The sequence below is a fragment of the Abramis brama genome, assembly GCF_963993115.1.
Source record: "Abramis brama genome assembly, chromosome: 4".
In the NCBI taxonomy this organism is placed as follows: Eukaryota; Metazoa; Chordata; class Actinopteri; order Cypriniformes; family Leuciscidae; genus Abramis; species Abramis brama.
Window position 1 is genome coordinate 35052746 of NC_139966.1, and position 72089 is coordinate 35124834.

At 37.1% G+C, this 72089-nt stretch overlaps 1 protein-coding gene across 4 annotated transcripts; it reads right to left on the reverse strand.

Moving 5' to 3' along the window:
• Positions 1–2924: 2924 nt before the first annotated feature.
• Positions 2925–59412, reverse strand: phf21b (PHD finger protein 21B). Of its 4 annotated transcripts, none has more exons than XM_084112053.1 (13): positions 59016–59412; positions 31073–31291; positions 17131–17223; positions 14350–14694; positions 14088–14213; positions 12568–12619; positions 11395–11471; positions 11255–11309; positions 10967–10989; positions 9731–9889; positions 9328–9394; positions 9132–9235; positions 2925–6099 (listed from the first exon to the last, which is right to left on the reverse strand). In XM_084112053.1, the coding sequence occupies exons 1-13, from the start codon at positions 59067–59069 to the stop codon at positions 5836–5838; spliced, it is 1638 nt and encodes a 545-aa protein (XP_083968179.1). In that variant the 5' UTR covers positions 59070–59412; the 3' UTR covers positions 2925–5835. The 4 variants fall into 4 exon arrangements, 3 of the variants coding, with proteins under 3 accessions (XP_083968179.1, XP_083968180.1, XP_083968181.1); XM_084112054.1 differs by having other exon boundaries at positions 31073–31288; positions 59016–59285; XR_014605898.1 differs by having other exon boundaries at positions 6038–6099; positions 8706–9235; positions 59016–59285.
• Between the last annotated feature and the right edge of the window lie 12677 nt (positions 59413–72089).

Below are 72089 nucleotides of genomic sequence, written 5' to 3' on the forward strand. Positions count from 1 at the left end.
CAGTTTGCACGGTCTCCTCCCCGTTTCAGGGGAGTCTGCTCACTATGGTCGGTGGCTATGCCCCTGTCATGAGAGCGGAGGTTGCCACCCTACTGGCGAAGGGTGTGATCGAGACTGTCCCTCCAGCCGAAATGAGGTCCAGCTTCTACAGCCCCTACTTCATTGTACCCAAGTAAACAGGTGGGTTACGGCCAATCCCAGACCTGCGCGTCTTGAACCGGTCCCTTCACAGGCTCCCGTTCAAGATGCTCACGGTCAAACGCATTTTTCGAATGTGTGCGGCCACAAGATTGGTTTGCAGCGATCAACCTGAAGGACACCTACTTCTATGTCTCCATTCTTCCTCTACTCGCGACCAGTACGCGGTTCTCCCATTCGGGCTAGCCCTGTCTCCTGTCTCTTCACGAAAGTCGTCAAGGCAGCCCTTGTGCCACTACGGCAACACGGGGTTCGCATCCTGAACTATCTCGACGACTGGCTGATCCTAGCTCACTCTCGAGACCAGGTTTGCGAACACAGGGACCTAGTGCTCCGGCACCTAGCTTGTCTGCGTTGACACCCAACACATTCGCGAGATTCTACAATCTCCGAATGGAGCTAGTTTCTACCCATGTACTCGCTTCGACCAGCCGGTACTAGATTCTGCTCAGGTGTCTTCGCTTGCTCGCCATTCCACTCCACGGACTGGATACGTGCGATATTCTCCTCAGGTGAGCCTCCCCGAGAAGCCCTGAGTTCCTCCAGCACTATTGACGTCAACGCCAGAGTTATGCCACCGGCAGCTTTTGCGATTGGCTAGGTGCCGCCATGTGCATGGTTCCCCCTCTGGGCGACCCCCACATATGTATTTCCAATGTAAGCCTCTCTGAGCATGTGTCTTTACCATGGCAAGCCACCTTGCCACCCCTGGGGTTGAAATATTCCACCTGCGGCTGGACAACCCAGTGATTCTCCATATGCAGCCCCCTCCCGGGTCATATGTGTATTCTGTAAGTCCCCCCTCTTCGGGCAGGCACTAATTGCATATTTCCACTGAGATATGCTTCCCAGTGTACCTTGGTATTCCTGTGTTAAGTAGGAGTCTTTTGTCCGTGCTAGTCTCACGACAGGGAGCTCAGACTTACGCAGGGCACTGGAAGACAGCCGAGGTGGCGTGATTAGACTGGGAACCCCATTCGTCGTCACAATGTAACTCGTAGTGACTACGAAAGGGAACGTCTCGGTTACGTATGTAACTCTCGTTCCCTGAGTACGTCTCCCTGCCACTTCCGCTGTACCGCTGGAATGCCGGAGTCTCGGCTCCTCAGCGAAGAAACATATCTGCATGTTGCCAGTGTACTTCCTTATATACCCATGAGGTAAGGCGGAGTTACACTATGCATTGGCTCGTTTTATTTCTCGAAGATGAGAGGCTTTCTGAGCGAAACCCCATTCGTCATCACGACGTACCGTCTCCGTTCCCTACTCAGGAAACAAGGGTTACATACGTAACCGAGACGTTCTGTCTCCACTGCATTGGCTCCCTATTAAACATCGTACACATTTTAAAATCTTGCTAATTACTTACAAATTAAATGGTTTAGCTCCCCAGTACTTGAGTGAGCTCTTAACGCATTATAGTCCTTCACGTCTATTGCGATATCAAAATTCTGGCCAGTTGATGATACCTAGAATATCAAAATCAACTGCTGGCTGTAGATCCTTTTCCTATTTAGTACATAAACTCTGGAACAGTCTTCCTAGCATTGTTCGAGAAGCAGACACAGTTTGAAGTTCAGTTTGAATCTAGACTTTTTAAAATTCAAATAATGTAAGACTGCATAATTTTGGTCAGACGGAACCGGGAACACTTCCCATAACACCTGATGTACTCGTTACATCATAAGAAGAATGTCATCTTCGCTAATATTGGTCTCTCTGTTTATCCCGAGGTTTACCGTAGTCAGATCCAGATCAGATGAAGGACCTGCGGAGACGCAACCACAGTGCAGCCCTGAAGTGTCAGCAGAGACCGTGTCAACTAGACTATCCCCTGCGAAAGCCTCATCGAAGCGGCAAAAGTTTTTTTTTTCACAACAAACGTTTTTTTTTTCTCTGTAGAGATGAGAACATTATCAAAATAATTCCTGTTCACACGGATCCACAGAAACGCTGTATTATGCATGCCAGACAAGTAATTGGTGATGTCACTTTGTAAAGAAAGATTATGCGCCTGTGCACATCCGCATTTAAACGTGCATGTCTATAGACTAAACACGTAATACGCATGTGCATGTCGTCACCATTTTCACAGGTGCATGTTTTTTAAGTTTATGCGGAGCTGATAACGGTATCACTTTTAAAAAAGTTTGCGTTCTCAGGCCACCAAAATGCTATTGTCGGGTAAATGAATGGCGAGAATAAAAGTTTTCAGTTGAAAATGGTGTCATGTAAGTGGCCCTTAACTAACAGATTTTTACAATGGAAATGAATCAATCAAAAACTTACTTTAGCTGGACAATGACTTGCTTCTAGAGTTGCTATACAACCAAAACAATCTTTGTTGCATTAATTTCCTATTATCACTGCACAGCTGCTTTGAAAAAATCTGTGTTGTAAAAAGCGTTATATAAATGAAGGTGACTTGACTAGAATAAGTTGAAATACTTGTAAAGTAACTTTTAGTAAGTAGAATGTCTGAGGAGCATCAAAATAAAGTGTTAGCAGATGTTAAGCAGGCAGTCTACTAATACTCTCATGACTGGTAGCTGATGTAGTTGCAAAGTTAGACCTACTTATTGCGAGTATAATGTGTAAAGCTGACCATCGAAATAAAGTGTTACCATCTTAACATCTGTAATAATCCTTAACACACATTTAATATTGTACCTAATTTTTCCATAATTCTCCAAAGCACAAAAAAGGAAGACAACTCTTACAATTGATGAACTTCCATCAATCAACTTTAATAGATCATTAGATGATGTAAAAACTACATTGGCATATGTAAGACAAACACTCTTCTATTTGTACTATCCACTGGACAGTCCCCTTCAAAATGACAAAGAAAAACACAATCCAAAGACATCTAGCTAAACACCTCTGTGTTGTCTTATCTCCTTCGCTTTGCTTCCTTCACCATTGCAAAAGGACACGTCACATATTGCAAGCCAAGTCAAAATGCATAATTAGCAAACAATAAAAAAAAAATTTCATTTTTTGTCTTCTGTCATTTGTTCCTTGATAAAAGAATATAATTTGTTTTTTTGTTCAACGCAGTGTTGAGTGTAGTAAAATAGATCTGTATAAGCACTGCACAGTTTCTCCCGGAAATGGATATCTGAAGATATCTGAGGAACACGGGCCACAACGGGTCAACAGAAATCAGGGACGTGTCGCAATGTAGATGGAAGTGATATGAAGAACAGAGCACTGATATAGTTTCATTTAAACATTTCATGTATTCATGGAAAGGGCTGATAACATCAAATCCCACTCATTTTCTCAATCAGCGTTGTCTTGTTTTCCAATAAAAATATTTAAACAGCTGTAGAGCAAGGCAAAAAAAAATTCTTTAGAAATTATTGTCTGAAAACAAGTATAAAGTAAATTAGGGAAATGTACCTATTTTACTGGAAAACATGAAAGAAGCTTGTTAAGAAAATAATTAGGTCTGCAGTCTGTACTCAGCAGGAGCGACTGTTATGAAACAATTCAACAGATGATATGCATTCGATTACATTCTGAATATGACAATACAGGACCCGAATGAGACATTCTGTGGGATGAGATTTAAAGTTTGTCAAGAAAACAAAAACAAACAGCACTTTTATGATGTCTGTATACATATATACAATACATACGCATTTATGGTTATACTTTAACATAATATTTTGTGTTGATCTTGTTTTAATGCATTGTACGTGTGACCTTTAATAAGTATTAGAATTTGTGGAAACAGTAATTTGGCAATAATATTTTTATAATGTATATTAAGTAACACTTTACAGTAAAGCTGTACATTTTAACATTAGGTAACATGAATTAACAATTTTTACAACATTTATTAATCTTGGTGGAATTTAATTTCTACATACATATAACTTGATTTAACCTATAATTGCAGCAATAAAAAGCTATAGTTAAGTTAACAAATTTGTTTAATTCCAGATTGTAGGAACTAACAAAGAACAATTGTATACATTTATAAATTACATAAATAACAAAGATTAATAAATGCTGTAAAAATACAATTAATTGTAAGCTCATAAACGTTAATGCAATAGCATATGTTAACATATAGAACTGAACTGTAGTGTTACAACACAATATTGCATTACATATCCAGACTTCATAGAAATGCTACACAAAAGACAGACACTACCAAGTGTAACAATAATTTAGCTGCATATGAATTCAGTAGATATTCCTTTTAAACTGAAAGGGGGAAAATGATTCTGACTGTGGTTAAATACATGTTTGTTAGCCCTTAAATGTACACACAGATGGTGTTATCCATTATTTAACACCAAATAAATTCTTTACTGCGATCTCCTTTGTTGAGAATGATAGTGCTGTAGTTAACTGTGTGCAACTGGTTATTTGCGCTTTTGCGTTGTGTTAAAGTTGTAACTTCATCAAAGATGTGGCGTCTGTTTTCGAACCACGCAGGAAGACAAACCATTCAGATAACCATGCTAAACTTTCCCTCCAAAAAAAAAGTACCATTCAAATGATCTCCTATTTTCCCCCATTGAGTGTTTTAGATATGAATTCTTTATTTTTATTCATCAGGCAGTGTTCACTTCTAACAATTAAAAATAATAATAATAATAATAATGCAACTTGTGGTATCCTTGGAGTGACGTGAGATTAGTAAATGAAAATGTGATTCAACACTTCAGTGAAAAGTAAAAACAGACAAGAGCAAGATGAGATGGAAACGTTATACAGTTAACGGTACAAAAACACTCAGGGTTTTTGGCATATTTTATATGGTGGGGAGACAAAATAAACGTTTTTGGATTCCGGGATCAGGCACTCAAAGAACTCAAATGGCCTTTTTCGTTTCTGTTGTTGGGACAGCCGAAAAAAAAGAAAAAGAAAAATCATGTATGTACAACGATCCCTCTCTCCAATACTAGTTTGAAATTATTAACAGGCATCAGCAATGAAAATACTAAATTCGTCACTAAAAAGGCTAAATTCTGTTGTTATCTTAAATACTTTGTTCTTTTATCTCTATTAATACTGAAAAATTATTTTTTGTTGTTGTTGTTTGTTTGTTTTATGTTTGTACGCTCGCAAGTACACACAAAATGAACAAAATGAAAACATTTCCCTGTCTCGCTTTAACCTGAATTATTATGGCAAACATTGTTCTTTCGGAAAATGCAAACGAGCATCTATTCGGATATATCAATGTACAGTGCTCTCCATTTCATATGTCGCTTGTCTTCAACTATAACTATGCTAACCCTCTCAATAACAAAATGTGAACAATTATTCCCCCCCGAAACGCACACACCAAACCCCAGTAAAAAAAAAACGCAAAGCATAATAAGAAATGTTTCTATGTAGAATACTTATTTCATATATTTGCAACAGCATTGTAATCTAGTCATAAATACATTAAGGCCAAGAAAAATAATACATTAAAAAACAGTGGGTAAAAAAAAATCTTGTGAGCACTGTGTGTGTTGGCTTTAAAAAATACTTATGAATCGAGTGACGCTTATTTGTTTTTTTTCTTTTTCAAATTTTCCCATTATTTTTTTGGTAAGACATTACCAGAAGAAAATGCACATCGGTTGGATATCACCGTCTGTGGTGATTTGTGTTTGTGTGGGTTCGGGGTCAGTTGTTTCCTTGCGGCTGAAGCACGCTTTTGTGCAGTACTGCGGAGGGGCCAGTAGTGGGCGCTGTGGTGCTGGTGCTGCTGTCCGCGGCTTTGATCCACGGCAGCGAGAGCAGCGATGCTCCGGTGGTGGTGGTGGCCGTCATAGTCACTTGAATCATCTGGTCGCGCTGGATGAGTCGAATCAGAGTCTTGAGACGCTCCAGGGATGCCTGAGTCTCCTGCTGCTGACCCAGGAGACGCTCCTTCTGCTCAATGCATTTCTGTTGAGCACAAAATTAAAATCATTCACTTAGATTTTGCTGAAAACAGCTGACACAGCAACACCGGTTCAACCAATGGCGTGTGTTTCGGGGCAGGACTATCTGTTTGATGGAAGATTCGGAAACCCCTTTTTTTTGTCATTCTCTTCGGTGATGCTAGTGGTACAGAAATTGCTAACTTTTAATCTGAGGTGAATAATAAGTTAATGTTATTCTATGTTCATCTTTTTTGAGTTGCTTCAGGTATGCATCAACCCTGTTACCATATTTTGCCCTAATAAAAGTAAAAAAATATATTCCAAAAATAAATAAAACTGTCATAACAGGGCTGGACTGGGACAAAAAAATCGGCCCGGGCATTTTGGCCCAGACCGGCCCACTATGATCATAAACACCACCCATCTTTGCACACCCTTAATTATATGCATACCAACTCTTATTCATTAAAACCACTAATGCCATGTAATGAGTGAGTATAGGAACGAGTGAGAGTTAACAGATGAAATAAGTGAAAATTTGACATTTATTAATACAGTTTAACTATACTTCACAGTGGTGAATCCTAAAACAAGCTATAATCTGCATTAGCATAGCAATACAAGTTTTTCTTATACAGGATTTTTGTTAAAATTTTGTGCATTTTAATGTTAAATTCATCAATCTGGTGCACTTTGAGAGTTCAAAATTAAAAGCTCCAACCCATATTCAGTGTGCAAATTAAACAAAGAAAAATTCAAACCTCTTTTAGTTACAGTGTCTATTTACATTACACCTACTACATAATAATAGTTATAATATTAATCCAATGACAGTAATTGCCATATTTTGTAAAACAAATGCACTAAAAAATAAAGGAAATTAGTACAAAATTAGTTTTGTACCAATTTCTATACTTGAAAGAGATAAGCACATGATCTTTTATTTTGACGCAAACTGCATCAAGCTTTTATTTTGGCCGAAAACATGGTTTACAAACGCCTCTCATTAGATTTCTAGTGAATTGCAGTAATCGTCAACTATGCAGATGTGGAAATAATCTGTAACTGGGTTATGGGTTCCTACACTCATGACATAGCCTAAGTGTTTTGAAAGTAGTTCTGCTTACCGCAGGCTCTACTACACTCTCTCATCTCTCTCCTGATCCTCCTCACTATCATCATCATCACAGGAGCTGATGAAGGGCAGAAAACATATATTTTGACACATAAAGCGTCTGCTTTAAGGGCCTGGTTCTATTTTTTCACGCTATTTCTCTGCACATTCCTTGCGTTTCTTCTCCATCTCGCTGACTATTTTGACAGATACACACACTGACACTGCTGCACACTCGCTCACTCGTTTAAAGTTGTGATTGGGCCAGCCCAGTGTCAATCAAGAAAAGAACCAATGGGCCGCTGATCTACGTGTTTCATGTGCTGGTCTGTCAGAAAAGAAAAAAAACTAACACTGACTTTTTTGGACCAATGCATTACACCGCCACAAACCCAGCGCCGCCAATTAAGCAAAACAAAACCAAACGAATGGGCCGCCGATGTACAAATTTTATGGGCCGTAAAAAAAATAATAAAAAAAAATATGTATATGAGTATGAGATGTATCAGCCCGAAAAGCACGTCGGCCCACCGGGAAAATGCCCGGTATGCCCAATGGCCAGTCCAGCCATGTGTCATAATGATGACATCGTCCTTTTGGGAAAAGAACTCCTCAAAAAAGGAGTTACGCTGTGTCCAAATATGCCTACTTCCATAGGCCTACTAGACCCATTTAGCATACATATCTGGGCCTCATCTGGGCCAACTAGGGCATATATGGCTCAGTTCTGGTAGCGGCAGTGGCCATATGTACACCAAGCCGGTTTTAGTGTGAGTTGTGGCTTGCTGTGTGTGGCCCAGATGTGGCCCATGTGACCTTTGCCGCTGCCAGAACTGAGCCATGTGTGCCATAGTTGGCCCAGATGAGGCCCGGATATGTATGCTATTGCCAGCCACACTCAGGTTGAGTCATCACCGTCATTCCATGCGGTATGTGGGCCAGAAGAATGTGGGAGATGTGGGCCACAACTGGGCCAGATGTCATTTGCTATCTGGGTATAGTAGGTGAAAAATAGTATGTATTATAGTATATATAAATAGTATGTAAATAGAAAAGAGTAGTATGTCCAAATGCATAGTATTCATAAGCGAAAAGTACCCGGATGACCTATTACTACTGGCGAGATTCTGCAGTGTGCATACGATGGACACTTTACTATCCCATGAGGCCACGGGAGAGGATTTGTGATTGGCAGTGAAGCAATGTAACTGATGCCGTAGGTCATGATAATGATAATGACAACATGGTGGATGTAGTACGTCCGAATTTTAAATCAAATGTAGTACCTATTATACAGTACGCAATTTCAGATGCAGTCTTCGTCTCTTCTTTAAAAAAAAAATGCAACCCTGTTACCATAATGATGTAACTGATCATTGATCAATTTATTTTTCTTAGAAGCACACTGTAGTTTTTTCAAGACTATTAATGTCAAGCCTGTTACATTTCTAAAGGTATATCTAAATCATATTTAAATCACATAGATAAAGGTATTATAATGTATTATTTCTTACCTGATAGAATGTTTATAATCTTGCAAACTTTGCAAGATTATCTGGCAAATCTTGTACTTTTTTACAAAAAGAAATGTTGTTTTGAAAAAGACCAAGTTACGTAGCACATTTAGGGTGACAGCAACATGAACACATACATTTATGCTAAACAAAACTAGTAGAGCATGCTAATTAAAAAAACTAAACCAGTACATTATTAAATACTTATTTGAGTAGTTCAGCACCAGGGCTGGGTATTGACACAGATTTCATGATTTGAATCAGTTCTGATTCACACAAGCACTCAATTCAGATGCAATATCGATTGTTGTTTTATTGACCAGTCGTCTTTCGCAGTTGAATCACAATTGGGAGCGTTAAAGTGAAGATCGAATAAAACTGTGTTCTCTACATGGCAACCCAGCCCCATTTAGCTCAGTTACTTACAGAGAAAGAACTGCAGAGTCTCTGGTCCTCTTCGCTCAGATGTTCACACTCAAGTTTCAGCTCAGTGTTTCTCCTCATTAGCTTCCTGCGTTCCTCCTCTCTCACTGCACAAACACACACATCATCATCATCATCATCATCACTGAGAACAGAGTCCTGAGAAGAGCTAGTGATTTAGATTTCTTTGACAGCGTACCTGTTTTATGTGTAACATACGACTGGATGAAGTTCTGTGGCCAAGACAAGTTATCTTTGTTCAAAACCTTCAAAAGAAAACAGAACAGAGAATATGAGCAGATTGTCTTTGTCTTATTAGGTTAAACAACCTTCTAGTAAAAATATCTAAATATCCTTAAAACAAAAATCAACTTAACTTTGATAACTACATAAGACTAAAATAGACACAACACTGAACTAACTTCAGGTGAACAACAGCCGAAATGCATTATTTTCCTGTTATCACTCTAAAGCTGCTTTAAAACATTCTGTATTGTCTGAAGCGCTATAAAAGTGACTCGACTTGATCAATAGATGTCTTGCAGACCTTCCTGTGCTGTTGGGATCTTTAAAATGTGTGTTCGAAGAAAAGAGAAGCATACTTTCTTCTGGCACTTGGGACACATCCAGATGCCCCGGGTGGCAGTTTTGAGAGGTGGGTTGAGGCAGTCGGGGTGGTAGGCGCGGGTACAGGTGTGGCACGGCTGAAGATCTCCTTCCTGTTTACACACTGCACAGTGATCATCATGCTGCAGCTCCTCCTGCGACACACATTTACAGAAACACACCACACAACAAGTTGTCAGCAATTCTTAAAATGTCCATTTTATTTTAACAATTAACTATTAACTCTTTCACATGCAAAACATGTTAAACTGTAAAAAAAAAAATATATATATATTTAAAATTTTAAATATTCAAACTAAGCCCTCTGCAAGATTTTAAGGAGTCCATTATTATCATGTTATCTTTTCCATAGCAATGCATTAATGTGCCAACACAATACATGTCTGACGTGAATTAAACACATTGTCAAATTATGTTTACAAATTATGTTTGTTTTTTTTACAAATAAAAATGTTTTAATTAGCACTTATGTGTATTTAAATGTCTGAAACAAAATCTAAATTATTTTTGACTAGACTTGTAAAGTACTTAAAATAAAAACGTAATAAAGTACGTAAATAAAGACTTAACTGGATTGACTTTATTGACTTTATAGTATTAAATGGTATGCAATGGTCATTTTACTTAATTAGTTGTATTGTTTTGGGGGGGATTTGCACTTTATCCCGGGAACTGAATATTGCAGTTTTCCTCAATTGTATTTAAAGCATAAAGAACCCAAACAGTAAATTTGTTTGTTTGTGTTTTCCACTAAAAAAAGTCAAACAGGTATGGATGAATGCAGTAAGAAAAACAAAAAAAAACAGATTTTTTACTCGCATCTGATCTGACACAGATGCTGAACATGTAAACACAAAAATCTGCACGCTATCCGATTCAAAAACCTATTCAAAACCCGAGGGTCAACCATGTCGCATAGTAAAGTGATCACCAACAGAATCATTTTGGGGAGGGATTAATGTAAACACAGATATCGGATACCAGTCGTGTCTAAAGTGAATGTAAATGGTCAAAGCGAAAAATCAGATATGGTAAAAGATCAGATATGTACATTAAGACTTGCATTGTAAACGCAGCCCAAATGATGAAAGAATTCACGTTTTCCTAATATATTTTGGTCATTTTTGTACATATTTAAAGCCTGTCAAAAACATACCAGAAACTATATATTTTCTTGCCACACACAGAGTGATGTTAGAGTATAGACGTACCTTCCAGCAAAGCTCCTCAGAGTCTAGCATGTGAAAGCAGACAGCAGGTTAGTAGCGTCACACTGACAAGACTGTGTTATTAGGGTTATTCCAGTTCAACAGCAGTGCTGGCATGTGTTTAGCAAGTTAAAGCAGTGAGTGTTTGGTTTAACAACCTGTTAAACAACTAATTAAAACATGAGCACTTGGTGAATGTGCGCATTTAATTAATTCTGTTCAAACATGTTTCTGTTTTCCATGCATTATTTTTCAGCTCATTTTTGACAGAAAATCAGAAATCTATTTTACCTCTCGCCGAGAGAAACATGCCACTGTTCAGGTAATTGGATGCGAGTCGTTTGCGCTGAAAAGCAAGATACAAGATGTTTACAAATGAACAGTCCTAAAATGAAGTGATTATTTAAAGGAATTATGACTGGCAGACAGACCTCTGGTTCAAACAGTCCGCTGTATGCAGGGTTAGCTGTGCTTCGCCTTTTCCTTTCCTGCCGTTTACTCTGGATCTCTGATTCAAACAAAAACACCATCTATGATTAATCTTTACACCTCAACATCTCAGTTTTTGTTTGTTTCTGTGTTTCACTGTTTCATTCAGAGTTGAGCAGAATTCAGAATAATTGGCTTGTTTCAAATATGAATTTGAAGGTAATTCGCAACATCACACAATGATGGAACTGGAATTTGAACTGGTATGTATTTCAAACCAATTCAACACAGTCATACAGCAGATGAACATACACCACTAATATTGACTGGTTGTGAGTTTTTTTGTCCCCGATTTGAATAATGCATTTTTTTCAATTAACTAAACGTATTTCTCCAAGATAACTACTATCAAAACAATTAACCATCATTAAAACAATTTTTAATTGTATCAGACAGCACCACAAAATGTTCTTAACAATAAAATACATTTTGACATCAAAATGTCAGTCTAGTGTCCAGACTAGTTACACATTAGGGCTGCACGATTAATCGCAATAAAACCGAACACGATTTGGCAAAGGCTGCGATTATTTTATGTGCAGCTTGTCAGTGGAGTGCGGCTGATTGGTAGTAAATACTGCCCCATTTGAACGCCAGAGGGCGCTCTCATGCAAACACGATAAATGTGCCCCGCCGCAAAAGTACAATAATGCCATCATTCCAGGAAATCCCTATCGCTGTAGCTGAATAAACAGAAGATTGAAACGCTTTGATTAAACATGACTTATAAATACACGACTGCCTTATTCTGTGTAAGAAGCACATCATCTCACAGAAGGATGCTCAACTGTCGTTATAAAGTGAGTTTGGAGTAAATGCATGTTATTAAATGTTGCATGTTATTAAAAAGAGGTTCATAAATGCTTCTCATGTTTTGGAAAGATGTTTGACGCGTGTTGTTTTTTCAAATGCACGTTATAAGTGACTCAAACTCACAGTGCTTTCAGATGGAGTAGCGTTTACAGAGCCGTACATCAATGACAAGCTGCGCATAAAAAAAATAATCGCAGCCTTTGCGATTTTAAAATCGCGATAAGCCATCTCGATTTAAGTGCGATTACATGTAAATTGCGATTAATCGTGCAGCCCTATTACACATTTTACACACAACTCACCCTCCAAGTGTTCTGTAGTGACCAGGCCTAGCCCGACCATGAAGGCAATTTTCTGTAGGACAGAAGGTTAATTAAGTTAATACATTAAGCAGTATTCAATGTTCCATGTTAACTTTAGTCTTGCTCTTCTAGACTTATTTCACTTGACAATATGGGCAAACACTGGCAACAGTTCTTTCACTGACTGTCTGATTCATACTGCACCCAAAACTAGGGCTGCCCTCCTAATAGTCGACTAAACGTTAGTCAACGAGAAGAGACTAAATTTGAATTAGTCGATTAGTCAAAAAAACAAACAAAAATCCACAGGAATTGGCAAAGTCACGCATTGACATGTGACATTGATTCATGTGGTAATATGTAAAATATACCGGGATACCCTGGCTTCTCTTGAGATTCCCCTCCTTCGATATGGTAAAACCTGCCCCCCATTGTGGTGGGGTTGGTTACAAGGTAGTTTGTGATGCAAGAAACATCGTCGATTTCAAACCATGTTTTTGAGACTCTTTTTTTTTTCACTGCAGTTTTAGAGAGAAAATACTCAGCAATGGTGTTGAGCAATTTGCACATAATTTGTCTTAAAACATATTAGAAACACCACATAGACATATAAACAACATTAAAAACTTGATTTTCACCACAGGGGGTCTTTAACTTCCACGTCTATGCCATCATAGTGCTCAAGACAGAGTTCACTTCTCTCTGACAATGTGGACAAACTAGTGTTGCTTTCTCATAATATGAGAAGACTGAGATTGGAGGACAAAAATAGCGATGGGGAGTCAGGTATAGCCTAATTGTCCATATTGTTGTAGTGTTTCAGTTTGCTGCTATTTATTTTATTTATTAGCTTTTTAGAATTTTCAAACAATGTTGAGGCTATAGAACGACTGATAGTCGACTAGGAAAATCTTTAGTCAGGGGCAGCCCTACTCAAACTGACATTTTCTCGATCTGGCAACCTCTAATCTGTTTGGCCTCATGCAACTTTACAATTACAAGGTATCAAAATTCTACAATGATCAGTTTTTAAGAACCAGTCACTCAATTTTACAAAAGTTTTTGAGGATAATAGCATATCTTGAATTCAAGGGAGAGTTTTGCTTGAGGCATTAGTAACAAGATATACTCAAATGTATATTCCACATATATGAACTGTGATTCTGCGATAGACTGGCCATGCATAGGACTAGCAGTTTGGTAAATGAATGGCATCTAATTCAGTGTTGTTGCACTCAAGTCCAGACAAGACCAAACTCTGACTCAAGTTCGAGACCAACACCCTACTTTCAGGAGAATTTGGACAGCCTGGACTCGGACTCAAATAACCTGGTCTCAACTAGTCATAGAAAATATGGTTTTGGACTCGGACTTCACACAGAATTTAGTTGAGGTCTGGACTTCTGGAGTACTACAATACTGATGTAATTGGTTATTTTCCATGCCAATCAGGTCAATCTCTTCTTGTCAAGAATTTGACCAGACTATGTGCTAACAGTCAAGACAAGTTGTGTGTGTACCTCTGGATCCTCCAGCTTTTTGGCTGGGGTCAAGGGGTCAGGGCTTGGCTCCTTCACAGGACTGTCAGTTTGTGAAGCTGGAGAGCTCTTGCAGTAGCTGGGAATCTGTGGCTGAATGATTATAACCTGCATACACATTAAACCTCTTAAACAGTATTCTGGGCATCTAAATTTATAATTTGTCACAGAGTGACAATAACAGCATCATGGAAGTTTAAAGCTGAGCATTATTAGGCAAGTAGGTGATAAGAGATCTTCAGACCTTGCTGTCCGGGCTGAAAATCAACGGTTGCACTTTGATGGCCTCAGTTATTCCTGACACCCCATGGGCGGCCGGCGAGGCTGCAGAGATGATGGCATATGCCACCCCTGGGCTGGCGGAGGCTGTGGACGCACTCGGCACACACAAGGGCGATGAGGAACTCTGTTCCTGCCCGCTGGACAGACGCTCGTGACTGAAGGTGCTGTTGGCAGTTGGCAAAGATGCGCCTTGGCTTTTTGGGCTGACCACAGACATGCTCTGCGGCACGACCAGCGTTTGACTGGACTGCTGCTCTCGGCATGGGCTGTGGGGAAGGCTGTCTGGAATGAGGGTCTTTGGCCTAACCTAAAGAAAAAAAGAGCACAAAGTTTAGTCCCCTGAGCAGACACCAGCAGCAGATGGTTCTTGGCTTTGGCTTAAAATATTTTCATTTCTTAAATGAAATCGTTCAATCTTTCAATTCTAGTTTCTGTTAGCTTTTGGGTAATGTTTGCTTAGTTTCAAGGTGGTTCAGATTAAACCAGGGGTGCCAAACTTAGTTCCTGGATGGCCACAGCCTTGCAGAGTTTAGGGTAAAGGTCCTTGCACACTGAGTCCAACATTTTTGTATGCGTTTTTTCGTATTCGTCATCCGGTGGCTCTGAATTGTCAAAACACCTCTCAAAATGCTTGCTACGGATGCGAAAAACACAGAAAATCGAACCCGATCAGAATTTTTTTATGACGGACGAAAGATTCGGAGGCAGTGTGTACGCGTGATTGACACAATGTGAGGTCGTATTTTTTTTTACGTACGAAAATTTCGGACAAGAATTTCGGACTACAGTAATACATGCTGTTAATTAATATTACTCTGTACTTAAATTTATAATTCCACTGTAACAAGGACACCTTAAAATGAAAATAAAACAAAACAAAACAAAACGGTCAACTGAAAATGAGCGTCCCAACTACTCATAACTCATAACACCGGAAAACTCTCAAGTAAATACACTCTCAGGCTGCGTTCCAGTCCAAAATTGTCATGCCCTTCCCTCGCTAACTTCCCTCCGTATCGTTCACTCGGATGTTCGTCATTGCTTATGTTGGACGAGTGCCCACTACTGGTGGAAACTGCGGCGGGCTGAATTGGAACATCCTAAGCGCCCTTGATCACTTGGAATCAGCTATGGAGTTTATTTATTATTTACATTTTTTCCCCTTTAAGAATTTGTTTAATGCAGCATCCAGATGTATATAGGTACTGCATTGTGGGACATATAGGTGCCTGAAGTGTACATATGAAGTAGACTCGCTCCCTCAGTCAAAATCGAAGGAACGAGGGTCTGTCCATATAAACTTCCCTCGTCCACTTCACGAAGTGGAATGCACTTCAAAATGGCGGCAGGGATTCCCCCGAGGGGAAGTGCTTAGGGAAGTTCGCAAGTGCGTGTCTAAAAGTGGACTGGAACGCAGCCCTAGTATGTCCATGTGATGTGGACTAACAAGTGAAAGTGACAAAATTTCAAAATTAAAGACTAATCTTTCCAGCAACTACATTCCAGCCCCTGATTATTACACTCAAAACTGAAATAATCACAATCCAATCCAAATACATTACATAATATTTACATTTGTACATGGATATGTTGCATCTTATTTTCACAAATAAATATGAGCACATGAATGTGTATGTGTGTGCAAATGTCCAATTCTGCAATGTGTGAGCAATCAATCTTTATACAAAGCTGATGACAGAGGAATTTTCCTCCTGCCATCGTCATGTGTAGAGCAAGTGCAACTGAAATAATGTGATTCACGAGTCAACTCCAACACAAAGTATTGACTAGTGGCAGATCTAAACGACCAGCTGACTAATCAGTTTGACCTCTAGTGGGTGTCACTAGCAGGAGAAAAAATGGGACTGAGTACAGGGGGTCCAAAACAATCCCCCTGAAGGCCCCAGCAATTTTTATAGAAGAATGATAATTTGTGTATTAATTTTTGTATTAATTAATTTGTGCATTCACTTTAAGTTTAATTCAATTTATTAATTAATTCAGTTATTTCAATAATTACTAACAATGCATATCCCTTCAAAGAATGAATAGTTTCTCAACTGGTGGGTCGCAAGACCGTTTTAAGTGGGTTGCAGTCAAAGAAACAACAACAGACATAATTCTATGTTTTTCTGATGCGAGACTTTTATTTTGAAAGATGTGAGTGAAAGCTTTACTTAACACTTAAGTAAAGAGTGCCTGAGAAAAAGGCGTTGTCCTGATTCAGTATCTGCGGTCAGATACGATGTTGTCAGGTTATATGAGGGTGTCATTATTCCAACGTTATTTTCCTAACTTGTTACAAAATAAAAAGTCTCTCACCTCAGAAAAACAAACTGTCCTGTCAGCCATTATAGGCCACTGTGCTTGTACAGCGCACTTTTTCAACGCGCAAATGCCTTGTTACAAATTGAAATAAAAGTGACTGCTATGAATCCCTCTCACTTTCAGCTGCTTCTGTTAGGAGTCACTACAGTGGATTATCCTTCTATTTCTTCAGAATGTTTTAAACATGTCCAATAGAAATATTATTAATAATTAATAAGGCACTTTGTGGCATGTAAATGTAAAAAGGTTTGATGAATTGTTCATTTAGTGTTGTCACTACAGTGGATTATCCTTCTATTTCTTCAGAATGTTTTAAACATGTCCAATAGAAATATTATTAATAATTAATAAGGCACTTTGTGGCATGTAAATGTAAAAAGGTTTGATGAATTGTTCATTTAGTGTTGTGCAGTACCTGAGGTAGCATGCTGGGTGAGTGTCCTGCCAGTCGCTGCAGAGAGCTGATGTGAGGCACCTTTATCGGGAATGCCGTGAGGGCTCCCAACATCTGGCAGAGAGAAAGAAAACATGTAATGAGAATCATTACTTTACAAAGCAATCATTTCAGACATTAGAGGGACAGAATGAAGAGAAAAGATGTGTGATGGTGTAGTTACAAAATGTATTGTTCATGCTAACCGGCCAAATAGTACAGAAGAGCCAGATTCACTTTCATCCTGTCCTTTTCAGTAAATGAACTCAAAAGCTCAAAAGGTGAACTCAAAAGCACATGCTCTTCGGTAGGACTCATTTCTTGGCAAATTTTGAGTCAGTCATGAGGTGGTGATTCAGGTGATGACTTTCGGTTTAGTGAGGTAGTTTGTTAACTCAATTATTGGTCAGAACAAATCACTGAATCAGTGGATGATTAATCCAAACTGTTATTTCTGACTAATTCATGATCACACTGGTGTCATTTGAAAATTCAAATTTGCATATGAAACAAACATTCAACCGTACAATTTCTTTATTTTTTTATATAACAAACATTCAACTAATCACAGAAGTTCAACTATAAACGTTTATAGTTTGGATCTAAACACTGATGTCTACAGTAGTGGTCAGAATGGAGTAAATCACCCTTAGAAAGTAATTTTAAGTCATTCATAAATCCTCTCCCGTGGCCTCATGGGATAGTTAAGTGACCGTTTCAAGGCTCGAAATTGCGAACATTTTGGTCGCATATGCTCCCGAAATTGAATCTGTGCGACCAGGGTTTGAAATTAACATCCGCCAACCACCAAATGCGGGCAAATATGAACTGTGGTGGGTAACGCTGTCAAGTCACTAGCCAATTTGGCTTGTTATTATATTTACTCACTTTGCTGGAGAAGTGTGTGTAAGCCAAATCTGCGCAGATTTAGCGCGAATATTCAACTCGTGAGTCATCATGATATATTAAATACAGCGTATTGCGCAAATCTGCGCGTATCTGGCTTACTTGAGCACGTGCACGCAACAAATAATGGAGTGCTTGTTCATTTGCATTGAAGCAATATCGAAGATTGAAAAGCATTTGGTTATTTTCCAACATTACATGTTCTTTGTACTGTATTGATCTGTCCACCTAAAACACATTTTTGGTGAAAAGGATGAGAATAAAAGAATTTTGTTTGAAGAATATATATATATATGTATGTATGTATGTATATTTATTTATTTATTTAAGCAGTGATGTAGTTAATTTCTTTTGGTAGCCAAATTGGGCGGTGGGTAAAAAAGTTAATTTCAAACCCTGTGTAAGACCTCAATTTATTTGGAAGCATTTGTGGGAGAGCAAATAATTGTTGTGGTGCGACCTTTTTTCTAGAGATGAACCGGTCTCTCACCGGTTTGTGCTCCAAACACAGGATCGGCAACCGGACAGTTTTTTTGTTTTATTTTGGCTTATCTCTATTACGGACTTCCGAACAAAATGCATTGCAATCATGTCCTGAAATGCCATTTGTGTGAAAATATTACGAAGTCTGTTAACAGGACGTTAACACAGGCCAGAGAAGAGAAGACGCTGAAGACGGACGCAAAGAGGAGAGTGTGATGCTTTTGCGATGCTCGAAATATGGGAATAAAAATATAAATATTGAATTGGGGTGGGGGTTTGTATGAATGTATCTCTTAAGGGAACTGACTGTCTTCAGAATAGTTTCGATGGCATTTTCTTTTCCTCTTACCTCCCTAAATGCCCCCCTCCCCTCCCCCCTGTGCCCACCCATTTATAAAATCCTGGAATCGCCCCGCCTCCATATAAAGTAGTGTTTATCAGCAAAGCTGCTTTGTTTACAGCAGTTCCAAAGAAACGCTTCTTTTCCTTTAGCGCCATCTGCTGTCAGAGAGTGAATTTGTGTTTTCATTCAGTCCGTCTGTTTTTGTTTTGTGCAGGTGTCTTATGTAGCAATTTCACATGGTTAAAGTCAGCCCATTCTGTATTTGCTCTAAGTCTTGAAATTATGCAATCTAATTTAAATCAAAAACAGCTGCTCATGCTACATGTGTAGCATCTTAGTTTGGATTGTGATTAAAATGCAGTGCTTGCCTCTAATTTTAAATGGCTACAGATGTTTTTTAAGGCCAATTTAGCCCGTTATAGAGCAAATAAACAGCAACAAAAAATTGCTTAAACAATGGAAGTAGTAGTAGTAGGTCATCCGGGTACTTTTTGCCTACTGCTTTATGAATACTGTGAATTCATCTACTATATATCAGGGAAGTATGCATATTCAGATGCTGCCATCATTTTCATCCCCTCAGATAACACGCTGGATGAGCAAATTGGTTTTAATTATCTTTGGCTCTCCCAGAAAGCATTTCAATTAAATGAACATGGTCTTTCACTTATTGATGATAATATAATCATTATACAAGTATAAAAATTATATATTTTAAAAGAAAAAATTTATTAAAAAATATATTTAATAACTAAAATATCAGATTGTTTTCGCCACTGAATAAAACAATTTCAAAGATAATTGCGACCTTTTATCTCATAATTCTGACTTCTTTCTCAGAATTGTGAGATATAAAGTCCAATTCTGAGGGAAAAAAATACCTTTTCCTCAGAATTGCAAGTTTATATCTCACATTTCTGACTTTATATCACGCAATTATTTATATTTATATCACTCGCAAATGTGAGAAAAATGTCAGAATTAAGAGATAAAAAGTCACCTTTTTTATATATTCTTTGGCGGAAACGAACTTACATAATTTTGTAATCCACTCAAATGTATTATAAATTATAAAATAAAATATATATATATAAAATAATAATAATAATAATAATAATTATATATATATATATATATATATATATATATAAATTACCAATAAAATGAACTCTTCAGACATGTTTCCATATTTTTTGTGACTCCAAGTGACAAGTAACTTAAATGTGAATAACTGATTTAAAAGAAATGATACAAAATGGTTATTTAGTGAATTTTATGTCACTGGCAGGAAGTAGGATTTGAATTTAACTATTTTTTTACATTTGCACTAAACACTCCATTTCAAGTTTAAACAGCAGAGCTGAAAAAACGCTGACAGACGAATAAAGAATCATGAGAGGTGTGAGCTCTGTAATGTCAACGGTCAACCAGAATTGTTTTGTTTAATATACTTTTTTTTTATAAGAGCAGTAAGACACTGATGCTGTGCTGTAGCCTTAAATAAGGAATCATGTGAATGTTTAACTGAGTTTTCGACTCCCTTGACCCCTCAGCAATGAATAATAGTATCATAAATACAAGAAGCTGGATTTTTTTTTTGCTGTTCCACGGCCGCAGTGTGCACCGATTCCGCACTTTATGTCCTGCTGTCACAGGGGGGTTATATAACCAGAAGAATACAAGACAAGAGTTTGAGCTCTACTGCTTTAAAATCCCTCTCAGTCACTCATCTCTGTCTATTGTGCGCTAGCGAACCAACATGAGGAGGTGGGGCGGCCTGCGGCCTGTTCCCATGACAACGGTCCGAATGAAATGTCTTGCTCCGTCAGGGCTGTGATTTTAGTAATTGCTGAATCCCAGCAGAGAGAGAGAGAGAGAGAAGGCTGTAACCTTGAGTTGCGGCATTCAGCTTGTATTTTGTGAAAGTACTGAATGAAACAGCAGGCCTGCACGAAATTACCCATCAGCCCCTGCAGCAAGATAGAAATGTCAGGTGAACGCTAACAATTCTGTTTTTGCCCGGATGGTCACGGATCAGAAGCTATAAAGCTGATTCTGGCCTGGAGCCTCAATACGCTTTTTAACTGTAAACTGAAGCACCTATTTTTAGCTGTTTATTAGAATTGTCTATTTTTGTGATCCACAAAAGAAAATAGTCAAATTATGAGAGCGCTTCATTTCATAACACGGTCATAGATCTTATAAGCATTTGAAATATACTGACGGACACACAAATCTGAAAAAAATTCTATAGTATGTGACACTCAGTGATGAAAACAAATGAATTCATACTGTAATTGACCTTTTCTGACTTGTTTTCCAGTAAAATATCTAAAAATCCTTAAAGCAAGTTGAATTTACTTGTGAAGCGACACTAAGTGTTGTGAAGCAAAATCACTTGTGAAGCAAGATATTAAGTCTTGTTAACTTATTTTATCTTAATACTAAAAACAAGCGAATCAGTTCAAAATATCACTGAATTAGCTGATTCTACAATTAATTTACTTCAGTCAATCAAACATCTGTCTTAGCATGCATTTTTTCTTAGTAAAAACTTTATGTAGCTAAATGTTGTTTATTGTTATATTGCCACATATAAATATTCTTCCTTGTGTTCAACATTTTACTGTATTTTTATATGATGGTGCCTCTAAAAAACATTTATTTTAAAAGCAAATACAGAAATATCAAAATCTATACTGAATATTATGAAAATGTCAAATGCTGCTAAAACATTTACAGGTAACAGTTCTACGGCAGAATAGTTAAAAGTTAAAAGTGTTTGATTCAAAAAGAAGAAAAAAGGAGGAATGTTTTAAAGAAATGGCACAATTACAGTCAGAGAGAGCAGTGAGTGTAAATTTGAGGAGAGAAACCAGATATTTCATGTGATATTGTTCATTAAATTGGGTGACCAGATATCAACGTCAAATTAAAATGACCATATATTAAAGTATTTTATTCAACAATAACATGAAGTTTGCTGACCACTAACGCGGTAATTCCCCTTATCTTATGCATCCTACAAATGTTTAACTTGTTGAATGTTTAAACCAGGGCTATAGTTAAATAAGAGTGAAACTACACTAGCAAAATAAAATCTGCATTCATTTGCATAATTAAGCTAAACTCTTGTCTTTTCCCTGTCACTAGTTCAGTACCAGCAAACCCCACATGGAGGCGCTGTGAGCAGTTAAAATTCCAGTTCATAAAGTTTCAATCTTCAGCAGGTGAACAGGAGAGGAAATGACACACAGATGAGTGTTTTATAGATAGAAATATATACAGTGAATATATACATGATATACAGACATTTACCTCACTGCTGAAATGCAAGCATATATATTATATTTGTTTTTCCACACAGAACAGATTCAGCTCTTTGCTCAAAAGGACAACTGACTTCAGCCACAGAGACAGAAAAACAAATTTAAAAAGCTAGCATTACTAGCATCTATTATTTTACAGAATTGAAAACTCATGCCACACCAGGGAAAACGATATGTGACCCGTTAGCTGAACCAGCATGCTAATAATCTTTTTTGAAATGAAATGAAGCAGTCAAATTGCGTAATCAGAACACCCCACTGCTCTTCTCTCTCTGCACATGTAGACGCTGTGCAATTCAATTAACACTTGGCATTTGCCGTGTCATTGGTGTGTGGGAGTTATTAGTGATGCCTTTTCGACCGGCGTGTGCGACTGTGGCTGTGTTTGTAGCACAGCACCCCAATTCTGACTTATCAGCGGGGCATAAACATTGGAACAGAGCCCGTCTTCTTTATTTAGGTGGTTTGAAGTGCCTCTGTAAGGCCTTACACAAGTGGTTCACAGACCTGGTCCTAGGGAAGTATTCAGTTTCAGATGAAGCAATAGCCGCTTTCCGACCAAGTAGTTATAGGAACTTAGTTCTAGGAACTGTCCACTTCTAAACAGTTCTAAGAACTACTCTCCCCCAAACTCGGTTTTGCTGTTTGCGTTCGCACTGGCCAAGTGGCCATAGGAACTGGTAGGAGGGGTAAGGGAGTGACGCAAGCACGGTGACTTTTATTTTGACGGCGCGACGGACCTTTATTTTGGCTGCGCTGAGAACGCCAGAGCAAACAATGCTCGCATTCTCTGTGTTTATTAGTTAGCAATCTGTCTAACAGTACTGTTTAATATCTTATTAGATAGAACTGTTATAGAAATTAGACAGTATATGAAAAAAGGTTATTAGCCTATGCCGTGTGGTTGATGTCCAGTGTTGCTAGCTGGGCAGATAAACAATCATGTTTGACTTGGTCCCCTCAAAGTTGCGTTGGATTTTCTCATCAGCATAAAGGTTTAGAGACCCATCTATCACTGTTTTCCATGTTTGTATAGTTAGTTTATGGAGTAAATATATAGGCTATAATCTGTGTGTTTACATTCTAGCTGTTTTAAAAATGGCGGGTGCTGGTGTTCCGCGTGCGTTCGGTCAATCAGCGTACACTAACGTCAAGGGTAGTTCCTATAGTGCTGGTTTAGACCCTACTCTGAAGTAGGACCTAAATTAGTTCCTCCAAATGGAGTTCCTAGAACTAAAATTGTTCCTAGTTCCTGCGGTGCGAACACGCCGACATCCGGGTACTTTAGCCAATAGTTCTAGGAACTGTGAAAAGGTTCCTCCGGTCGGAAAGCGGCTAATGTTGTCAGACAGTGGTTCCCAACCCCGTGCAACACTGCACATTTTCTTATCTAAGTCTTGGGCTGCGTTTACACTTGGCATGAACATGCAACCTGTATCCGTATGTTGTCCACATACACATTGAAAAGACAAGTGTAAACGTGCTTCTAATCAGAATGTTATCATTATTTTAAATATATCTAGTCAGTGACAGAGTGCAGACATATTCGTCTAAAACAATTCTGTATTTCCAGCTTCAGAATCATGAATATTTTTATTCTGGTGTCACCATTGTCCTGTGCACTGGGTAACCAGCATCAAGTCCAAGCCTATTCATTTACACCCACAATGTAAAACCAAATTTAGCATTTTAAAATCAACTGAATTATTTTGTTAACCTTTTACCATACGTCTTGGAGTACCACAATAATATCTTATCGTTCAGTATCACGATATTTATCGAATCGTGACATGAGGGCATTGTTACATCCCTAGTCAAAACATTTACTAACAGTGATGAATGGAGAAGGCGGCAGGGTTTTGGGACACGTTTGAAATTTGAACTTTTAATTTGACAACATCTTGGTGCTCATGTGTGAGGCTCTGAAATCAGCGAGATGTGACAAGTCAAAGATGGCAACGCATGTTTATATAGAAAAAACGACTGAAAAGCAACGCAGTGAAATACGGCAATGCTTTTTGTGCTATTAATAACTTGTTTCAAATTCCTTGTGCCAATTTTTGGGGCATAAGATCAAAAATATATATTTGAGGCATAAGGTACAACAACTGTTTCAAATTATAAAAGGCCTCATTAAAAGAATAAGAGTCTTAAAGAAACTTTTAGTTGTTTGACATAATATTCGATTCAAATAAGCATAATTTAGCAGTTTTGTTCTGCCTTCCAAATCAAAGCCAACAAGCAGATGCATGCATGAAAAAAAAACATGTAAAAAACACAAAACATGGCCATGGCCTCACGGGCATATCTGGCCCTCAAGGGCCACTGACCTTACGGGACTATCGCACCAGAGGAACGTTAAAAGTAAAATTTTAAAATTTACACAGAATTTAACTGGAAGCCAATGCAAATTTTGTAAAACAGGAGAAATATGTTCAGAGATGGAAGTTTTGGTATGACTCGAGCTGCGGCATTTTGTGCCAACTGTAATTTATGAAGAGATTCGGACGGAAGTCCATAAAACAAAGCATTACAATAGTCGATTTGTGATGTTACAAGAGCATGCACAAGTGTAGCAGTACTCTTGAGTGAAAGGACAGGACGCAGACGATTTATATTCCTAATATGAAAGAATGCAGAATGGGTACCACTGTTAATATGAGCTTCAAAAGACAGAGTTCTGTCAAGAATGACACCCAAACTTTTAACCTGCTTCGACAGAGGAACAGAGCAATTATCTATTACCACAGAAGAAATATTTGACTTAGTTATTGTATTTTTTGAACCAACGAGAGGAATTTCTGTTTTATTACTGTTCAATTTCAACCATTTTTTTAAATTCACTTAAGCACTCACCAAGAGCAGAAGAGGGAAACTTTGAAGAAGGTTTAGAAGACAGATAAAGTTGGGTGTCGTCGGCATAACAATAAAAAATGAATATCATATTTTCTAAAGATGATGCCAATTGGTAAAAGATAAATAATAAACAAAAGAGGTCCTAAAACAGAACCCTGGGGAACACCAGTGACAACAAGGTGGGTTTTGATTTAAACTGTTTAAGTTGTACAAATTGAATGCGGTCCAGGGTCTAACCCAGTGCAATAGGAACTACCAGTGACATGAGTGTACGTTGATTGGCTGAACGCATACCATACGAAGCACAGGCACCAACCATTTTTAAAAAGCTGTGTAAACTGTGTGTTTACTCCACAGTTTACTCCACGAACATGGAAAACTGCAATAAGACAAATATACAGAAAGCTCATGTTAACGGCATTTACTTGTCACCTTTGTCTGCAGCGTTTAGTTTTTTTCTCATCCACAATTATACGTAGAGCTGCTAGCTGTTGTAGGAGATCTCGTCTCTTAGCTCTCCTTTTTACTCTTTCAGTCGCATAACTTGTACGTCTACAATCCATGTCTGTTATCACAAACCCACCAGCTGCAGACTGTGGTTAGATTGTTTTCAAGTGTTTTGATTAGGGTTGGAGCAAAACACTGCAGGACAAAGGATCTTGTGGGCCAGAGTTTCCCACTCTCGCTCACGACTGTGTCAAGGTCAATTAGATCATTTTGACTTTATGACAAAGCAAGGTTAGTTCAGGTTGTAAAATGTCATATGGTTTGACTCAACAAAAGCTTACTGATATGTTTAAAATTATTTTTAAAACCATATAAATATAAAGAAAAGGCATCCCCTAACTTAAGGTGTGTCAAAGCGATGCAATGTACTGGCCATTTTTTTGTGTAGACCGTGTTGCTGATTATAACGGGTGTGATGCAGTTGTGATGCATTGTAACATGCCACTCACTTTTTTTTACCTTTATTTATATAGCGGTTTTTACAATACAGATTGTGTCAAAGCAGCTTTACAGTGATAACAGGAAAATACTGCAACAAAGTTTGTTTCTACAAGAAAATAGCGTCACAGTCCAGCTTAAGTAATTTCAGTGATGGTTAATTTTTGTTGTAAAAAAGTTATTAATTTAGTTCATTTATATATATATATATATATATATATATATATATATATATATATATATATATATATATAGCCGCTCTGGAGAAAACCGTGATGCCATCATCCAGCTAAGTTCAGTTCTCATATAATGGTGTCAATGCAGGCAGATCAATAATATTGTTGAATATTAAATGTCCCCAACTAAGCAAGCCAAAAGCCAAAGTGCGACAAAGCCGAAAAAGGCGACAGTGGCAAGGAACCCAAACTCCATCCGGTGACAGAATGGAGAAAAAAACCTTGGGAGAAACCAGGCTCAGTCGGGGGGCAGTTGTCCTCTTACATCTTGAGCCCTTAGAGATTCCGGAAAATACACGGATAATGTGTCCCGGGATTTGTCTCGGGATCGTTTGATTTTGGTTCATTCACACTGCCAGTGATTTTCCGGAATCTGTGCGTGCGTTCACACACAACCCGTAAAGATCCCGTAAAGACACGTGACATCGATATGACGACCACGATATGACGATATGAAACCACGCTTGTCCATTTTTTTTTTTCTGATCCGATCATAAACTAGCGCATCACGTACCGTTTCACTAGCTGGCGAACGATCCCGGCTTCAGCGTCATCACTACGACACACCCCTTACGGCATTGATTACCGCTTTTGTTCACACAGAGCGCATTCCGGGACTGATCCCGGCAATGTTACTAGGTCCCCATCCCGGGATCGATCCCGGCATCAATCCCGGGACGTGTTTGCGTTCACACAGAAGGCACTCTAGCAATTTTACAGCAATTTTTGTGAAAGGGGCTGTAGACACTGTAGACCACACTCTAGACACACAGGCTAGAATTAATTCACTCCGTCATTCTGTGGTAGGGTCATATGCATATGCTCTGCTGTTTGAACAATCTAAGCACTTACTCTGACAGACTTCAAAAGCCTCTAATATACATGCACACAAATGAACAAAGCGATTTTTTGCCATTTTCTTGTCACAAAATTGTTTGTTTCAACAATGGTAATTAAATCTATTCAACAGATTTCTGGAAACCAACATAAAGAACTTAAAATAAGACTCTTTTGTTATGCATTGACATCACTGGGAAACCGCACGGAGATGCTTTTGAGTGTTGCTAAACAAAAGTAAAGACATCTGTAAAAGAACGGTCAGAGGGAGGACAGAAAAACGGCCTTTCTGAAAGATATGCAGCTGGTCAGCATTTTTATGGACTCTGTGAATAATGAACCCAATCTCTGAGCTCAATCTGTTCTCTTTTGTGTTTCCTGTGTTGAAATGTATGTTGTGTCCTAGAGGAATCTTTTACGTTTTTCATCTCATTTGGACACATGAAAATACATGCATTATTTGATGTCTTTTTTAATAATACACATGGATATTTTTCTTACATTGTTTTACAAACGAATATGACAATCAGATCCCTAATAATTCATTTAAAATCTTTAACCTGCAGTACCTTTTTACTGTCAAAATCATGTTTTATCTAAAAAAAACTATATATAATTTAAAAGCTATAACACTCAAGCTTTGATACATGAAAAATGGTTTGAAATCAAAAAGTCATAGTGATATTTTTTCTTAAACTGTTTACATCTTGTTTCATCATTTGATAGATCTAAATTTCAAGCATAGATATTTTACATTTTTTGCAATTAATTTTGCAGTATACAATATGCTTTTACCATTAAATACTTTTTATTTTTTTGACAAGCTATATTATCTGAACATTCTAACATTTAAAATCAATATTTGTTAAAGGTGCTCAAAGCGTTACAGCGATGAAAAAATATATTTTTTTACATTCCCTGCATGTTAACATTCAGTTCTACAAACTATATATCATTTGAATTTTGTAACATGATATTTAAAGCTATTTTCAATAAAAAAATATATAAAAACATCATTTTCTTTATTTTTTTTAAATAAGAATTTAAAATGTACTTGTAATTTTACTTGTACTTATTTCATAATGAAAAAGTGAATAGGTTCCAAAAAAATCGCAACAATTATGATCAAAAGCGATTTTTAATTTATGTCAGGAGTGGACATGAAAACATGCAACAGTCCTGACCTTTGCTGTCCACTGGCATACAAACTTTGATATAGTTTTGGATAAATTCTTGTAATACAACCCTACAAACTACAATTATTTGCAGTAGTATTCTTGTCAGTTCAGTGTAGCTTGTGAAGTTGCTTCATATGGTGCATATGTGCTGAAATGAAGCTTTTATTATGTGCATCCACACCGGACCACAATCCACTTATTATCCAGTTTCAAATGACTGGCCAGGTGGTCTGAGATCTCTTCCCCCCTCCCGCATTCATCAACAAAACAAAAAGCCAGTGATTGGTTCTCCTTCTCTAGTGCGATGGGTGTTTTAGGGTTTTGAATCAGTGGGCAGCTGGGAGAGCTGAAAACAGCTTCACTCTACCAAACAATACAGCCATAAAAGGCAGTAAAACAATCCCAGCGTTCCAGTCTGAAGGAGGGGGAAGGGAGAGAGAAGGGGGAGGACAAGTGAAAGAAGCGGTGGAGGGGGTGACTACTCATGCGAATGAAGAGTCTTTTCTGTTGGGAAGGTCTTTGCTATTATTTATTAAGACCTGCTTTGGGACACACTCCAACCATAGTAGACAGTATTTCTCATTTGATATAAGAGAATATACAATATGTTGGAATAACTAAAATTTAAAATACTGTTTTGATAACAGAAGTTTGTGGACAGTTTATTTTCAGTGATTTGTTGGATGAGTGATGGTACAACATTAAACACACAGGTACAATAGTAGTGTGGGCAGCAAAAGTTGCAATCCTGTTGCACCTTGTGTGTCAAGTGTTGTACGATCTCTGAGCCAATAACACACTACATTTTTGTCAACATAACATATTTGGATACACATATTTTCAATGTTTTGTTGGCCGAGCGAGAGGCAAAAGGCAAGACAGTACTGTGAGCTAGAGAAGATCAATATACCATAATACAGTCCTACAATTGTTTCTAAACATTGGGTTTTGAAGTTTGTGGACAGATTATTTTTGTTTTATCAGCTAACAAAACATCCAACAGGCAGTTCGCATCACACTGGTTACCTTGACAAAAACCCAATAGGATTTCCCCATAGGCTTTTGGATTATCGCTAAAAACAAGCTCTGTGATCAACAAAAGTTTATACTTGCACGTTTTGTCCATCAAGATAATTATCACAGATAAACGCAACTTTTATGAATTTTGAAGCCTAAAGTCAGTCGCTGAAAAGTAAAAAGCTAAAGGTAGGCTATAAACGAACTACATCACGGTCCCACATCTTTCAGTCTCTGAAACTCTTTCAGTTTTTATCTAAAAACATTTTCCAAGAACGTTTGACTTAGAATAGTTTATAAGAGCACAATTATAAGCAAAACGATGCTGTAAAAGCGGACTGAGTTTATCTGTTCGGCGAGATTTAATTTCCTCAACAGCCTCTGTAGTCCCATTTAACCAATTGTTAGCAACCGCCTTTTTCAAGACACGCAACAGCTTAAAAAAAAAACACGAGTGGGGTAATACTGATGTATTTTATGTTGTAGAATAAAATGTGAAAGTGTCTTGAGCTTGTGTTCACCACAGACCTTATTTCAGCCATTTAACCAAAACCCCATTCAAAAAACCCCTTGACTTCGGGACGATGGAACCGGAAGTGCTAAAATGCAACTCGCTTTCGTGTTTTGGCCTACAAAGTGATGTCATACCTGCACCACTCTATGATCAACGCACACAAACACATAGTTTATAGATATGTTGTTGTCTACCCTGACTTAAAAGGCCACCGTGCTGAATGTGTCATCTGTCACTGCGTGATAGTGTGCATTGCTATAATAATGCTGTGTGGTCGAGGGAGGCATGGTCCTGTCTCATGCCAACGTATTTCAGAATGCTGGGGTTGTGATGGAGGTGCTTTTGTTGGTTTTTAGATGGGTTTATTTAGTTGTACCTGTGAGCGGCTGATGTTTTGCATAGTGTTGTGTTTGTGTTTAGTTGGGCCAACTGTAGTTGTACCTGTGAGTGGCTGATGTTTGTGCTGTGTATTTGTGTAGTAGGAGTGTAACAGTTCTTAGTAAAAAATCCAACCGCACCGTTCTCCACACACGGTTTGGGACGCACTTGCACCGCGGTTGATCTCAAATCTGATGGAGCATCTATAATATGGTTTGTTGAAAATAACTAGGGATACACCGATACCACTTTTTTCAGAACGAGTGGCTGATGTTTGTGTTGTGTGTTTGTGTAGTTGTACCTGTGAGCGGCTGATGTTTGTAACTACACTACACACACATCAACCACTCACAGGTACAGTAACACAACTACACTACACACACATCAACCACTCACAGGTACAGTAACACTACTACACTACACACACACACAACACAAACATCAGCCGCTCACAGGTGTTACTGAACCTGTGAGCGGTTGATGTGTGTGTGTGTAGTGTAGTTGTGTTACTGTACTTGTGAGCGGTTGATGTGTGTGTGTGTAGTGAAGTGTAGTTGTGTTACTGTACCTGTGAGCGGTTGATGTGTGTGTGTAGTGTGTGTTGTGTAGTTGTGTTACTGTACCTGTGAGCAGTTGATGTGTGTGTAGTGTGTGTTGTCTAGTTGTGTTGCTGTACCTGTGAGCGGTTGATGTGTGTGTAGTGTGTGTTGCTGTATCTGTGAGCGGTTGATGTGTGTGTTGTGTAGTTGTGTTGCTGTACCTGTGAGCAGTTGATGTGTGTGTAGTGTGTGTTGTGTAGTTGTGTTGCTGTACCTGTGAGCAGTTGATGTGTGTGTTGTGTTGCTGTACCTGTGAGTGGTTGATGTGTGTGTAGTGTGTGTTGTGTAGTTGTGTTGCTGTACCTGTGAGCGGTTGATGTGTACGGCGGGTGTTTGGAGGTTGATGGGGGACGTCGGGAGCGTCTCAGAACTCAACGCTTTTTGTCCATTAATGTGTGCTGTCACCATGGAAACGGGAGTCTTTGCTGGCACCACGGAGATGGCGATGCTCTGGCTGGGCGGCTTGATGAGGGCGAGGGGTTTAGCGGCCGTCCCCACAGGACAACTTCTGACAGCGAGCTTCTGTCGCACAAAACACACAAACAGCAGGTCATTAACCCTCAAACCACTGACAACCTTCAGGCCCCTGCGCTGGATTAAAACCTTAATGGTAGATCTTACAGGGGCATTTGTCTCAGGAGTTTTCCTTTTGAACCAGCACAGTTCATGTCAGTTGTGTACACGCATGCTAATTATCATGAATAATCCAAGTTTTTCCCCAATTTCCAGCACACAGAAGCTCGTACATAATAAAGAGAGCGCGAGGGCTGCTTTGATACTTGTTCGTGCTCTTGCATCAGCTCAAGTTCAGGGACTCAGATTTAAGAGTGCACTTTAATGTCTGTGTGTTTATTGGCTGTTCAAAGTCTTCTTCTATTTCCTCTCATTTACCGTGGGAAATAATACAGCAGATGATCAAACAGTCTTTAAAAGCAGAAAGTAGAGCAGCGTTCACTTTCATGTTTGTGGGGTGTAGACTTGTGTACACTGCAAAAAAAATATAGATATTAATTAGTATTTTTTGTTGTTTTCCAAAAAAAATATAAGCATCCCTAGAAAAACTAAAATTACATTTAAATTGAAAATTGTGTAAGATATTAAGACTCATTTAAAAAGGATCTGTTCTGTAGTTTTTGGCATTTTTTAATGCATAAACATAAAAAATGGTTAGATTTAATTGCTTCATATATATCGGTGTTGCATTCAATATATCTTGAAGTTAATTCAAAATAAATTATCTGACAAGTCTATTTCATGCAGCTTTTCTTCTCAATTAAATACATCACTTAAATATAGTGTTTTTCAGGATTTATTGGAAAACAACCACACACAAAAAAAAATAGTTTAAAGCATAAATCGTTCAACAAAATTCCCGATAACTGTCAGAAAAAGTCGTACATATTTTTACTTCTCAAGTATTTTATCTTATTTTAAGGATACGGTGCTCTTCGCGTGTCGGTCAAGAATGACCGATTTTAAAAAAAAATATATATATTTTAGTTTGATGTTTTTTATTTAATATGTTGTACTTTTAGTGGATTTTTTAATACTAAATTATATTTGTGCTGTATTTATAATCCATTTATTAACTTTTTGAGCATAGACCTGAAAATTAAATTTCCAAATTAAACTGTCGTAAATCTTGAATGCTTTAGAGCACGGACTTAAGTTTGATCTCTTTTTAAAGACGACGCTTGGCAGATTATTCCTGAAGTGAAAAAAGTTTTAAAAAGTCAACTTAAAAAAGTAAAAATTGTACGAAAATTGTACAAAAATACTATTTAAAATTTTTATATGAAATATATATTTTCAAAATCACGTCTTACTCTAAAACTACAAGAAAATCAAAGCCAAATCTAAACAAGTTGTGTTCAAAATTTGAGCTTGATATCTCAAAAATGTAGCTTTCAGTAAGATTTTGTTTGGCTGCAGTACCAAAAGTTTTCACTAGATAAAATTCATCTCCCATTCATTTTTGACCGCGAGGAGTGTGACTATTTTTTACAGGACCATTTAACCTTTTCGAATCATGTCCATGATTGTTATTTATTTATTTTTATTATTGTGTGTGTTCACAAAGCAAGTGCCAAAACCTTTACCAAGTTTCGTACCATTCCAATGAAGTAAAAAAATCTTTAAAAAAAAAAAAAAACATAACATTTTTCGGTCTAAAATGACCAAAGAGCTCCAGAGGGTTAAATATTTTGACTGGAAATTTGAAAAGACAAAATCCACTTTTGCACTGGGGTTCTAGAGTCTGATGGTGCACGTAAAAGTGTCGCTAATAATTCCACACACAGAAAACCTCTTTCCCTGCTCCGATCAGCACAGTTCACACTATAAGCACTTTGAATATTTCATATTCCATTCCAGCGACCTGTTCTCATTTCTGAACGGTTTTTATGGTTTTCTGAAGACTGTGAGGGGGGAAGGGAGCAAGAGAAAGAGCGAGACAGGTCTTTCATATTCAGCTTTTCATATTCAGAAGCCCATCTATCTGTAAAGGAGCGTTTTCAATATGTTCTTCACATGTGAGCATCTAGAGCCAATAAACCCTGACAGACAGATGCATATATTCATAATGCTGCTTCAGTTTATGACTCTGAAGAATCACATTGGCCCTGCAGGTTTATGTGTTGTCATTGCTCTGGCGTAAGGTCGCAGTCAGAACTAAAGGAAAAGTTATTTGCACTCAAAATTGCTCACTGTCAATCAGCTTTGTGTTTCTCATCATTGCTGGACAAAATTATCTAAAGTTAAGCATTCACCAAAAAACTCTTAAAACTCTTTCCTTATTTACAACAGTAAATCTGCTGAGAATGAGTGGTGAATTAACCCCAATCCAGAGCAGGTGAAGCAAAAGCCATTTAAAATCACTGCACATGCTCACCACTGTGGTGTGAATAGGGAGATTATTCGTATGTTATTCATTCATTCTCTCACAATGCATGTGGTGAGCTCTATTGTTTCTAAGGATCAATGTTATCCACAGGAAACCTCACAACCGGCATCTGGACACAACCTTCCACTGCTGCCCCGTTCACCTTAAGACACTGATGATTGTTTCAAAGGTCACCGTATGAACCGACCCACCCCCACCCCCAAACCAGAGCAAGGCAACATGGGTAAACTTGGTAGAAAATCATAGCTTTATCATAAGATGATCTGTTTTTTAGCAATTGCTGCTTTCAAATGAAACTTTATGTTGTAAAATGATTCCAATAAATACTCCTATCAAATTAATGCCACAAAGATGTAAATTATTTATCTGTGAATCATTTTTGGAAACGGTAGTAAATGCAAATGAACCATTTAAACAAAGTGATTCAATTCTCAGTGCTCAAAATCAAGTGAAGTCACCTTTATTTAGCGCTTTTTTACAATACTGATTGTTAATAACGCAACAAAGTTAGTTTCAAAAATAGCATCACAGTCCAGCTTAAGTAAGTTCAGTGATGATTAATTTTTGTTTTAAAAACGTTCTTAATTTAGTTCTTAATTTATATATCTAGCCACAGAAAACCGTGACGTCATCGTCCAACTCAGTTCAGTTTTCATATAATGGTGTCAATGCAGGCATCAATAATATTGTTGAATATTAAGTGTCCCCAACTAAGCAAGCCAAAAGTCAAAAGGTGAAAAAGGCGACAGTGGCAAGGAACCAAAACTCCATCCGGTGACAGAATGGAGAAAAAAAACAGGCTCATTCGGGGGCCAGTTCTCCTCTGGCCAATGAACGAATAGTGTATGATTATGATTCAGGCAGCATTATAGGTCAGAACATTCAGAATATTATCCAGTTCCATCTGGTTGAAGATCATATTCATCACGCCGATATGGAGACGGGTATATGGTAGAACACCATATGATAGAGTTTGAAAACCAATGTACCAATTTGCCACGCTACACTGCAACATATTTTTTGCAGTAGTTCATTTCGCTATTTCTGAGAACAGCTGAGCTACTGTCACGCTAATGGTCGACTTTATCAGTCATATGAGCAACATCACTTCCTGAAGGCAAATCTGCAGGAGGTTAGTCAACGTCTCAATCCATCCGTTAAATTTATTTACCACGTTTGACCTAATATTTAAAACTGACGTGGATATTCATCCACACAGTGAGGTGATTGACATGTATGTGTGACATTTCATAAACAAGGGTTATTTCCCAGCATGCTCAGCAGCAGTGAGTTGACGGTCTGACACAAACAAAGACTTTTACAGCGCTGTAATGAACCGCTCGGACCTCTCTCGCCTCGGGCTAAACAAATCAGCCATGTGTCTCGTGTCAACACCGAGCTTCCGGTTTCATTGTGCCCGATGAATGGAACGGGAAATAAATGCTCTCGGATATCTTCTCTTTGACAGCATCGTGATTCCTGTCAGAAAAACTAAAAATTAACAACAACAACAACAACAACCAACTGTGCTCAAAAATCTGCAAACTCTGATCTTCTAATATCTCCTCATGCCCCTCTGATGTCAATGGTTCCTGTGTAAAGACCTTCAGGTTTAAGACCCCAGTTTTTTGGTCAAAATGGCCCCAGATTGGGAAACAGCAGCCTGTTACAGGAAATTTGATGCCTTAATTGGGCATCAAATCCTCTTTTCAGAAGATCACGGTCCACCTAGGGCCCTATGAAATCAGTCCCAAATTCTGTGTTTTATGTTTCCATTTTTCTAGATGTCTGAGACACGCAGAACATGCAGACTTCATATTTAAATAGCAGTCTTTTGAGGTTTAAAGTGTACAGAAGTGTACAGCCCAACTTTTGATTTATTCATCCAAATTTGGCTAAATTCCGTGACGTTCCATTTTATACAGTAATTCCATTTTTATGACTGGATGTTGCAATTATGTAGAAGCCTGTTCACCCCTTATAGAGCTAGAGAGTTGCAGAAGATGTGAAGTAGCCTTCATTCAAATGACCTGACCTCGTCCTACCACATGAGGCGATCCCACTAGAGAATGGGATAATCTGGGACTGTCTTGTGCTGTGTGTTTTGGCCTCAGAACCAATAATCTCCTGCCAAACAACAGGCCATGAGCCCAATCCTCAACTCTCTGTGATGATAAGACTGTGTGGACGTCAAGCAACCTTTCAGAAGACACAAACCCCTCAGTCAGAGCCCTAAGATTTCTTCTCATTTTTGAACAGGGTCTTCAAGACTGAACAATGATTATTGTAATAAAACCTAGTCCACATTGCAAGTTAGTCTGACCGTGAACCGCCAACTTGGACAGGAAATATAACCACAGTTTGTTGTTTTTATATTTTGTTGAAGGTAAATCCTCCAGACTAGACATATTTGAAATGAAAATATGCACCATAATAATACAATGAATTAAATGTCCAAAAGTAGTCAGGAATAGCTGACAACAGGTGGTTCAATTATTGAAAACTTTACATACATCCGCCATATGAGAGAAACTGAACTCTGTTTCAAAACTGCCATCTCACAACTCATGTTAATAGCCTTCTATAATAATCTGATAATCAAACTAGAGCCCCTTCGAACACTATGATAAGATATCTCAAGGCATTATTTCTTTGATTGTCTGTACAACAAAAATCCCATGGTCTCATGTAATAAACATCAAATAAACCTTGTGATGTGACCACAACAGGAATGAAACTGAATCCTGACTCAAGATTACGGATGTCAGGGTGAGGAAATTTTCACACCAGTATATTCAATTTTTATCGATAGCATCGGGGGTATTTTGAATGCATATAGTAAGTACATGTAATTACTTAGTATTACTCAGTACTTAAATATATAATTACACTGACACATTAAAATAAAGTGTAACCCAAATTTTTAATTACATCTTCAGAAGTTCATGCTGTGTATAAAACTGTGTTCCCAAATGTGTTCATGAAGAACATAAGTAATGTTGTTCTACATTTTCTAAAAGGTAAATTTAATATTAATTACTGAATGTCATTTCCATATTGATTCAGGTGATTGTGTGGTCCTATAATAACTATGGGTGTAAGCAAACATTAATTGAATATCACAATATTATGTTTGACAATACTGTATATTGATTCTCAATACAGTGTCGATATGTTTACTTGAGAAATTAAAAACTGGCATACTGTGAAGCTTTAAAGCAGAATCTAAGAATATATACAGTCATAACTGTTTTCATACCTGAAGAATCCTGCAAGCACTTTTATTATTCTTTTAATTCTTTTTTTTTCTTGCCAATACACAGCTCTACATATAACTAAAGAGTTTAAACTAGCAAACTTAAAGATCTCCCTTAAGTTTTCTGCACAAAAATGAAGAAATTAAGAGAAAAGTATATCATTATTGTAATAGTATTACTGTACTGTAAAATAAAAACTAATATTCAAAAGCAATTATTATTATTATTTAAAATTAATTACTTTGGTTGAGATCCTTTGAAACATCAACAGTGTGAAGGTAAAGTAAAGAAGAAGAAAAAAAAACAGTTAAATCACTAGTTCCCCAGCTGTTAAGTCCAAAATGTCTCCAACGCCTGCCAGTCAGTTACATAACACCAAGTAACAAAGTAATATTCAGGTGACACCTTAGCATGATTTGTAAGTACAGCAAAATCAAAGTCAAAGTCTGTTTATTGCCTCCATCTCAATGATCTCAAATCCCAAAAACTCATTTCTTTAATAATGCATCTGATCGATGAAAGCACAGCTCTTCCGTTCTTCAGCACAATGAAATTGGGTTTGAGTATTGTATTGTATTCAGAAACTGGTCATTTTCTTGCTTTAATAAAGATGCAAATCAATATTCGGACCGCTGCCCGTGTTTCTGTGAGTTTCAACATGGCACTTCATCTCAGAGCGAATCACTATTTCATTACACGCACACAAAATGAAATGCCACATGTGAGCTCCTGCTGTATGTCTGCTGGAGAAATCAATCTTTACTGGACTATCGCAGGCGTTGGCATGTGAACGTGACGAGTGAAACTACATCTTGTTTCTTTTATTGTGTGTGGCGGAGCACGAAGGCAAACTGAGTTCAGTTTTAGTTTGACTCTTCTGTTTGCTGTTAACTGCTTGCATCATTTCCAGAACGATTTTCCAGGAGAAAATGTGCCGTACGCTTAACATTTCCTCTACGTTTGCTAAAATTAATTTCCACTGAAAGGGTACATGAAATCTTGATTGGATTTCTCTCCTAGGAAAACTGCCTGCTATACTGTGAGGGGGGAAAAAACCTGATGGTTTCTCAAACGTTTCTGGATTGATCGACATAAAAAAGAATAATTGGAATTTTAAGTAATTATTAATAATTCTGGTAACAACACACAAGGTGCATATGCAGTGGTATATACATACACACCATGAAAGTGCAAAAATTTGTCAGTCTTTCAGATAATTTTAACAACCAGGGAAAAAAGGCTAAATAAGCTTCATTCAGCATCATGAACAAATTCACATTTTTATAAAATAATAAATGTATTTATCCCACAATGTCTTACACTTGGCAGTTGATCATTCTCATTCACATCCACAGCTTCCACAAAAAAAACTGCATACGATTGAAGGTTATAGCTGCTAATACTCATTGATGGGTCCAAACAGACAATAAAAGGGCTGTTTACACGACACCGTTTTCAACTAAATGACTGAAAACGCAGACTTTTGAAAACGGGTTTCACAGTGCAAGTTTTTGAAAACGCTCTCCGTGTAAACAATAAAAACGTACATCTCTGAAGACGATGACGTCATGCACATGCGTATTACGTGTTCAGTCTATAGTGTTTCATCGGCATCTAATGGCCTGGCAGCAGAATACAACGTTTTTTGTCGTTTTCGCGAATCTGTGTGAATGGAGATCGTTTTGACAATTGTGTTGTCTGTGCGTAGAAAACTGAAAGGAAAAACTTTTTAAGCATATTGTGGTCGATATACTCCGTTTTAAGCATATCGTGGTCGTATAAACGTACCCTTAATCTTTACCCAGTATTTAATATGTATGAATTGAAATTTAAACAAATCATGAGGTAAAAATCGTATTCTCTCAAATTTTTCCAGGAAAAAAAGAAGAGAAAAAAATAATGAATTTTGTTCAATTTGTGCTTAAATCAAGTAAAACAAATTGACCAATGGGTAAATGAAAAATGTACAAAGTAAATGTATTTTCTTTTCTTACATTAGTGTTAATAGCAAAACTCAAAGACCTCAAGTGTGCCTCAAAGTGCATCATTCTGAAGAGATGTATTGATCGTCTCTGATCTTTTGTTTGTGAATAATCCACACTATGGGGCTACAGATCTGTTATGACAAACTCATAACTGCTTAATGACATTTTAAAAAAACGCTGTCACGTTCTTTAGTCTTTATTATAACCTTTTCAGCTTTTATTCGATTGTTTTGTTTTTTTAGCTCTGCTGTTAAATACGGTTAATGGATCCCGGATCAGGATATGACAGGAACAGCACATCCACAGGAAAAACATAAGCCTGACAAAGCTTTCTGTGCTGCATGATAGATTATTCTCTCAGATCTTCATGTGTCTGTGCTCTACTTTTCTTTTAAGGAGCATGTCTCTGCACTTAAAGTGTCGAAAACATAAAACATACAAAAAAAATTGCATTAAAACTTTATAACCACCACAAACAGTCACAAAGTAAGCACTTTTGTCCTTTACGGCCCACGGTAACGACAATGATATGTACATGAGATATATGAATGCAACAAGTTTGAAAAACAAGGCTGCAAGATAGCAAGATAATAGCGTTAGTCGAGGGAAAGATTTGATCAAACTTTATTTTTATGTCACAATTAGGGATGGGACGATTACCGGTTTCACGATAAACCACGATAAAATGTACTGACGGTTAGTAATATCGTTTAAAATTTAATTATTATCATTAAAACCGTGTTTGATTATCGTGATTTTATATCCTGTTCAGCCAGCAACAGTCTGACGCAGGCGCAGCGGCAGCGCGCAATGTTATTTTTTATTCAAGAAGGAATTGCGGAAGGCAGTGACCGTGCTCGGGAGATTTTTCAGCCTTTTAAAATAATCAATTCTGAGGTGTGGTCATATTTTGGCTTTAACAAAAGTCCTGAGGGAAACTTAATCGAGGATGGTCACCATGTCAGCAGAACATGCACAAGAAGTCGCTGCAATAGGGGGAAACTTCAGATCTGCCGAGTCGTCTTGTGTGACCATCACCGACTGTTGTATAGCGAATGCAAGGCAAGTTAACTTTGACCTTAATACCAAAACTACGTCTGGGCAATAATTGGGCATAAAATGTTGTTTTAAGTTGAATTATTTTATATCAATCACTTGAAATAGCCTAAACGTGAAGCTTCCGCAAAGAAAAGTTCGCAGCAGGCTTAGCCAAAGACAAATAATAAACAAGTTCAAACAAGACTATTAAGAGTGACATTTAAGGGATAATAATTTATTCATTATACACGTTTTACCACATAATTACGGGGACATTGAATTGAGATAAATGTTTTAAATCTTATCTGTTTATAAATCCATTATTACAGCGTACAAAACAATCGTTCAGACAAAATGATCACAACAATATTATCAAACTCTGTAAACAATAAATCAACTCTGATTTAATTTTCAGTACAATTAAAAACGGAGACGCAAGACGGCAAGTTGTAGCCTATTTGAATGAAACGAGAAAGCGCGTCCGTTGTGATACATGTTGTAACGTCTGTCAGAGAGTTTGAAGTCTGCCCAGATGAAGAATACATGACAGTGCAAATGAACTGGTAGTTCAACGAGACTTTTATAGATGTTTTCTCTCAGTTAAGCACACTCTTCATACATGTCGAAGAGCGAATGTTAAAAGGGAAAAGAAAACACTCTAAAACACGCGACAAATCAAAGTGGAAGTAAACACATTATAATAAAACAACGGTCAGCAGTAGAGCGGTCATCTTCCTCTTTGCGCGAGCATTCTCACTCTCAATGTGCGTGCGCGCTCACATAAAAACAGCATGCATGCAATTACGCCATAGAAGAAGTTATCTTAAAGTCACATCCAAATTCATGTCATGAACACTACTTAACACTAGGTGGCCGTTACAATGGATGTGCGCTGTGTTATAATGCGTTGCTATTGACAACCGTCATTATAAGGAAGGAAATGCCTTAAAAAGTGTATAGAGCTGCTTGTTTTAGTTGTTGTTTGTTGATTTTCAAATATAAAACATGTAAAAATGTCTTAAGTGTGAGCATCAACTCTTTTTAAACACTTTCATCTCGTTTTAACAAAACCGTGATATTATTGATAATCGTGATAATTTTGGTCACTATAATCGTGATATTAAATTTCCATACCGTCCCATCCCTAGTCACAATTATGGAGTAATATTAATTAGCAACATATACTTACTATAGGTTTAGGGTCAAGGTTTGGTTTAGTGTTATTTGCTGAGAGTTATGCATAATTAACTGTCAGTAAATACATGTAACATGTATATACAGAACATTAAAATAAATGGTTACTGAAGATTTTCATTGAGTAACAGAAATTTAGGCCCCTTTCTCACATAAAGCTATTTTATGACACATATTTTCATATTTTATGAATACACTGTATTCAGTGTACTTGGAATACAGTCCACCAGTCTTATGGACGGCTATTATGGTGCTTTTTAGATCTACTTAAAGGAGCAAATAACTGTAAACGTTATAAATACTCAATGTTTCAACAGTATATAGCTACAAGACATTAAGCCTTATGAAGTTGTAAAATTGAATAAAATTTTACACAGTAAACACCAAATTCATGTTAACATGCATATTCACCTTCCATTGTGAGTTCCTCATCAAAACCTCATTAATGTTTTTTTAAGAAAGTGAGGGATGAGTCCTTATTTTTTAATTAATAAACATTATTCCTCAAATACTGTCGATTGAGTTTAAAGGGATAGTTCACCCAAAAATGAAAATTCTGTCATTAATTACTTACCCTCATGTCGTTCCAAACCCGTAAGTCTTTGAAACACAAATTAAGATATTTTTGATGAAATCTGAGTTTTCAATCCCAGTGACATGGTACGCAACTACCACTTTAACGCTTAAAAAAGTTCATAAAGAGATCATAAAACTAATCCATATGAATTGAGTGGTTTAGTCCAAATTTTCTGAAGACATGTTTTATAAATTTAATCGCTGACCAGATTTAATTTAGTATTTTAATCATGTATAAACATTCATCAACTCACACATCAGAAATGGTAAACGGAAGCTCAAGTATGTTCGCTTGACATGCGAGAACCAATGAGGTTCATTCTCGTGTTACGCAGCACGTTTGAGCTTCCGTAAGAACCAATGAGGTTCATTCTCGTGTTACGCAGCACGTTTGAGCTTCTGCAAGAACCAATGAGGTTTGTTCCCGCACGTCAAGCAGGTTCAGTTGAGCTTCTGTTAATGTTAATGTAAATGTGAATAAAAGCCTAAATTCAATCTGTTCATCATAGAAAGCAGTCCAGTCTCTTAAGAAAGTTTGGACTAAACCGCTCAATTCATATGGATTAGTTTTACGATCTCTTTGAACTTTTTGAAGAGACAAAGTGGTAGTTGCGTAGCTGTCAATGGAGGCTGAAGATGTATTGAATCTGGAATATTCCTTTAATGATGACAAAACAATTTTTGGGTGAACTATCCCTTTTAACATCGCTGTACTGAACACAAGAACATTGTTCATCTCACAAATGCAGCTTTTGCACAGTATAAAAGTCAGGAAAACGTGCATTTGGAGTACAAATGCAGAAGAAAGACTGCTTAGGCGTTTTTTTTCCAGCATCTATGTCTTCTTGCTCGTATGTGCTCAGGCAAAGTGCTTTTTTTCACTTGCTTGCAGTGACCTTGTCAGGAAAAAAACAAATCAAAGTCTCATTCATTACGATGGGTGACTCTTTGTTCTACCCGTGTCTTTGAGTGACAGCACAAGGACGGCCTCTCTTTCCTCAATTATTTCTGTCCTCTTCTGTTTTACTGTCACCCTAACAAAGACAGATTGTGAAACTGGAGCTTTCCGAGACACATGCTACACCTCATTTGAAGTACTTCAACTAATGCTACTTTTCTCGGAGGAGTTTGTCGTCATCTGACCGTTCAGCGGAAAAATGCATCTGATGGGTCGAGCTGATGTCACTATTGATCATCACAGTTAACATGGTCAGATTACCATGGTTTAAAGATTCCCTACAGATTCCAAAGCTTCCTGGGAATTCTCCATGGATCTGAGAAGTCGTCCGATAACCATCCACATGAGACACCGACTTCCACCAACGCTGATCAATGAAAACGATCATGTCACCCTTCAGTTGTACTGTTTTAAAGTGGTTTATTTTTGGCCCTGCGTCACATGGCATGGTTTTCAACTCCAGTTTGGATAAGTCCACCATCATATTGTGATCTGAATACTTTTTTGTGTCTGTAATGAAGATATTCTGCCCAGTTAAAGGTCTTCAGTCACACTTAAACCCACATGAGGTGTTCTAAATTAAAAAATTGAGTTAGATCAGCGGGCAGGAGATGTGAAGTGTCTTTGAGAGCTTGTGAGGCTCTCTTTATTTACAGTGAGTCACTCAAGCGCTCTCGCTACTCTTTCCTGACGGGCGGTGTGTATTTAAACTGTCCTCAAGCTATTAATAGCTCCGCTGCTTCATCTGTGAATGCTGAATATGAAGCATGCCACCTTCCGGCTGCTGAATGCCAACGACGCCAAGAGAACATCTTTACAAAGAAGACGGTCATGAATCCTGAAGCACCATGTGCTAGAAATGCCAAGATAACACTGGATAAAGCATATAAATAAACAAAAACATGCTTCTATCTAATAGTGACATTTATAACCGGAGACACGAACACAGTACTCTTTGGTGTCATTCATACTTTATATAAAGTATTTAAGGCCCAAAATCCCATCTTTTCTTGTTGTGAGAATCATTAGGTTTGATAAACTGTTAAAGTGAACCAAGCAGGAAAAGTACCTAGTTTTCAAATGCTCGTATCCGCCTCCATAAAAGTGTGATCTCACCTCAAAGGTCTGAACCGTATCGAACAATCGTACAACAGTGTCATCATTTTGACTATTTGTTTAATTAATATTTAATTCATCGCAGAGAAAAGTTAATTGAATTATTTAAAAAAGTAATTTTAGCTGTGTCCCACTTTTTGTGTGCAAATCTGATCCCACATGATTTTCCAAACATTGCAAAAATTGTCTGTCCTTAAAATTGCTGACACGCTGGATGTGACATAATTTGTACCCTTCCAACAGCATGGAAAGAAGACAAGTAAATGGTCTCATTCCATTCTCTCAATTTTAACACAAATAATCGTGTTATATTTCACCATGTTACCACAGTTATTAAAAAGGGGGGGAAAGGATAAAACAAATGCTTTATCAATAAGTACAAACTAAAATTTGGTCCCAAACTAGCTAAACCCTTACTGAGTGAGAGCGTTAAATCTAAATCTGCAGTTTAATTTTTATTTTTCAACACTTTAAACCATTCTCTCTAACAACATATATAAGTGCCGATTGATTCAGACCTGGGGTCTCATTTATAAAACTCTGCGTAGGAACCTTACTAAAAATGTACCTGCGCAGAATTCACTTTATAAATCCCAGTCAGCGGAAGATTGTGCGCACATGCGTCTCCTCCCTGAAATAACCATATATGGAGCTTACAACGCCTAGTTTTACTATGCAGATCCTCATCTGCATATCATTTGCATATGATTATTCATCCACGTGATAACGTTTAACTGTACAAGACGCATTAGGCTACATTAATAAAAATCAAGTAGTTGCCTATCCTTGCCTTGTTTTTGAATACATAAATCAAATAGTGTAAAATACATTTCAGAGAAAGTTTTTCTTAATCTTTTCCACTGGCCGAATTGTATTTTTAATTGATTTATATTTTTAATGGAAACAGATAGGCCTTGGGCATTATTTGCACGAAACTATTTTCTCAGACAATCTAGTATTATCATGATTTAAGCAATTATCTCTGTGGTTAAAACATTAAAACACAGAGCACGCCACTGGAAAAGTGTTAAAAAAACATCGCATCCACAACAAATATTTCTATTGATTGAATATAAAAATGTTGTAACTTCTCAGTAATAATTTCATGTTTAAGTGTTTAACTCCATTCATTTGAATGGCATATTTAATCTAAATGTTTATATCAGAAGCAAAACATAGTTTAAATCATTATTTTATTTATTTAAACTGTTATTTGCGTCAGTTTCACTAAACGGCTCAACGCGCTCGCTGGCGCGGACATTTAAGAAGGGATGGATATTTGTTTCATGTAACAGCTTGGTGAGTGAAATTATATTTGTATTATCTTTCTGTATATGTTTAATTTTCTTTAGATTTTCTGTCTAAAAGTGACCAAAAAGACATTTAACTCCAGCTCACCATCGATGTCGCCAAACTGCTCCAAAACGTTCGTACGCATGGGTCAGAGTTTGCGTGCAGGTGCGCAAATTTTCCCGTCAAGTTTGTTTTTATAAATCACAACTTATGCGTCGGAAGTGGCGTACGCCTCTTTCAGGGCCTGTTTTGTGCGTACGCGACGGTTATAAATGAGGCCCCAGCTCAGTGCTTTTAACGCAACAAACTGCTGTTCCTCCTGTTGTGATCCTTTTATTGAGCTGTGTTTCATACAAGATATATGACTTACACATCACTCTGTGACAACATCAGTTCAAATCCTCAAGTAAAGGCATGAGCAAACTGTCTTTACATGAGTGATGTAACTACCAATAACAGAAATAGGTCAGTGGTTCTTATAAATGACTTGCCTTATTGCTTCTAGTTATGTATGCATTTAGACATGCAGTCCATATATACAGTTGCCAAATCTGTAAGCTGTTAAAGGGATACTTCACCTCTGGGAAGATGAATGTGTATTTAAAATAGGTCATTTAAGTAGAAGAAATGTGAAGAAATTTTTGAATTTGGAGCTTTCTAGACTGAGAAAAGCCAGAAAATGTATTTTTGTCTTATGTGGATGAAAGACAACAACTCCCAGAATGCACTTGCTTCGCTGCCTTAGGAGGCCACGCCTACCGGTAAGAGTGCGCAGTTGAAAACAACAAGGCTAGCCTACGTGATGAGGTTGCCAGGGATTTAGAGATCGCACAAAATGTCCGGGATTCGGCTTTTGCGTTCTACAGTCGCTATTCATGCATTATGTTTACTGTGGCGAGCAGGACGAGGCTGACGGCCGCGGGAGAACGGCGCGAGGCCGGTGGCGTCATTACTGAGACGCGCCGGGTCTTGCATCTCTCACGGAGGAGCGGGAATTTTCTTAGTAATGGTAAAACGCACATCAACCAATCACTTGTTTAGCGTTCATGTAAACACTACATTCAAATTCACCAATCGGAATGAATTCAGTTAGATTGAAACAAAAGGTGTGCATGTAAACAATGAATGGCGACCGCAGAACGCAAAAGCTGAATCCTGTACATTTTAACCGATCTCGCCCGCCGGACAAGTCCGGGAAAAGGAGGATGGTAACCCCTACTTACTCAGCTTTCTCCTACTATTCAGCTTTCTCCACAGAACAAGAGCCTGCTAGCTTAGCTTCCAAAGAAAGACGGCTGACACTGTGTACATTCTGTGAGTGAGATCCCACCCTCTATGGGCGGGCTGAAAACATGCGGAACAACGCCATCTCCTGGCTGTAGTCTTTAGCCTCTGGCCAGAAAATCCTCCGATGACGCAAAATGACGATTTTTGCGTCATCTGAGGATTTTTTCCAGACAAAAAATACATAAATCTCTTGTCTCAGGGGGATATGAGGGTGGAAAGCATGGTAATTCGAAAATACTACAGATTTTCTACTAATACAAAGCTTAATGCTAAATCCTGAAGTATCCCTTTAAGCATTTTAATTAACTAAGAGAGATAAAATATCTACATATATCCAGCTATTTTTATGATTCCTGTCTTTCTAAAAAATAAATGATAAACATCTTACAGATTCTGCATGTGAATAACTGCGTAAATGAGTTATTGAGTCATGAGAGTTCAGTAAAGCAGCATTACTTAGAATTATAATTAGTTTGACTTCCCATGAATTGTGAAATATGAATCAGCAGTCAAGCCTTCACTTTACTAGGACAAAATCAATTCTCTGAACACTTTGTTCCATGCAACGCTGCATGTTTCCTCTAGAAATTAACCTTCATTACTGTTCATTCACATTCAACTGTGTTTTTATATAAGAACAGTTTCCTGTAGAAACACAAGCTGAGCATTTGAATACCAAGGTATGACTGCGCCATCATAAAGGTTGAGTTTCAATCCCATAATGCTACTGAACCCTTGACATGGAAAGAAAGTTATAAAGTGCCTGCTCAGTATATAAGTACGGTGGTCAAAAGTCAAAGTCACTGTTCCTTCCTACTTGGATACAGTTGTTTATGATGTTCACTATGGTTTAGTGGGAACACATGCATACTACGATCCCAATATTAAGTGAAATTGGAGAATTCTTGTTTTTACTCAACCTTCAATTTGATGAGCCAAGATCTTTTATCTATGCTGTGTTCTTTCGATGCATGAACAAAACTTCACTAAACACCGCAATGAGTTTTATGCTTTGTTAGTTTTGTTATAAAAACAAAGTCTCAGCTTTTAAATTCTGTCAATTTTATAACGAAAATTCAAACAATAAATGTCATTTTGATGCTCTTTAACGTGGCGTCAAGTAATGTTATATTTACCTCAGGAAAACTCATTAGTCAGCTACAAAAAAAAAGAACCCTAGAGAGGAGCATTTTGCTAGATATATGCACTATATTATATATTCATTGTTGTCTTCATTATTTAATACGCTTGAATAAATCTGTTATGAAAACAAGTTTGTATTACAGCTCCCATTTAAATGTTTATATTTCAACAAATTGGAGTAGAAACATAAATATATCAATTCAAATATGACATAAAAACTGCCTTGTGTGCAATTTAAATGCTAATAAACAACTAAATTTTTTGAGTTGATTATTATACATTGTATTAATTAATTGATTATAGGGCTGTGAAACGATTAATCACATCCAAAATAAAAGTTTGTGTTTACATAATATATGTGTGTGTACTGTGTATTATTATTTTGTCTATATAAATAAGCACACATGCATGTATATATTTAAGAAAAATGTGTTATTTATATATAAAATATTTATATTTATATATAACATAAATTATATATAAATATATACATGCAAATATTTCCTAAATATGTACATGCGTGTGTGTATTTATATTGTATATACAAAGTAATTACAGTACACACACATAGGCTATATTATGTAAACACAAACTTTTATTTTGGATGTGATAAATTGCGATTAATTGTTTCACAGCCCTAACTGATTATTATATAAACGTTATTTTTCGGTTTCTGTTTTCGTCAAAATTAAAACTTTAATTTCGGTTTAAGTATATTTTGGTGCATCACAATCAAAACTTCTTAGTAAAATACTAGTAAAATACTACAAATTCAGTCATATGTGCTTTTCATCTCATAAAGGCTCTTTTTTGGACTGGAAAGGAAATTTTGAGTGCTAAATGTAACAGTATGTGTTCAGTTTTATCTGATCATAATCAAGAAAAATCTGTTTTTCATGACATGATTCCAAAGCTGAATCAGGTTTCAGAAGGAAATGAGCTCACAGATTGCAGCAAAAGCAGTTGTTTTATATTTAAAAGGATGTGGGTGGTAATAAACACCCACACACATGGAATACAGTACCAACCGTTGGTGACCTATTAAAGCCCTGCCCTGTCGCCCCAATAACACTAGAGCGTAAATATACATAAGCGTAAAGACAAAACCTCACATATCATCAATCATTAAACAGTCTTTATGTATTTTAAGGGTACCTCAATAATGCATCAACTACTGACGGCCTAGAAGAGCGTACAGATTAGAAGAGGGAAAGAACACGCCCCCTGGACTTTACTACAGTGCACTAAAAAAAAACAACATCACAGCACAAGAGCATGCTAATCACTTCTAGCCTTTACAAAATGGTATGCTGGGTACACTCCAAAAACATTGAGGCCTAGATTTCTTTATTTGAATTGCATATAAACTTTCCATCCATTTGGATGACACTGTTTTAACATAAACTTAAAGTGATGCATTTTCGTCAGTCATACATAAATAAAACTGGTAAGATTTCAGTAATAGTACTAATAACTGAATGCATTTTGAATACACAACAACCAGGTTTATATTTACCATCACATATTTTTTTTTGGTTAAAATTGTGTCATCCAAATAGACTGAAATTGAATACTCAATTCAAATATATAAATCTTAAATTTAGGCCTAAATATTTATGAACGTTTATTTCTAGCCTAAAACAGATAATATTTTGGGGCCATAACTGGCAAATTTGTGTTGGTAACTGTAAGGTTGTAAGTTCAAATAACTTAATATTTATTACTAGTTGATTCATAAACTAATACCTTGTATTATTGATCAAGATACTTCTAGGGTGCCTGCAGTACGGTGGCCCAGTACTGCACAACACAACGAAATTTAAAAAGCAAACATAAGTTCACTTCACAACGGAAATAAGCCAGAACACAACGAAATCAAGCGACAACACAACTGACTTACTACAGTTGTTGTGGCTTGATTTCATTGTGTTGTGAACTTATGTTTGCTTTTTAAATTTCGTTGAGTTGTGCAGTACTGGGCCACCGTACTGTAGTATGAATCATATAAAATAAAATAAAAAGTACAAGATAAACAGGGTTCATGCAAATTACATGTCTTACTATATTTCTGATGGTCAGAATCTGTGAAACAATAAATTACTGATCAAATGAAGACCTTTTCCCAATCACTGGCCATAGTAATGCTGACTCAAACACATTTAAACTATTCAGGCATCATATTCCATCATATTAAGTAGCGCAGGAAATGGACCGGAACATCAAAACCAGTAAAGCAAGTTGAGACTTCATCTTTTGAGGAAATTGTGTGGTAAATCTAACAGACAGTTGGGTTCTGTTCCAAAATACTAAACAGCCTCGCTGTATACTATAGGCAGTTGCCTTCTGAGACAGCATTATCATTGAAATAACAAACATACATGTATGGCATGAAATAAGATTAGTTTAGCTATTCGTATAGGCCTTTTCAGAAAGGCACCAAGATACTTCCGGGTGGCAGAACGCGAGCGGCTTCTACTGACTAACTGAAGAGATCCAGCCGGCGACTTCAACAGTTTCCTACTTTTGTTTTTTCAACGGCTCTGAGTGGACGTCGTGTCGTCAAAAGTAGGAAATCTTAACGATCCCCTAAATTATATGATTCATCCAACGTTTACATTTCTGCTGCTAACCCTGCTTGCCCTTCAACTCTGCTTCGTGTATTCTCAAAACGGTCCATCTACAAAATCACAGCAGAGCATTTATATTCCGCCGGGGAAATTCGAGACTAGTAAACTTGTCTCTTTTGAAGATCAGACTCATTGCCAGTCACTACCTGAAGTAAAAGAGGGCTGCCCACTCTCACGCATTCACCGTGAGACTCACGCAATTGTCACTTTTCACACGCTCTCACGCCACACATCCATTTTCTCACGCAACTTACCAAAATGTATATTCCTCATACATAATATCGACCAATCAGTGTTTTTCAACCGTGCAAAAGTCAATATAACAGCTGGAGAACAATTATGTCACATAACATTTACCTCAGGAAAGCCATTTAATGACCATGATAGGCTATATAGCACGTTATTTTGGCTAGAAAAAAGAGCTAGAGAAAGAGTATTTTGCTAATTATGTGTAGGCCTACTATATTACATAATTATTATTTTTTTCACTTATATCATTAAACACAGTTGTTATTATGATAAAAAAAACGCATTATATTTAATTTATTTTATTTATTTATTTTTTATTACATTTTTACTGTCGACAGTGGGTCTCCCTTCCAAGCAATTTACTAGCGTTGCCATAGGAACGCTTCGGCTTTTGGCACCCGGAAGAACGTCTATTACTGTTGTGACGTCATGGTGAATTGTCGTATTGATATATTATTTGGTTTTAAATTTTAATAATATTTAAAATTGCGTCAGAGACTTTTTTCACAAGCTCATTATTACAATGCTCTCTTTAAAATTGGCCGAAATATTATAAGGCACTGTAAGTAGGTTTTGGAACAGGGCCAAGAGTCATCACGTTGACTTGTTCAAACAAAGTAATCCTATTGGTCATCTAACGTGATCTAATCTCGTTACCTTATTAGTCTCACAGCACAGAAAGCCAGAGCGTTAAAGCAAATGTCACGCTCAGTGACGGAATGGGCCTCATGCACTCTAGAGAAATTTACAACAGGTCTTAGTGAGCACATCTGTCAAGCTCTAAAAAGGATTAAAGAAACATCATAAAAATGGTCCATATGACTTGGGCACTATATTCCAAGTCTTCTGATGTTATATGATAGCTTTGTGTGACGAACAGACAGAAATATAAGTCCTTATTCACTGATAATGTCCCCCCCTTCCTTATTGAAATTCAACAGCTACAACGGAAGAGAACATTCTCATTAAATGCCACTTGGGTCCGTTCCTCCCAAAAAAAATCAGTGGTATGAATTTGCAGCTTTGTTGTTTTACTAAATATCTCCCTTTTTGTTCCTTAGACAAAAGAATGACAAATGATGACATTTACATTAACAAGACACAATATAAGTACATACTGGTTGCATGGCGTGTGTTGTTACAGTATATAAGGACATATACTTTTTTGGAATGATATTTAAATAGAAAACTCATTAAATAAGGTTTAAAAAAAATAGCGAATCAAACAAAATACAGTTAAATTCAATTTAAAGGATCTGGAGATATTTCCAACTGGACACACAGATCACATGTCTTTGAAAAGCCCTGCTATCTCAAGAAGAATATTAAAGTCCCTCTGTAGTTAATCATTTTATCCATTAAAACTCATCTTTGATCACCAAAATGACATTTTTAAAAGTTTTTTCCTTGAAAAACTATCCTTCATACCTTAAAATAACTTGAATGTAACTCTACACACTTGCCTCATTTAGTAAATTCTAAGTAAGTTCTATAAATATATGCAAACTAGCCCCGCCTCCACTCACTCACACCAGCTCAGAGATCCACTCGTTGATGATCACACATTGATCTGATTGGTTACAAGGTAGTTTGTGACCCAGCGATTTCAAATCGCGTTTTTGAGACTGTCTTTGGTTCACTGCAGTTTTAAGGAGAAATACTCAATACGTAATGTGTTGACATGAATGTGCACATAGTTTGTCTTATAGCATATTAAAAACACCACATAGACATATAAACAACATTAAAAGCTTGATTTTCAGATTCAGGTCTTTAAGACAATGGAGATGATGACAAACTTGATCACTTTGGTCTGAAAGGCTTTAATGCTTCACAAATATTATAAAGCAAGGCATAAATCACTTACATGATTTAATGTCTTATGAGATTGTGTATGAATGGCTCTAGAAGTGTTTCACAATAATAGAGTGAAATACATCAACAGAAATAACCGCATGAATGATTTACCGCAGACGGTGTTGCTATGAGACACAAGGACAGATCAAAAACACTGCTAGAATCATTAAAATGAAAAGCTTCAACTGGCCGTCCATCATGTCTTTTTCCTACAGGTCTCATAACCTCACACACTGAGCTCAAACATCATGTCTGAACATGAATGATTCACACTGTTGTCCTAGTATCAGACTGTGTTGCCATTGGATACGACCAGTTTGCCTAATCAAATCTGGATGAACTTTGCAAAAATATCAATCTTGTCGATAAAAATGGATTGCGTGTAGTTTAGATGATGTTGTGACATCTAGTGACTTTGATATTCTGCTGAAAAAAACCCCAACATTTTCCATATCCTGTGAAGTGATGCAATCGAAACCATGTTTTAACCAAAGGCCTTTTTTCATCTCCATTTCTGAATGTTCTGTACAAAAAACACGCAGCAAAAACACAAAAGGAGAACAATTGAAGATGCTTCATGAACATCCTTTTCATAAAATGATAGTCAGTTATGCCCAGAATAAAACAGTGGAATAGTAAAACACCATAAAACTCATCATTAAAGCACCAGTCAGTCCACATAGCTCGCATGCTATTATTTCAAGTGTTCTGAAGCCTTATGAAAGCTTTCCAGTGGGAAATGACCCACCAAAGTTCTGAAATTGACTAAATACATAATATGGACTAGGGTTGGGTAAAAAAAATAGAGATTTTTCGATTTTAATCGATTTTTATTTGATAAAACAATAATAGGCTAATTCTTAAACCCCAAGAATCGATCTTTTGGTCTATGCTGTTTTCAGCTTATGAATGAACAAAACTTTGTAGCATGGCTCCCAATAAGCTTTGTGCTTTGTTACTTCAGATATGAAACATTGAATTAGCTTTCAAATTCTGTCAATTTTATTAAGAATTTCAAACAATAAATACCGCATTGACTAAGGGTGTGAATCACAGGGTACCTCACGATACGATACGATACGATACACGATACAGCAATTCTGTGATAATCGATATATTGCTAGACAATCCTATAATGATACATCATGATATGTATGAACTATGAAAACAAAATGCCTGTGAAAAGGTTAAGTGCAGGTTCTCTCTTTATTAAAGTCCAAACTGTTAGAAAACAGCACAAAATGTTTTTCAGTCTGTGAATTCAAATTGAACATTTTAAGTAAATTAAACATTTTCAGTGAGATCAGGGTGATGGCGTTGCATGTTCTTGGCATTACCCGTAAACTTTACTTTTATCAGGCAAACATAATCCAGCCAGTGATTTGTGTCAATACCCAGCCCTAATATGGACTATACCAGGTTGATGTCAAGCACTGATTGTGACCTCAAACCTGCAATATTAAAATATATTAATAAAACTATTCCTTTCAAAGCAGGTCAGTAATCTCACTCTCAAACTAACCTCCAGCTCCAGGAGGAGCCGTTAACATCAGGAGGTGTTAACTCCAGAAGGTCTTCATTAACATCCGGATCATTTAGCAGGGCTTTCCCGACCACAACGCAAAAAACGAGGAACTCGCGCCCCGGCCAGGACTGCACGGGAAAACAAATGAAGAACTCACTACATCTCCACAACTGATGCTTTGTGATTTCCTCGAGTAAAGTACCTCACATAAAAGTACCAGAGTTTTAACATCCTGTTCCAGACGAGAATAAATCAAACCCACACAACATCAATAATTCAATTTCAATCCATATTTGGCTTTGAAACTATGGGTACTGTAAAGCACAAGATGGATACGAAAAATATGATATTTGTGTCCATTCGACTTTGTGTTCAATGGAAGAGAGAAAACGTTTGAAGAGAAGAGAGAAAAGGTTTGAAGTGAATGGTGACCATTTTCTTTTATGGGTTATCGGTATTTACACTTTCATGTCTTATTACATAATATGCACATAATTGATTTTTAAAATTACACAGATTCTTTTTAGGGCTGAAACTAAAGATTTTTATTTTTTTATCGATTAATCTATCGATTATTTTTCCTAGTTAATTTATTGTTTATTTTCTGAATAGTCGATTAATCTTTTGGTTCATTTACCAATAAATAATAACCATAACTAATCTATGTATGAACTTTTATCTAATGATACTATTTATGACTAAAGATCAGGTTTATGCAGTATAGGCGTTTACTACGGCTGCGTTCACAGTCACTTTTTGGGATTTACAGCAGCAACTGCTTACAAGTGTGAAACCTGAAATGTTTTGTTCAGTCTTGAGATTAAAGTAGCTGTTGAATATGTTAATTCAACCGTATGATCAAACAGCTCAAGTCACAACAGCATTCTAACCATCCATAGCAGTAACCATAGCGACAATATCAAAAATAAAACGGTGAAGTTTAACAGTGATTGTCAGTGAGTTATTAAATAAATGAGTCCTATCGAGGCGTAAGTTCATCCATTAGATACAATTACGTTAAATGCTTTGTAACTGGTTGCAGAGAGTATGCTTGAGCCGTGCGTCTCGCGGCATCGCACCCACTGCATTCGTATAAAACCGGATGCTGTATAAACAGCCGTATTAAAGGGATAGCTAGTTCACTCAAAAATGAAAATTAGCCCATGATTTACTCACCTTCAAGTCATCCTAGGTGTATATGACATTCTTCTTTCAGACGAATACAATCGGAGTTATATTAAAAAAATGTCCTGGCTCTTCCAAGCTTTATAATGGCAGTGAATTGCTGTTTTTGTTTTGAAGTCCATAAAAGTGCATCTATCCATCATAAAAGTGCTCCACACGACCCCGGGGGGTTAATAAAGGCCTTCTGAAGCGAAGCGATGCATTTGTGTAAGAAAAATATTTAACACAAAGTGAAATTCTAGCTTCCGGCCAAACGAACATACTCAGTCTACTTGCGTCTATGACATCAGATGTAGCGTAGTGCGTCATGGAATAGCCTAAATATCAACAGTATGTCGCATTACTCGCACAAGTTGCGCTTGGATTTTCATTTGGCTGGAAGCTATTTTACTTTATAAAGTTTTAAATTTGGATATTTTTCTTACACAAATGCATCACTTCGCTTCAGAAGGACTTTATTAACCCCCCGGAGCCGTGTGGAGCACTTTTATGATGGATAGATGCACATTTATGATGGATAGATGCACTTTTATGGACTTCAAAACAGAAACAGCAATCCACTATAGGCCTAAAGCTTGGAATATAAAGTATTTTTTAATATAACTCAGATTGTATTCATCAGAAAGAAGAATGTCTTATACACCTACAGTAGGATGACTTGAGGGTGAGTAAATCATGGGCAAATTTTCATTTTTTGGTGAACTATCCCTTTAAGCACAAAATATAGGACTGACAACCGTATTCTAGTGCTGCATAAAAAATGTACTATAATAGTCTAAATACATACACTGCTGTTTGGTTGTCTTGAGGTAGAAAAGCCCTGAGAAGTTTTGCTGCTGTGGTAGGCCTGTGCCATTTCAATTTTACACCATTTTATTTGGTCTCTGTTAAAAATAAATCCTGCCCTTTAGATCGGGCTCAATATTTCTGTGATAACAGCTGATTTTCAACAAGCCCAAGAGTCAGAGCCACCATCATTGGATGACCATAAACAGCGCAGCGATTAGACGCATTCAACGCAAATCGACTCATTTACGCAATCGATTATGTCGACGTGTCGATCCAGCCCTAATGCTTTCACATATGAACATTAAAGCTGCTGTCATCTGTGGGACAGAGTTACATAAATCACTCTGGACAGAACGCTGAACTGCTTTCAAGCTAAGAGATACAAGTGCTAATGCATCAAACTTATTCAACCTTTAAACATTTACTTTCTTCTGTCTCTATAAAATGAGATTTTGGGTGAACCATTCATTTATCACATGGAAATGTGTGTCACATCTCTATGAATCTGAATAAACAGACTGCAAACTAACGAAAACAGGGATATTTTTGCAGGAAGCAAAACCTTATTCTATTGCAAAAGACAAAAACAGCACAATTCATTTTCACTGTGCATAAGGGACACACACAGGGATCAGTTTAGGAAGGATTTGTGAGCCCTGAGAGAGACCAAAAATTGAGCAAATCAAAGCTCAAGACTTACAGCAAGTTTGTGAGTGTTTCTGGATCAGTGATGCAACAACTAGCAAGAAGACAACAATACAAAACCCTCTCGCATAATATGTGTTAAAAACTAAGAAAGCTAAGACAGATATTTATATATGAATAAAAGTTCTTTGCCCTGCGGGGAACACAAGATACTTACAAAGGCTTCACACATTTATGATGTTCTCAGTTAATAAATACTGGAGGGTTTGCTTCCTCCCATCATCTGCATTCATTTACAAGCCTCCTTCAAATGAAAGTTCGGGTGAAATATGAAGAGGATGGGTCAGTACAGACCCAGATGACAAAAAAACGTCCAATATCATGTTCAGTTACATATTTCTAGTTTCTAGACACTCACGAATACAGCATTTAGCATAAATAAGCTTTAATACTGACAAAACACCCTGCATTCACTCAGCAGTCACTTATAAATGTGGTGGTTAGGTTTGCAACATTCTGGATTTTCTACATACCACACATTTAGAATTCACTTCTCAAAGACTTTAATAGTAAAAAGGGAAAAACTGTTAAATAAATTATAAATTGTACTACAAAGTCGCAGCCTTTGTTGGGGTTATGAAAGCCTAAACATGAGAATGCCTTGAGAAAGCAACGTTTTATGTTTTAAAAGGTTTACATTTAGCGGTGAATTATGATGACACCTTGCTTTAAAACCTCTGGAATTTGATCTCTGAATGTGATTTATGGGTATGATTATTGCATTATAGAGACATCACGGTGCCTTATAATTCTGTATATCCTTTGATTTAATCACACAATAACAAATATATCATACTTGTAGCCCATTATGTGTATTTCCATGTATTTGAATGCTTTTCCTCTAGTATTTACTGCATTATTTGACTCTTAAGCATGAATAAGTTAATATTGTTAAGCATTTAAACTGTGATAGACACTATTAATTAGGAGAAACTCATAAGGAGTGTTATAAGGCCTACAGAGGCTTGTGTGTAGTGTCTTGTGTGATGCTGACTAGTGTTTTCTCCTCCCTTCCCCCTCTCCAGAATGGCCATGAATGAGCCCTCCCCCCAGCCAGAAACTCTGCAGACTTTTGCTCCATGTTAGGAAGAAACCAACACCCCTTCAGCACAAAATGGAAGCTTCCACTATCAAACTGGGGTACACCAAAAAAAGCCTCACAACAAACATTTCACACAGTGGCAACATTTGACATTTAAAACACGTTGAAACGCAGGCGCGCGCCGCTGTCCGAGGTGCTGAAACTGCGTTACGAACTGAAACTCACAATCGAACGGACTCGAAATTCAGTCATTCTGACAGGCGAATTCAGTGAAGGATTGAGAGCTTGTGTCTAACAAACCAACAAACCAAGGCCAAGCAGACAAATTACCAGTGAACACATGAATAATTGCTATCGGAACGCTATAGTATTGATGACCTTGCTTTTTGAGTCGCGATTATTAAAAAAAAGTGAAAGTGAACTGCAGAGATCGAATCAAATTCTACCACGTCGTCATGTGACCAAGAAATATAACCCACCGGGAAGACTGTCGATAAAGTATCGAATAAGTACGTTGAGGTTAAGTACACACTGGACAGCGATGTTTTAATGCAACATGGCCGAGGAAGTGAGCAACTTTCCTTCACAAACTCTCTAGAAACATGTCGACCTACTAAAAATGGACGCTACAATTTACTAAAGAACCAAGACGATGTTCATGTGCACATAAGCAGTTGTTGTTTATTATGATTTCACTGAACCCAGCTAATTTATAGTATTTTGAATGTGTTTTTCCTTGAATGAAAGGGGGATATGTTTCCAAAATGTCGCTTAATGCATTCATGAGGCCAAATATAATCCCTAATAAATGATTTCTTACTTGTTTTTCCACTTAAAGCAGTTATTCTGCTTTGCCTTTAATGTAGTTGTTTCTTAAGCTCGCCGTTATAATATTAAACACATTTAATCAACACGATTCTTCCCCAAAAACAACCTTAATGTTTTCAGAACTTCACAAACCCCCCTTGTGTTATTTGGCAAAGTCACGTAAAGGACAAAGCGTTGAGAACGTCCGTAAGAACTAGTGATGCCGATAAAGTTTCTCGCCCCAATGTAAATGCCCCATTCTTCAACGCTTCAAATAAAATGAATTACCTGTGGGTCCCGCTTCATCAGTGCAACTAGTTTCTAAACGAAGTAAAACAACGAAAATGCGTTTCGTTGAAAGTGTTTCAAGTTAGGATGTGAGGGAGGAACAAAGCGGCGAGCAGCGAGTCCGTTTGAACCTCATAAATATTCAAGTCTCGTCCCGATCGCTACACAAAACCGCCGCATTATTAGTGCAAATCGCTAAAAACACGCCGCACGCGTGAAAGTGCATCAAAGAACGTTTTAACAATATGCGCTCAAAGTGATTATGGCGTCATAAAGGCGAAAGAATGTTACCGTTGTATGACTCTAAAAGGCTACGAATTCCACCCGAATTAAAGCGTTCGAACACGGCTGATGTCCGTCTTATAGCGTTTTATTCACGTAAGAATCCCAGGAAAGCTTGAACAAAATGCCATTTTTATTTACCTGATGACATTGGACTTCTACTTTGAGTGCTTCTTGAAGGCCTTGTAGCTCCATATTCCGACTTCAGAAGCACTTTTCCTCCACTTTCGACGCGATCCGCGTTATTTGTGGCGTAATACAAATATTTTAAAAGCAACAATAACAATCGCAAGAACTACTCGGGCTGCACAGCAAGTTCTCGCTTCTTTACTGGCCGTAAGACTCATCACCCACTTTACGCCAGTATAAACAAAAGTGCTCAGAAAGCGACCTAAAGGTTCCAGCAGTCACGTAAATTCACTCCGTAATCCACACGGCAAACGCCTGAACGACCTATCCGTAACGTACGGCTTTATTTCTAAGTCTTTGAGTTGAAAAATGTGGAACTATATTTTGTCCGAGTGCGCGGCGTGATTTCACTTTGCCTGGGGAAAAAGTTGCGCTTCGGTTGTCAATGCTAATTCGGAAAAGTTCCCGGATGGAGCAGTGAAAGAAGAACTCTCCCTTCCTCTGTCGCGTGCACGCGCTCCCTCAGTCATGGAGTCATGCGCGCTCCCGCAGTTCTCTACAAAAACCAATAGCACCAGCAGAACTATAGGCATACAAATCAAACAATATGGATCAAATTCCATTTTTCTGTTACTTGCTTTGTGGAGAAGAGAAGATGAGTATTCTTAACTGAACAGAGCTGCTCACACTTACATGTTCTGTTAAACTAAAAAGAGAAAAAGACATGATTGTTAGGAAATTATTACAAATTTTAAAGTTATATATTTTTTTTTACACATTTTAAGAAAGAAATAATTTACCTGTAGAGCGTATGTTGACAGTCTGTGAAGTTGTAAAGCTGAGCTCCAGAAAATCAGTAATGAGGTGGCTTTGACAGTTACAGATTTGTATTTCGTATTCGTATATTCAGATTTAGTGTAAAAAGTTCATTATGGAGTGTTGAGTTTTAGTGGCATATTAATGGAATTTTTCCAGTGAAAATTAGTTTCAAATTGTGCAAAATGTGTTTTTTTGATCTGTTATTTTATTCCATGAAGACGACAAAAACAAAGGCATCGAATTGATTGGCATAACCTTTTTCTTAGCTAAATACTATTTTCATTTAAAAATAATTAAACAAAAAAAGTTTGAAAACTTCTAGACTTAATAAAAAATCTGACATTTTGGTAAGGTACCATGATGAAATGCTCATAAATAATCATAGTCACAATGCAAAGTTTATTAGATTCTGCATTAGTATGTATATGTTATTCTAGCAATAAATGCTATGTAAATCAAACACTGTGGCTGAATTAAAATGATCTGATTTGATTATGAAGGAGACCAAAGAGAGTGTGTATTATGATTAAGTGTGATCTGTATGAATGATTTGGGGGGTGTATAGACACAACCCCCTCATAGACCCTCACAGACCTCTGTATAACCCCCACATCGCGTAAATGCACACAAATCCCTCCAGCTATTAAAATGCAAATATGGGCCTCTATTCTGCTTTTATTAGTCAGTAACATAGTGCTTGCTGCATTACTTCACATTTCCCTTTATCATAAAATATTTCTGTTGCTAACATAATTTGCTACATGAAATCGGCGTCTAAAGATAAATCTACTGTTTACTTCTATAGTTTGGTTCAGCTGCTCCAATAATGAAGCAAAACTCTGACCATGTATTAATGTTATTACTCATTTACAGCAAAAGTTATAGAATGAGCATACATACTAATGTGTTTTGCATTTAACAGCTGATCATTTTGATCCTAGTTGGGTTTTACTCCACCCTGTCCTCGTCCCAACCCCCATCCACCCTCCCAGTGGTGCGCCCTCCGCCCCCTTCGATCCTCTAAACACAAGTCACAACGCCATTGGAGCTTTACAGCGTGCTCACGCACTGCTCTGCCCTGCCATCCAATCAGGAGTTGCGGCTGTGGCATATGCATCCAGACAGAAGGGATGAGAGCCAATCAGCTTTCAGGACAGGAGGAATGTGATGTGGAAGTTAATGTGATGCAGAAAGGGCAGTCCAGTGCATTTACTTACAACTGACTGGAAACCTTCTTCTGCTTGATGTGTGTGCTTATGAAGGAAGTCAAAAAGCATTTTGAACAGAGGATATTTTGGGATTTTCCAGCATTTTAATCATTGTTTTGCTTTCGTTTCAAATGGTTGTGACAAATATTTCATTGGTGTTTGTTTTAATATGGTCGTAAGTCAATCATCATGGTCAAAGCACTAATGGCCCATGTGGATCATTAGCAATCTAATTAAAATGCATCGTATGATGTGGTTTTTATAGCAAAGTCCATCTTGAATCTTTTAGAGTTTGATGGAACGGGTTACAGCAACACAGGTGTCAGAAGGGCAACTGACTTTTAAAGGAAATCAATCCCTCTTATTGTGAGATTAAAAGAGAAGTTAAAAAAATACCCCTGTATAAAAAGCTGTAAGGCGTGCCATGTGATCATAATATGTGGGGACTCATATTTTACATTCACAATGTGAAGACATCATTTGTAGCTCAAACCCTTGTTTATCCTTTTCATTTTTATAATTTATTTGTGTTGCCTTCTATCCTTATGCTTGCAGTTTAACACATAAGAGTTTGTTTTTATTATTCATACCACAACAGTAAAGAAGTGTCTTTATAGAAATTTTATAATATATAGTATCTGGATAAAGACACAAAATTGTTTCTTTATTTTAAACGAACGGCAATATTTGTAATCATGTCTGGTAAATTGAAAAATGGTGTGTATTAAATTTAACCCTCATTCTTCCATCGGGTTCCCCGGATTTTTTTTTTTTTTAAATGAAAAAAATAATAATAATTAAATGGATTCGAGGAGTTTTGTGGTTAAATTTTAAAAAGTAACAAATCCTTCCCTTGCGGGTCAATTTGACCCCCTTAGAAATGAATGAAATGCGAGGAATGCTTCAGTACACAAAGAAAAACCTAAAAATGCTAAAAATTCGGAAAAAAAATTCTAAAACATATACTTAAACTTTATATTTTCGTTTAGAATATTTTATAATGTCTACATATGTAGCTGAATGCATACTGAAAAATAACTGACTTTAGGGCCCAGCAGAACAGCTCATTTGCTCAAAATAATGCTATAAGGCCATCTAGTGGTAACAGTCATGAAACATCATGTTATATAAAACATTTTCCACAAGAGGTCGGCAAAGACATCCAGTGTAAAATATGTTGAGCTGAATTAAAAGATTTATGCATGAAATTGTGAGTTATTTTGAATTTAAGTTGAAAGAATTTGAGGAATGTGCTTAAATTACGAAATTACAATTTATTTATTATTTATTTATTAAATCTAGTAATTAAAAGGTAAATAAAATTTAAAAAAATAAAAAATCTCCAAAAAAAAATGCATTACAAAATAGAAAAAATATTATGAATTTATTTCTGTTTAAAGGGATGGAAACCGATTGGGGGAAAAAAATAAAGATTCCTTATCATGTGGCTCCCTCTAGTGGACAGCATTAATTTCACTGCCTTCATCTTAGTAGAATGTAGATGATGATGTTTTGAGAAGTTTGAAGATCTGACAAACACCCTAGGAGGATTTTGAAAAAGTATTATTATTTTTTTTTAAACAAATTAGAGTGGTGGATAAAGAAAAAGAATCATAGATTTTTTTAAATATTGTTCCTGCTTAAAGCAAGCATTAGGAAGAAATAAGATTTTTGATTCTTCCACACACGGTTATGGAGTTATAAGCTCAAATGTGAAGTTGCTTATAATAGCACCACTTTGTGGCTGATTTTCACAAAAATTCGGTAAACATATTCATTTTCACAAGATATACAGATTTTATATTTATTAATATAGCCATATTAGCTTCTAAAATTGGATTGGCTGCTGGTGGCCATGTTTTTTTTAACATATATTAAAGGATATGTTAGGAAGTCCACTAAAGAAGATTCGTACCAATTTTCCATTCCTTGGGTCATACGATTGTTGAGTTATAGGGCCCTATTTTAAGGATCTAAGCGCATGGTCTAAAGCGCATGGCGTGTCCGAATCCACTTTTGCTAGTTTAATGACGGGGAAAAATGGTCGGTGTCCCGGCGCATGGTCTAAAAGGGTTGTTCCTAGAGAGAGAGAGAGAGAGCTGGTCCAGGTTTTTGTTGGTCAATGGCACAGTCTATTTCAGTTGCCTCAAAATAGCAACGCACCAACAATGCGCCTGAACACACCTCGTTTTCAGACCAGCAGCCCATGGGCACACAAATAAGCGCAAATGCATTTGCTATTTAAATAACGTGTCGCAGGACGTGAAAATGATAACTGCGTCGGGCTGAAACGAGAAAAACACTTCCGTCGCGCCTGGCACTGCATTGCGTATGATAGGGCCCATAATGGTTTTTTTTGTTGTTGTTATTGTGGTGGAATTTTACAAAACCTGGTGTGTGCCCTCAGAATGTCCTTTTCTCTTTGCGTGTCAAATTTCATAATGCTTGGACATTGCATTCAGATATAGGTCAACTCATAAAAATGGGCGTTGCATGACCAATTAGTTAACTTCTATATTTGCAATGCTTTGACGAATCAAAATTCTTTTGATAACTTTTTGCCAGCACTGCTAGCTGCTGTGTGCCTATTTTGGTGAAGATCGGACCAACAGCCTAGCAGGAGTTTTTTAAGTAGGTAGGTTTTTAAGAAAATTCAAAGTGACGGTAAAATTTTATAGGCGGAAATCGGAGATGTACATTTTGTAGGGTTTGACTCAAGGATTTAGCGGAAATAACAATTTAGTGTGATCCAATTATAGCGCCACCTAATGTTGGACGGGTGCGCCTGAGTCAAGTTGCACGATTGTGATCCATCCTGCTGAGTTTGTGGTCTCTGCGATTTATGGTTTCTGACAGCCATACACTTTTAGGACAGAAAAATAATGAAGAAGAATAAAATCAGTACAAAGTGCTTGCACCACTAATTAGCAATTTTTTAAAGGGAGTTTATTATTAGGAATTGAGGGTTTGGAAGGACAAATCTCATTAAATTTCTCCATAAAGAAATATATTTTTAACAAGTTTAAATTTTTTAAGAAAGTACTAACAATTGAAATCATTAGTGTAATTTTAATTTAATACCAGTAGCCTATGAGATATGGTAATACTGCTTTCAGTTTACCACACTTCTACTACATCTAAATGAACACACATATTATAAGTATAACACACATATACTTAACCACTATATTTTGCAAAGCAGAAGTTATTTTCTGTGAATATATGAGACTTCAGAACCAGTGCATTTATAATAACATATATTTATATACGATATATGCACTTGATCACATTGATCATTACACAAACACTGTATGTAGAAATGTCAAGTATGTCAATGTCAAATGATTACTGTCCTGGGTAACAAATTGTTCTCGTAAACTGGATGCAGAATCTGGGACAAACTTCCAGTATCACCTATACTAATAAAGCCACAATCTGTCTACTCTAAACAAACCTCCTCTGGAGCTCACGGATCTGTTACCATGACAACAACTCCAAGATCAGAACAGAACAGTCTAACCCTAACACACAAAAGAAAGGGGCCCTGGACACACAAAATAATCATGATTTTAACAGTAACAGACTGTAAAAATGCTACGGTGGAAACCTGTTAATTGGTTAACAGAAAGTTTTTTGCACTATATACGGTGAATAACTGTGATAGATCTAACTGTACATTTAATGTAATTTTACATTAAAATACCAGTTTTTGGAAGTGAAAAAGAACAAGTCATTGTATAATTTACAGTGAAAAAACGTAAATTGACATTCCCACAATTCCCTGCGTGACACTTCCCATTTGATGTATTTTTGCTGAAATAACTGTTTCTTCATAGTTTTTCTTAGTTTTTTTCTAATCAGTTATGTACTATACATTAGGGTTTTATGTTACATTTAATGTTGTTAAATTAATGTTTATTGCATTTTTGAAATTTCTTGTGTGTCACCATGATGGTATTTAGTGTTTGTGTGAATGACAGTGTGCAGCTTCTATATATTAATACTAACTTTCATGTGTAAAAGCTGCTTGTGATGAGCTTTGATTCATCATGTGACTTTCATCACCTCTGTGATTTGTAGTTGTCAGTGTATTACAATGGTACAAAACAGATATGAGTTCAATAGGTCTGTAAATTAACGTTATATCAATTAATGAAATTTTACTGTAAATTTAAGTTAAGTCTGTAAAACCTAAAATGTTGCTACCATATTTTTTACATAAAATTTCTGGCAACCACAGCTGCCGTTTTTTTACCCTAAATTTAACAGGAATTTTTGTACAGTGTACATTTTGTTTCATATTGACTTTAAGTTCATGGAACAGTAAAACAACAAACGTTACATTAGCTATACGACACATAAAACAAATTACATTTCTTTGAGACACGTGAACAGTCATGACATCAGATCTTTGATGTCCTGAAACACACTCTGACTTTAATAAGAGAGTTTCCTGGAATAGATGAGTGTGTGTCACTTGAGCTCGGCTCTTACTGTAAGCATCACGGCTGAGAGAGAGGAGATCTGATCGCACCGTAACCTTCATCAGCACATGCCAGCACTAGGAGTAGTTTTAGAATGAACTCATGTGCCAGTCAGGGAAACATGACAAACATGCAATACCTTAAATACATCAATATTCTAAGTATGTATTTCCACCACGCATATTTTAGGCAATAATGAGTATAGTTTTCTTTTCGAGAAAAACATTGCAGTCATAAGTGCTAATCTAACTTGTCAACAAATCAATTAGGACTGGCAAATGTTGTCACCTAGTCAATATTCCTGAGACAGGCTGGTTTTATGAATATTCAAATGTGATGATGCAGTGGTTTAGTGCACATGTGGGCTCTACAGGTTTGAGTCTAAAGCTGTGCCTTGCTCTTTTATTCATATTCTGTTCTCTTTATAACATTCTTGTCAATGTAAAGTGGGAAATGTTTTTGTTTTTTAATTCAATATCTGACTTTTTTAAAACCTCACAGACCTCATACGCTAAATATCCTGAGATTATTAAGTAATGCTGAACTGCTGGAATTCCAGATCTGAGGTGGTTTGAGTTGCCAATGCACTTTTTATGAACAAATTAAGACACGCTTCGTCAGCTGTAAATACTGAATTCGACTTGGCAGGCAGATGTATTTGAATGCATATCATCACAGTTTTTGACATTTATGGTTCATCTCTCCTTGCAGAGGCAGAAACAGAATCAAAACATCAGAAAAGATCTGAATAAACATCTGTGTTATGCTAACATTGCATATGCTATATATATATATATATATGTGTGTGTGTGTGTGTGTGTGTGTGTGTGTGTGTGTAGGCCTATGTATATATAACCGCTCAAAAGTTTGGAATCATTACTTTTTTTAATGTTTTTAAAAGAACACCATTTATTTAAAATAGAAATCTTTTCTAACAATATACTTTCACTTTCACTTATAAATCTGTACGCCACTTTTGAACGTTATTATATTGTTACAAAAGATTTCTATTTTAAATCAATGCTGTTCTTTTTAACTTTTTATTCACCAAAGAACCTGGAAAAAAATATAACAGGTTATAAAAATAAAATATTAAGCAGCACAGCAGTTTCCAACATTGATAATAAATCAGCATATTAAGAATCTCTGAATGGTTTAAGAATTTCTGCTGGATCATGTGACAGTGAAGACTGGAGGAATGGCTGATGAAAATACTTTGCATTATATAAATAAATTATATTTTAAAGTATATTAAAATAGAAAACCCTTATTTTAAATTGCAATAATATTACACCATATTGCAGTTTTTTCTGTATTTTTGATCAAATAAATGCAGGCTTGATGAGCATAAGAGACTTCTTTCAAAAACATTAAAAATAGTAATGTATCTACAATGCACTTAATCAATAACTTTACATCATGTTCTTGTTTATTATTTGAAAGAGAAGTATTTGCACTAGTCAGTAAACACTAATATTTAATAGGTGTAAATATACAATTGTGTACTTTGAGTCCTGTTTAGTTTTAATATCCATTACAATCGCTTACAGATTTCACATACAGGCAAGTGTTCTTGCTATTTTAATGTAATGGTTGTTTTGGATGACAACTTTCATTTAAATGATTAAAAAGATTGTACCGCAGTGGCTTTATGGTGCTGAAATATGGTTGAAGACATGCAGATAATGCCAGAGAGATGGTTCCATTAAGAGAAACCAATTAAATTTCCTCTTAATTTGTCCATTCACTCCTATAATTACAGCATGTTAACTAAATCTGCATAATTAGACTTTCACTGATCTGTGGTGCCTGATTGACATTTAAATATGTCATCTGAACAAATTAGCAATTAGAGACGCATACCGCAAAAAAGAAAAGATAATCAGCCCACATGACTTCATTAAGACACTAGTGAGGAGAACCCAAGACCGCTTTGAGTCACATATAGGTAGAAAGTCAGATTTTTTCTAGTTAGAACACCTCTACAGATTGTCTGCTATTATTAAACTGTTTAAAAAAAAAAACTTAAAAGGGTCTAAGTGAGCGGATGGCTGGAATAAGCTGCAATATGGACTCAACCATATGCTAATAGTCAAAGGTCTATACATACATGAGCATATTGGAAATTTATTCCCATTAGATTTACAAACATTTTCGTATTTCTGTTGATGGAACCCGGAAAAGTGATCAAGAGTATTCCAATGTTCTGCTACTTATATTTAACTCTTCATTCTTAAATACAAACATTCTATTTAGATTTGTTTTAATGATTTGACAGTTTGATGTCTTAAATGATTCTTTTTAGTTATTATTATTAAATAATCTAAGTGCTGGAGCTCTAAAGAACAGGGGGTTTCAAACTTTTTGATGCCAAGGTCCCCCAAATATATGGATTCCATTGCGAGGAATATAAAAGGCAGCTATTCATTTTCAGTAAAGGACCCATTGTGTGAGAAAAATACTGTGATGTGTGTTTTCCCTCAAAAAATAAATAATGGGCTTGTATATTGTTATTGTTCTAATAGCAAAGCAAATTATTGAAATATGGTCTAGTATTATGTTGACCGATTTTACAGCATCTATTCCCAACACATTTTCAATTAAAGTGATTTTTTCCCCGTTTTTTTTCTTCTCTCCAATAAATATGATTTACAGAGCATAGTGCCATTAAAGCTCCCAGAAAACAAACCAAAGTGTGGCTATGATGAGGAGAAACTCCACTGACGGTTAACACAAACCATTCTTGAACATATTGTGAGTGTGACCATGCTACATATAGTTTGGGTCACAAAAATATTAAATTATTTGTATATATATATTTTTTTATCTGCATATATATTTCTATGTACATGTAGTATACAAACGTTTTAATTTAAATTATTTGAATGTATTATAATGAGTTTGCACTGAACAGTTCAGCTGTATTTTCTGAATTCTGGGTGGCAGTTGAGAGAGTTACCGTGGCGACTGAAGCACATCCTCAGACAACAAAAAGGACTGTTTAAGCAACCACTAAACTCTTGTCTCTCTCTCTCTCATTTACTGCTAACTTAACTATTAAGGTTAGTTAAAATCATTCAATTTCATATCAAACTGAAATTTTGATAACATCAAAGCTGCTGCTAAGTTTTTCACTGCTTACTGTCCTGCTGACTCCCCGGGACCTGGAACAATTTGTACAATACAAGGAAAAAGATTTATAAAGATAAAGACTTATTTAAGAAATATTCTATTGACAAAATTAAACAAATGGGGTTATGTCTTGCTGTTATAAATAGGGTTGTCAATAAAATGAAATAATAGCAATAAAATGTTATATCATACATATGATGTAAAGCAATGTGTTAAATATTTAATGAATATCTTTAGTTAACATTTTAACTTTGACAGCCCTAAAAACTGAATTTTTTTAAACATTTTTTGCAAGTACCTCCTGGTGTCTGAAACCCTTTCTTAGAAGAACTAATAGAGAACCAATAGAGAACCTAAAATCAAGACTGTAGTCAGTCTCCAAAGAACCATATTAGCAACTCAAGAACCCTATACTGTGGGGGGAAAAGGTTCTTGATAAGAAGAATGTACTAACTTGTTCATAAAAACCCCTTGTCTGCTCATTTGCATCTGGGTCCTATCTCTTGCAGAATTGTGACAAAACGAACCAGCCAACATAGGACCCAGCAATGAGCATCCGTGTAGTTTCCCCCGTAACTGCCCAAGAGAGACTGGCATTCCAGCGGGGATGTTATCGCTTCGCCAGCAGGGCCTGGATGTGCAGCCTTTTGCCCTGTTCTTCTGGACTATGGCTAAAGGCCTTGAGTACGATGATGCGTCCCTCAAGGTTGCTTTTAACCTTTGCCTGGATGACCCCTTGCCACAGTGGGAGATTTTGGATTTTTGGAACTTCACCCACTTTCTGCATCACCGCAAGGACTGGCAGATACTGACACCACCAGAGTCAGCTCGCAGTGACCACACTGCCATCCCTCTTTCGTTTTTCGTCATATTCAAGATCTTTCTCTGACTCCAACTTTAAAGCGTAGACTGAGAAGGAGGAGGGCAGCCCAGACCACTGTCTCTGTGAGTCCACCGAGTCAGTTGCAGTCATAGTAAATGCAATCCCTGCAGAAGATTCCAAGTGCTTTCCAGTTGTCTCAGAGTCTGTCACGTCCATCCTAGTCACTCCCGAGTCTGTCAAGTCTAGTCACCCCAGGGCCATCCATGACAGTTCCAGCCACGCCAGATCCAGTCAAGTCTGTTCTAGTCAGCCGGGTGTCGGCTAAGACCATTCCTACAGTTTCTCAATCAGAGTCAATCTAAACCACTGCAGTCATCCCAGAGACTGCTGAATTTTCTGTAGTCATCCCTGAGTCTGTCAAGTCTGCTCCAGTACCTACAGAGTCTGTTTGCAATGACCAACCTGCTCGCCCACCTTCGAGTCAAGTTCCAGATCCTCTTCTGACTCCAAAGAAACGAAGGAAAATGAGCGACCAGGACGGCTGCATCAGTATCCGAGCCAGTCGAGCCCGCTCCTGCCAGTCCAGAGCCAGTCGAGCCCGCTCCTGCCAGTCCTGAGCCAGTCGAGCCCGCTCCTGCCAGTCCTGAGCCAGTTGAGCCCACTCCTGCCCCTCCAGAGCCAGTCGAGCCCGCCGCTCCTGCCAGTCCTGAGCCAGTCGAGCCCGCTCCTGCCAGTCCAGAGCCAGTCCAGCCCGCTCCTGCCAGTCCAGAGCCAGTCGAGCCCGCTCCTGCCAGTCCTGAGCCAGTCGAGCACAAAATGTCATGCCCTCAGAAGCAGAGGAAAAGGAGGCCCCATGTTGGCAAGTTAAAATCCCTTCTTTTAGAAGCCCCTAGACCATTGGCCCAGGAGGGCCCAGGTTCAGAGATTCCCAAGTCATTGGTCCAGGAGGACCTAAGTTATGAGGTTCCTAAACCATTGGCCCAGGTGGCCCAGGCCTGATTCAGATGGTCCAGACTCCAGCTGTCCCAGAGCCCGCTGCGGAGGAAGCTGTCCCAGAGATTTTGCTCTTGTGCTTTATAATCTAGTTTGAGTTCTCTTTTGTTTTAGAATTTAATTTTTAGTTATTTTCTTCAGTTCTTATTTTTCCTGTCAAGTGGAAGTCTTGGTTTTCTTTTGCAAATCCATTTTTTTATTTCTGGGATCTTATTTTTATTTATTTATTTATTTTTTACCTTTTTCATTAGTTTGCTTTAGTTATGTTTATTTCTCTACTTTTTGTTTCTCTAGTCATTGATCTTATCAGTTTAATTTTGTTTCTCTTTATTGTTGCTATATCTTGTCTGTCTTGTTTTAAGTCTTGTATGTTCTTCTGTGTGTCCCTTCCCTGTAGCCTATCCTGAGTTCCCTGGCCACTGACTCTTAACTGCCTGGCAGGCTGACTGGTGCAGCTATCTAAATCCTGTTTCAAGTCTCTGGTTCTGTGAGCCTCTACCTGGCAGCAAGACTGGTGCAACATCTAAGATCTACATCAAGCTACGAGTTCCTTGTGTTCCTGCTTGGTTTTTCCTTTGGATCTACCTCTATTGCACTCACGTCATCGCAATCTAGCTGACGGTCTCAGTGGTCAATCGTCCTGCCTGTCGTTGTGTCGTCTGCTCTGCCTTACTGTTTGAACTGTGGTCACGCTTCACTCTCCCTGCTGTCTCAAGTTTTCAGTCTTGTTAATAAAAACCCCTTGTCTGCTCATTTGCATCTGGATCCTATCTCTTGCAGAATTGTGATAAGAATACAAAAATAGGATACAGGAGAAAAAAGTTTAACACTTACTTTACCAATAAAAACAAAAAGATCTAGTCATTTTTGCTTACGGTTTAACTGAATCATTGAAGGTCATGAAGTAAGTACATTAAATGCATAAAAAATGATGTTTTATTTAACATATTAAGCTATTGGAAGTTTGCATAGTATTCTGATTCTGAATTTCACTGATTTTATTCATTTTGAGGAATATTGATTTTTTTTTTGTGCAAGTGAGATGAGTAAATGCACGCTATGGACCATCAATTTTACTTGATGCACACTCACATTTAGTCTAGAACTACAATAACTATCATGTTTACACACAACACCTCTGCACTTCGATTTGTCTCAACATGGGGACAAGAGAGCTGTCAGTCAATAAATGGGAAAACAAAGAAACTTGCGTTACTTATTTGAAAAAGTAACTCAGATATTTTGTTGTACATTTTATAAGTAATGCATTACTTTACTAGTTACTTGAAAAAATAATTGGATTATGTAACTCAAGTTACTTGGAATGAGTTACCCCCAACACTGCTAACTTACTCTAGTACTCAATTGAAATACGGTATTGTATTGTGTTGCTTGTACAATCAATATATATATATATATTCAAAAAGGATTATTCAATTCAATTTGATGGAATTTTACTATTAATTAAATTGCGTAAACCTAAGGTCTCATGGTAACATACAGGGCATCAGATTACTGTAAACACCACAGATATAAGAATTTCTTTATACGCAGATGATGTAATATTATACCTAACAGATTTGGCTCATTCCATACCTTCCCTAATAAAACTTCTTTCAACTTTTGG

Coding starts and splice junctions, on each gene's coding strand:
- phf21b (XM_084112053.1), bottom strand. CDS start 59,069: ATGGAGCTACAAGGCCTTCAAGAAGCACTCAAAGTAGAAGTCCAATGT. Junction 11,472..12,567: donor CACTACAGAACACTTGGAGG/GTGAGTTGTGTG, acceptor TGTTTGAATCAG/AGATCCAGAGTAAACGGCAG. Junction 11,310..11,394: donor GCGGACTGTTTGAACCAGAG/GTCTGTCTGCCA, acceptor CTTGCTTTTCAG/CGCAAACGACTCGCATCCAA.